General features: G+C 40.9%; 3 protein-coding genes across 4 annotated transcripts in view; 2 read left to right on the forward strand and 1 right to left on the reverse strand.

The window, feature by feature from the left end:
* f8 (coagulation factor VIII, procoagulant component) overlaps window positions 1-12,697 on the forward strand; it is a gene marked incomplete at both ends in the record, with an annotated part of 26,722 nt that extends 14,025 nt beyond the window's left edge. Inside the window, 13 exons of the mRNA XM_080746639.1 lie at window positions 2,341-2,483; window positions 3,141-3,306; window positions 3,445-3,684; window positions 3,885-4,113; window positions 7,464-7,646; window positions 8,080-8,196; window positions 8,715-8,786; window positions 8,935-9,020; window positions 9,397-9,552; window positions 9,922-10,066; window positions 10,569-10,714; window positions 11,622-11,804; window positions 12,548-12,697. Of these exons, the coding sequence (XP_080602765.1) occupies window positions 2,341-2,483; window positions 3,141-3,306; window positions 3,445-3,684; window positions 3,885-4,113; window positions 7,464-7,646; window positions 8,080-8,196; window positions 8,715-8,786; window positions 8,935-9,020; window positions 9,397-9,552; window positions 9,922-10,066; window positions 10,569-10,714; window positions 11,622-11,804; window positions 12,548-12,697 (2,016 nt within the window). The remainder of the gene's footprint in view (window positions 1-2,340; window positions 2,484-3,140; window positions 3,307-3,444; window positions 3,685-3,884; window positions 4,114-7,463; window positions 7,647-8,079; window positions 8,197-8,714; window positions 8,787-8,934; window positions 9,021-9,396; window positions 9,553-9,921; window positions 10,067-10,568; window positions 10,715-11,621; window positions 11,805-12,547) is intronic.
* A 5,168-nt stretch (window positions 12,698-17,865) lies between these two features.
* slc16a2 (solute carrier family 16 member 2) lies at window positions 17,866-50,155 on the reverse strand. 2 transcript variants are annotated; one of them, XM_080746405.1, is made up of 7 exons: window positions 49,494-50,155; window positions 48,734-49,046; window positions 34,188-34,332; window positions 33,074-33,572; window positions 30,270-30,413; window positions 28,504-28,732; window positions 17,866-24,584 (listed from the first exon to the last, which is right to left on the reverse strand). In XM_080746405.1, exons 1-7 carry the CDS (start codon window positions 49,632-49,634, stop codon window positions 24,328-24,330), a joined length of 1,728 nt encoding a protein of 575 aa, XP_080602531.1. In that variant the 5' UTR covers window positions 49,635-50,155; the 3' UTR covers window positions 17,866-24,327. The 2 variants fall into 2 exon arrangements, with proteins under 2 accessions (XP_080602531.1, XP_080602530.1); XM_080746404.1 differs by having other exon boundaries at window positions 48,734-49,049.
* A 13,477-nt stretch (window positions 50,156-63,632) lies between these two features.
* On the forward strand, window positions 63,633-69,472 carry tstd1 (thiosulfate sulfurtransferase like domain containing 1). Its single transcript, XM_080746305.1, has 4 exons — window positions 63,633-63,763; window positions 65,522-65,644; window positions 67,524-67,686; window positions 69,242-69,472. Exons 1-4 carry the CDS (start codon window positions 63,751-63,753, stop codon window positions 69,294-69,296), a joined length of 354 nt encoding a protein of 117 aa, XP_080602431.1. The 5' UTR covers window positions 63,633-63,750; the 3' UTR covers window positions 69,297-69,472.
* The last annotated feature ends 2,617 nt before the right edge of the window (window positions 69,473-72,089 follow it).

Here is a 72,089-nt window from a genome sequence, read left to right on the forward strand (position 1 = left end):
ATGTGAAGGAGACAACAACTCTCTGGGGTCCGCTCATAGTTCCGACATCCCATTATTCTGACCATTAGGTTAGTGAAGGTTAGGGATAGGCTTAGTTATAATGGAGGCTGTACATGCACCAGGTGTCAGCCTCCTTAATCCTATTCAAGATGTCTGGGATCTCTTCTCCACTAGCGACATCATCAACAGAGACAACAGAGCTGATAATGGTAAATGGACTGCATTTACAGTATATAGCGCTCTTCTCCAAAGCGCTGTACAATGTATTTCACATTCACCCATTAACACACACATTCACACATACATTCACACCAAGAAACCATGCAAGGTGCTCATCGGGAGCAGTTAGGGGTTCAGTGTCTTGCTTAAGCACACTTCGACAAATAAGCAGGAGGAGACATAAATCGACCCTGGAACCTTCAGATTCCAAGGCAGCCGTTCTACCTACATCGCCACAAGCTTGAATGGCCACCATATTCCGAACACACAGCTGGAGAGCTGTTTGTTCACCTAAGACACCCAGAATGTGTAAAGTTGATGAGGGATGGGTGCGTCTATCGACTCTGTTATCTCTGATGATGATGAGTGGCTCCCTGCAAAAGGGGCTGGAGGTGAAGAGATCCCAAAGATTGAACTAGATTGAGGAGGCTGTCACCAAGCTGCTGGTACATGTGGAGTCAACTGGCCCTATTATAACTAAACCTACCCATAACCCTAACCTAATGGAGGGAATAATGGGTCGCCAGGATTATGAGTGGACCCCAGAGAGTTGTCGTAGTGATACTTCCAAGCACTGGGGATTAAGTAGATCTGGTAGCAGTATGGCACTAGGTGTGCAGCGGCACATGCTTCTACAGCATCAAGCAGTCTCTCATCTTGGAGCACCACTAGCCAAGACAGTGATCAGGGGACATATGCCTTGGAAACTGGAGATGACTGCATGGGCCAGGTGGGGACTAAGCATGCAGCTATGGCTTCTGACCGAATACAATATCTAACAAACTTTGGAGAGGCAAAGACCTTGACAGAACAAGACAGCATTGGTAGCAGAGAAGTACAACTGCTGCCTGAGACCAACAAGGCACCTTTCTAGTGCATGTCTTGCCACCTGCTTGCAACAGCCAAGGAACCTGAGGAAAGACTAGAACCAATGGAACATGGACGGATGCAAGGAACACTTCGACTCTCGAGGATATGGCTGCCTTGCTGAATACATCCTGTAAAAACACATCATACTAACTTGGATGCACACAATCCCAATATGGTGCACTTTGGAAATTGTTATTTAATTTTGTGTGTGCTTTTGTTGTGTGATTTTATTTGTCACTTTTATTCGTAAATAGTCTTATTTGCTCATTTAAACACCCATTTAAAACCCCCCTTTAAAGTTAAATGTGGATGTTTACTTGTTGTATTTCCCACTAGTATGTCTTTTGTTATAAACAAAACAAACTTACTATAAAATAGTAACAAACTTACAAAAAATACTATAAAAGTGCAAGTAATGAACAAAATCGTTTTTAGAAAATGGCATTGACATTGATATTTCAAAGATAAGATGATCCTTAATGGTCAAAACAATGTCAGAAATGAATTATACATGTCAGCATTAGTTGATTTCGAGATTTTAGACCTACTGCACCTGTTTTTACTCCTAACAATGGCCAAGTTATGGCCCACGGTCTTCGGAATAGCAAAATGACCTTGACCATGACCTTTTGAGGTCCAAATCGCCCAAAATGGTCAAAACAATATCAGAAATGAATTCCCCACACCACAATTAGTCCAAATAGAGGTATTACATGTGCATATACACCCAGAAACAGAAAAGTTGGATTTTCATCATAGCCGATGGCAGCCATATTTGATTTGGCCATTGCGCCATTCCTGGCACTATGGCGGACGAGCACCTCTGTGATTTTTCATGTCTAGGGACCCACTGACTCAGTTCAGGTGAGAAACTCCCCTAACACCAAATTGCGAACAGGACTTTAAGCCAGATACTGTATTATGGGCAGAAACCTTGTATCTCCAAGTTTCAAATGTGTATGATTTTTCGTAAGGCCATACAAGATTCACCAAGACTGTCGCAGAAAAATAGTGAAGATATGATATACAAGCACACAACGCCTCGCACCGCGAGGCGTTTTGTGCTTGTATATTTGTGTGCTTGTATATTTTCACTATTCTAAATCATTTTTAAATTGCTAAATACAAAACAAACAGTTTTGGACATACAAGGTTTCCACCCGACAACAACGATATGCTAGGTCTTGACATCAGCATCAACTATCTAAAGAGTTTCTCTCACCTACGTCATTATAATAACCTGTGTTATAGGAGAACCGCACATCATATGTTCCTGGAGCCCCGTTCCTGGACCCCCGCTCTGGAGACAGCAAATACTACAATTACTACATTGCTGCTGAGGAGGTTATCTGGGACTACGGCATCCGACTACCACACCAGCTCATCAAACCCAGGTCTGATAGACACGTCGCCCTAGGTTCCGTTACTGTACAGTATATGCAGTGGCATTTCTACAGTACTGCTCTGTAGGAGGCTGGCGGTTTATAAGTGGGTCCTACTGAGTCTGTGTGTAAGAGATAATCTTGCAACTGCTGGACCGATCAGAGAGTGCATTCCACACAATTTTGTATTTTTTTAATATTTGTTTTCACGTATTGTATTTTTTCTAATATTTAACTTTAGCCGTATAACTGAAGTCTTGGATCAAACTATGAGCTTGCTCAAATTTGGCGTCAAAGTAGCCTGAACGGGCCTGAAAATTAAGGCCCTGCCCTAACTGGGCCGGCCCGACTAATTAGCATACTTTTTAGGCCCTGGGTAGGGTCGGGTTCGAGAATAATTAGGATTCAAAGTAATACATTGATTTAGTAAAAAAAATAATCAATTGAGCCCGAGGCCCGGCCCAGCCCGGCTACCGAAAATGTCGGGTCGGGTGGAATTTAAGTGTAGCTACGTGTGAATTTAAGGTGGTGTGGTGGGAATCTGAATTGGGTATATATACAGTAACAACAAGCCATAGTAGAAAAGAGAAAATATTTTCAAAATGTCATCAGGAATGAGATGAAAGCAATATAAAGCAGTGTATTCTCACCATCATCTCACATCCTCAGAGAGATGCGGCGTGGAATGAGAAAGTTCCTACCAGAATATAAGAAGGTGGTGTACAGAGCCTACTGGGATAGAGACTTTAAGGTTCCTGTTGAACCAGGAGAGCTCCAGGAACATCTGGGAATCATGGGACCCATCATCAGAGCCGAAATCAATGGTCTTCTTACTGTGAGTAGTGACCAGGGTGACTTTAAAGTGTGTACAGGAATGCTTATGTTTGATTGGTCTGAGGTGACTTCACAGTTACAGAGTTACTTTCACAGTTACAAAAGTAGAGCAGTTTTCCCTTTTATGTCTCGTTTTAAGGTGACCTTTAAGAACAAGGCATCCAGGCCTTACTCCTTTCACCTCCAAGGCGTGTATGACCGCAGCCAGGGGGCTGGCTTTGCCCAAACCCAGTCCTCCTCTATCCCAGCTGGTCTCCCGGGGGAGGCTGTGCCCCCCGGGGAGACACGTGTCTATAACTGGAGGATAACCCGCAAACAAGGGCCCACCAGCCCAGAGTTTGACTGCAAGGCGGGGGCCTACTACTCCACTGTGGACAAGGTGTGCATCTGTGCCATTTCTTTGTAGCCTGTTTCATTTCCGTAATCTTTCATGATGCATGGTTATTTTACGTAGAAGCATCTGCATACACGTCACCTGTTATGCCTTCAATTTATTTTTACTTTGTGACATGTGCACATTTGTTGAGAGCAGGGTCATGTTTTCAGCTATCATCATTCTGCTGCTCCATTCCATTTCAGGAGAGGGACCTTCACTCAGGTTTGATTGGTCCTCTGGTCATCTGTAAGCCCGGTACCCTTCACCCCCATCTGCACCTGCAGCCCGGCATCCAGGAGTACGCCCTGCTGTTCCACGCGTTCGATGAAACCAAGAGCTGGTACCTTGAAGAGAACCTGCACAAGTACTGCACCCCACCCTGCCAGGCCAACCCCGATGACCCCTGGTTCCAAATCAGCAACAAGTTTGCAGGTGGATGGTTGGGTCATATTGTCTAGGGCAGGGGTCTTCAACGTTTTCAGGCCAAGGACCCCTTATTTGAGAAAGAGATGAAGCAGGGACCCCCACAACCTTATCATAGATTCTATATAGTTTCATCGTTTGACAGCACAATCATCAGTGTATTTTGGATTCATGTAAATTTATGTTTTCAGATATTCAACCACTTGAACCGTCAATACTTGACCTTTTACTCTGTACTTGGTCTGCTCTTTTTCCCCTCTACACCAAAGCTCTTTGCTAAAAATAGCCGATCTACAAGCTCACAAGTGAGCTTGTAGATCTATTTGATAGATGCTATTTTGTCAACAGTGCGATAATCCAATGTAAACCTTTGCCATAGTTGTATAGATTTGTCTTTATTTTACGTTAATAAGGTGCTTGAATTTCACACTGTCTTGTAAAAATGCAGAGTTTTCTGCATGTCCGTCATGCTGTGATATATTCTGAGGTCAAAACCAGCGGTGACTCGCCACTGGTTTAGACACTGGTGAAGTGACTTTTGCCGCTGACAGGGTCGCTTCTTACGAGGTCAAGAATAGCAGCAATTTCTGGACACGGATGAGATGAAGGCTTTGTTGCTTTTCCACCTTGGAATATGTTCCTCTGCCGGTGACGTGATTCCTTTGACATTCTAATAGAGGTGATTCCCCTCCATTTCCATGAAAACTCACTAGAATGACACTGGGAAAAGAGCACGCGACAAGTTCTTAATGTCCAATAATTCCAGAATGGTTTATTAAAAAACCTTTGAAATAATAAGTCACAAAAATTATTAAAACAAACTATACATTTCAAAAAGCTTGAAATTGAAGTCCATTGATTGATTGATTGAAGACTTTATTAGAAGTTTGCATAGGAAAAGGTACAGTTTCATGACGGTACAGTTCACTGGTACAAGGTCTACTAAAAGGAGATCCATGAAAAGACTAAGCTTATTTCCACTGGAAACCATTTAAGTATCTCATATAACATTGAATGACAGACAAATAGAACACAGTACTATGCAGTAGATATGTAAAGAAAAACAAACAAAAAACAGTAAGTCTAAATAAACAGTATATACAAAGAAGGGGCAGGGGAGGGTAGGGTTGGGCTAGGTTAGTTTTTTACCAGTTGCGAATGGCTGCTGCCTGTAAGTGATTCTTCAGGGCAATTTTAAAGGATGCTAGTGATCCACACTCCTTTATGACCTTCGGTAAGGCTTTCCACATTTTGGTGGTATAGCAGAAAAAAGAGTTTGACCCATCAGCCAAATATTCTTAGGCTAAATGGTTCACAAAGTTAAAATGTCCAATATTGTCCAATATTGTCCATGAAACTGAAGTCCATAAAATATGGGATAGTTCCCAAGTCCATGCATTTTAGGCTGAAACGGTTCACAGAGTTCTAACTTTTCCAAAGTTAAAATGTCCAATCTTGTCCATGGCTGGCTGGAGTCCTCCAGCCAGCCATCACGCCAAGCGCGTCCAGACCCTAATGCCCCCACTCCTGTCTTTGTTGGCGCTACTTATACTGTACTACATTTCGCATGCTATCTTTTGATTTATCTATATTTGGCACGCCCAGTTACGAAATATCTGTTTTTTCCACGTCAACTTGTGGCTGGCGCCTAATCACTCAATATATAGACCTTTTAGTTTCTATCACTTGGACAGCCTAGTTTGTATAGGTTAAATGTTATGTTTTCGTTCACATTCTTCTCTCCTGATGCAATACCTGAACTCTACCAGTGTTATCGCAGACTAAAGGAATCAAAAGTTTGTTACAACAAAGCCAAAACACTTAAATCACCCAAGTCTTCTATGATCCCTAAACGATACAATTTTTATATAAAACATTAAAAGAAACATACATTTCATTTATAATATTCCACATTTATCAAAATGTTGGGCAAAAATCATCCCGACAACATATTCTTGTATTTCAATTGGATTAAACAAAACAAAATCACATGATATAACATAACCAAGCCTACTTCATTAGGACGTGCAATTATGACGACAATCTTTTCCTTCTAATCATCATTCATTTTCCCGATGATCCCCACAACGAGGTACTGTAACATCAACATTCTCATCATGTCAGTGTAAATAATCATCAGTAAATCAATACCTTTTTTTTAAAGTCCTTTTAGGGTCCAATGGGAGGGAGAGGGGGGGGGACAAGGGGGATAAGGGGAGGTGATAGCGTTCCAGGGAAAGGGGGGCTGAGGGTCTATAAATCTTCGGTCCAACCGAGAAGAGACCCTTCTTCACTGGGGAAAGTCAATGTCAATTTGTGTTTGGCTAGGATTTTTTGGCATCCCATGAATTAATTCATTCAAGTCCATGGGCAGTTCAATAGCCCAATATCATTGTCTGATTCTGTTCTGGTCAGAACATCTTAGCAGTTGAGGTTCAAAGGTCACTCGTAACCCATCTCAAACGCTGCCCCGTCTCTGACGTCTTCCAGACCTTCGTCCATAGTGGCCTTGCACTTTTATGGCTTCTGGGTGTTCAAAGTTGTTTGGATGCTTGTGATGGGGAGAGGGAGGTCTGGATGGGGAGAGGATTTTCGAGGGAATCCCTGCTTCTCGTTGTTGCCGTGGATTGTAGTGATTTATATCTTGTCCTCCATATTTGGATATTGTGGAGTGCTTCAATGTTGGTGTTCCATCCGATAGGATTTATGGCTCTGTCCAGGCCCTTGGCCATGTGCAGTATTCACCTTAAGTTGAAATCCAGGAAATTAATTATCACCAGTGAGAGAAAATTGTCTGACAGAGGGAGTGTCTTAGGGAAAGGGGCTGTGGAGTGGGTGAGTAGGCTTCGGCCCTCTGACCTCTCCCCTCCCCTTCCCTAATCGTCGAAAGCACAGAAAACTTCACCTACATCCGGATTGTTAACATATATTTGGTTAAAGTTCTCAGAATATGGACACTAGGGTTCAAGTGGTTAATATAAAAAAAAGAAAAAGAAAGAAAAAAAAAACGTTCTATCACTCAAAGATTTGGAGGACCCCCTGTAGTAACTCTGAGGACCCCCTAGGGGTCCCGGATCCCCTGTTGAAGACCCATGGTCTAGGCCGAGGGATCAAACATTAATAGAGGTTGAAAGTATTTATAAAGGTCATTTCATATTCTAAACCATTCTAGATATTATTTGAATCACACCAGTTAATATTAATTCAAAGTAAGGGATCAAAATGACCTTAGATTCCAATTGTTGTGTTACATTATACTTCAATTTCTATCATACTCTAAAACAACTGAAATTGCTAACTTCGTGTATATAAAGACACAGAGTTTTGCTCACACAAATAACTACTATTTGTTTCCCTAGCGATAAATGGCTATGTGGCGGAGACACTTCCTGGTCTGTTGGTTGCCCAGCATCAGCCAGTCAGGTGGCACCTTCTGAACGTTGGCAGTGATGGAGAGTACCACGCAGTGCACTTCCATGGTCTGCCTTTCAGTGTTCACACTGAACAGGAACACCGCATGGGGGTCTACAACCTCTACCCTGGTAAACACATACACACAGACACACTTAATACAAAAACGTATGTCAAATTCACACACATTATATTAGTCCCACAAACAGGCACTTAATATAAGCGCATAATGTGGTAATACATGCATAGAATAAGTATAACATGTAGACGTACGTACATGCTTACGGACATCTATACATACCAGTAAGACGCCTAAGGACGAAAAGCGACCTCGCAAGGTCGCACCATCTGTCTTGGCCATCTGTCTTGGCCATATATGGATTCTGTTAGTTTGGTTCCCCTGGTCAGCCTCCATATATGGGCAGGTCAGCCATAGGCATTGAGGTCAGCTATAGACATTGAGGTGTTACGGAATCGCGGCCGGACTTACTGACAGGATGTGGCGGTTTACATACTGAATAATAAACTGTATACACATCAGTGTTATTATGTCTCCCTCTCCAGGTGTGTTCGGCACAGTGGAGATGAGTCCCCCCACGGTGGGTACCTGGTTGGTGGAGTGTACCGTAGGGGACTACCAGCTGGCTGGCATGAGGGCAAAATTACTGGTCTACAATCCACGTAGGTACACTTTGAGTCATGGGCATTATGAAGGTTTTTAAAGTGACAACAGGAGTGGAAACCATGAATAAAAGATAGTCATGGGCAATTGTACTAATCTGACATAACAACACTACTAATGGTGCTGCATAGTGTTTCCCATTACGATACAATAGTCTCTGTGGGACACTCCCTGCCCACAACTGCTGCAGCTCCTAAAATAGTTCCATGTGTGTTCCTTTTAATGGAGAATGTGTCAGTGTCCCGTTGACTGCATGCTGTGTCAGATGCCTTTCTACCTGATACAGACACATATTTCAACTTAAATACCTCAAAATGGTTAGTCGAACATTGCCTTTAGTCATCTCTAAGAGAGTTTCCCCATTAGTCTTGTGATGAATCATATCCCTGAATCAGGACGTCTGTACACCAAGATGTGAGCAGCATACGCGTTCTCGGAATGTTTTCAAGTGATTATTGCGTACATTCAGAATTTTGATGCGTAACATTGAAAGGAAATCATCTGCTTTGACTTACAGGGTGTGTCTTGCCTCTCGGAATGAAGTCGGGAAGGATTGAAGATTCCCAGATCACTGCATCAAATCACATAGGTCAGACATCTGGGTCCATGCAACCACTCACACCTGCAAACTGCCAGGATAACCAGTCCTATATGAATCTCTTAAGGAGCTCACACTAAAGACTGACAACATAACTAATATGGATTGTGTGTATGTGCCGGTATGTGTCTGTGTTCAGGTAATTGGGAGCCCAGACTTGCTAGGCTTGACCTGTCTGGAGCCATCAATGCCTGGATGGGTAAAAATAAGGACGCCTGGATACAGGTTGGACATCTCTTCTCTTACACTGTTGTTTGTCCTCTCTCTGTCCAGCAGATGTGTTTATTACACATAGACTTGCCTAGTTCCCCTTTAAGTAAAAGTATCAATACTGCATTATAGAAATACTCTCTTAGTAAAAGTCTTAGTAATGTACTTGAGTAAAAGTATGAAAGTGTTGGTGGAAGTATTGGAAATACTCAAGTAAAGTACAAATATCTCACAATTATACTTAAGTACAGTACTTAAGTAAATGTAAATGATACTTTACACCACTGTGTGCATGTGTGTGCTCACATTCACATATATCACGTACATATTTGCGTGAGAAAACGTTCTGATCCACGTGTGTCTGTGCATCTGTGGCTGTGTCTCTGTCTAGGTGGACCTCCAGAGGCCCAGTCTTGTCCATGGTATCCAGACCCAGGGAGCCCGCGCTACCCTGAGAGATTACTTCATCACTCACTTCTCCATTTCCTACAGCTTGGACATGGAGAGCTGGAGAACCTACCGAGGAAACCACAGCAGGCCAAACTATGTACGTCTATTTTTGTATCTGGTTGTTACTATCATGTATTTGACACTCATACATTTGTCAAAAAATCCTACATCGGCTTGTATTTCGTTGTTGTCGGGTGGAAACCTTGTATGTCCAAACCATTCTTTTGTATTTATCATTTTAAAAAGCACACAAAGCCTCGCACCGAGAGGCGTTGTGTGCTATTGTGTGCTATTTTCACTACTTTTGTGCAACACTCTAGTCTTGTATGAAGTTGGGCTTTAATTTAGAAAAAACATGCACATTGAAACTTGGAGATACGAGGTTTCTGCCTGACAGTGATGATTTGCTTACTTTTTAGTACAGCATTTTTTGTTTTCTTTTTTAATAATTATCCTTTGGTTTCAGCCCTTTAAAAGCAGCATGGATGGCTCCAAAGTGAAAGACAACCGTCTTTCACCCCCAATCGTGGCTCGCTACATCAGGATCATACCATTAAACTTCGTGAGGCACCCTGCCCTCCGGCTAGAGCTGCTAGGCTGCGATCTCAACAGTGAGTTGAAACGATGATGTTTTTTTTGTTTGTTTTTTTTATTTTTTTTTCAATCTTTGAATAACTTGTAAAATGTTTTGCAGCCAGTTTAAGTTTTCAAAATATAATGTGCAATATGATTTATTTATTATTTTATTTTAAGTTTGAAGTGGCTCTCTAAGACTATTGCCAACTGTTCACAAAGCACACACACAAAGCACACATCCAAACAATAAAATCCCAGGTGCTGGCCAAACATAAAGAGACCGCACACTGGACCCAAGCTCCCAATGTGTTTTTAATCAGTTACTACTAAGGTGATGTTTCAAGCGTATCATGCTCTTCCTTGAACAAAGGTCTGAGGAAGAGCACCATTTAACATAAGCTATTGGGTAACCAATTACACTTTGGGAGCTTGATCCAGTGCGCGGTCTCTACTTCTCTGTCAGAATCTGGCAGGTGTGTTGTTGTGTGATGACTGAATTTAAGCTTAAAAGGGCTCTACTTGTCCCTATGTCTCCAGGTTGCTCTCTGCCTCTGGGTCTTCAGAGGGGCTTGCCTGACAGCAGCTTCAGTGCATCCTCTTTCCGCTCCAAATGGTTGCATACCTGGAGCCCTGCTCTTGCTCGCCTACACAAGGAAGGCAGCACCAATGCCTGGAGGCCAAAGGTGCAAAAAGCATACACATGCGTGCACACATACACAGTCACATTATTATTTATTTATATATTTTTTTGCTTTGTAAACCTCTTCCCCAAAAAACAGATGTAATAATATTACACCATGTAACATCAAAACCTTCCCTTTAGTAGAGGCTCTGTGCTTTGCCATCATCTCCCACGACCTTCTTTCTCCCCTCAATCTCCTCACTTGTTCCGTTCACCAATCACCCATTATTCTCTTCTCTTCCCGACTTCCCCCCTCTGCTCTAAAAGTATACTCTAGTCTGAATCATTCTGCTTTCCTCCCTAAGCTTATCACTTTCACACTTCCCCGCATTGAGTGGTCGAGGTGTGATTTGTGCTCCTGTCAGACTGCTATGTTGTTAAAGGTCACACGCCAAGCAGCACACTTGTGATTGCTGGATCACGGTCAGGGTCGCTGTGGGCGAAGTATTACAGATGAAAATGTTTTTTAACTCAGTGGTTAAAGATAACAAAAGCAAGAGCCAAAGAAGGCAAAGTGAGTGAAATAGTGAAATAACTTCACTGATGCTTGGTTCTGTAAAGTGATGTCATTTCTAAGTGGATATCCTGAAGTACTCAAGTATTGTAGCACTAAAACTGTACTCGGTGAAACCAAGCTAAAGTATGGCAATGTTACGTGTGTCCCCCTCCCTTGTTTCCAAAATAACAGGACACGGGTCACACTACACCTCTTCCTTTGTTGTGTAATGGAATTCTTGGCTCAGTAGCTCTATTGGAAAAATATCGACTGTCTTGCATTGTCTTAGTATTACTTTACATACTTTCCTTATGTAAAAAAGGGCAATTTAGGCTACAATTAAAATCTTTCTTTCTTTGTTTTTTTTCTTCTGCTAGTTTTGAACCTCTCTACCTTTCTCCTCCTGCTACAGAATAACAACCCCCATGAGTGGCTGCAGGTTGACTTGTTAAAAGTGCAGCGTATAACAGGGCTGGTGACACAAGGGGCCTGGTCACTAATGACCCAGATGATGGTGACAGAGTTCTCCGTCACCGTCAGCGACGACGCGCATTCGTGGAGCAGTGTGCTAGAGGGGGAGGCGCAAAGAGAACAGGTATGTGAGACACACACACACACACACACACACACACACACACACACATAGACACACACACACAGACACAGACACTCCTCAGTGTTGATTGTCAAATAAAACCATGACGAAAAAACAATTGTCGACTACCTTTTTTCTCTGACGAGAACTAAATAAAAACTAACCTTGATTGTATTTATTTATTTGCACAATAAAAAACAGTACAAGGTTAACATAATTAAAATGCATGGAAATAAGTGCAGGCGAGAAAGGAAGCCCTAACCGAACCATACAAGGTTCTGATGATAGAAACATTAAGACAAAATTTCGCCAACAAATAAAAACTAGACTAAAATGTTAGGGAGGGACTAGTGTGGAGAACCGATCCAGTAGAACTAAAAGACAAGTAATTTTATGTTTGTTTGTGCTCGGGTGTTGCGGTATGAAAATAGCAGATCTACAAGCTCACAACGTGTCGTGCTGTGGCGCGTTGTGAGCTTGAAGATCGGCTATTTTCAGCATGCAACTAAGTGTAAAATCAGTCATTACTACGCCACCAATGGAATTTTATTCAAAAGACTATCTAAAACTGAATCAAACTTTGCTGTCAAAATAAACACTACTCCTCACGACATTTTCTTCTTGTCCTCCTGCTCTCGCATTCCTCTCTCCACCTCTCCTCTCCTCTTCTACGTGCTCTATATCCTTAACTCTCCTCCTCTGTCCTCGCCATGTGTTCCTTCCCCACATCCTTCCTTCCTCAGATATTCCTTGGGAACGACGACCCTGACGAGGAGGCCCTGACGGTGTTTGATCCTCCTCTGTTTGGCCGCTACCTCCGCATCCACCCGCGGGGTTGGCACAACGACATCGCCCTGCGCCTGGAGGTTCTGGGCTGTGACACGCAGCAGTGAGGCCTGCAGCGCAGCTCTGCAATGAGGCCTACAGCCCACACGAGAAATACAACGAGAGACAAACAATGGATAGTTAAGATGGAGTTAGAGACCCCCATCTGGAACATCACCATTGTAGAACAAGGGTCGTTGGTTTTGGTTTTACCTTTACGGGTGTGTAGCGTTGTTCCGACACGCACTACTCCGACGTTGCGTTCGTCCGACTCCCCATTACTATTAACTGTATCTCTAACCTTAACCGCACGCGTAGTTACTAGCCACGTAGTCGGAGTAATGAGACGTCGGACCGATGTACGGTATTCATCCCTACTTTTACTTTCACTAGTTTTTTAGTAGGGAAGTTGTTTTATAAAATGATATGTTTTATGAAATATATATATATTGTAAGAGTAAGCTAGCTAAATGTATATTGTAAGAGTAAGCTAGCTAAATGTATATTGTAAGAGTAAGCTAGCTAAATGATGAACACTCAGTTGATGTACAGTATTTCAAGTACACTACACTCCTAAGCAACTCTACAGAGCAGACCTTTTGAATGTAAATGTAAATATTTCTGTCTGTGTCATGTCTGGAAGGATGTATGTATACATTTTGAAACAATAATGATTATCATATGCAAAGTTTGTAAAATAATATAATGTTGATTTTCTAAATAAAAGTTTGAACTTTGAAAAGCTCGAGAAGCATCTGTTGTTTGACAATTGCCATGCTCAGATTTTACAGTAGCTTTACAATGTGACCTAGTTTGGACAAGCGTAATGTGTATCTATCCAACCACTTAGCATTTAAGTACTAGACTTCAGGTCTCCACCAACATCCTGTTCTGTTCTTGCTCATATTATGATAGGATGGATGAGATATGTTCTTTCTTTCTATATGTTCCTCCTGCATTCCTTAAAGCTAAGTCTAAGGGGCACACATTGATACTGTATCTTTGTCCTTTCTTTCTGTACCTTCTTCCTTCAGACCAATCCAAACTGTTCCCAAACTGTTATTCCGGCTTATCCACCTCTACCAGACTCTCACAGCAGAAACAATGTGTGACTGATTCAAACAAATACACTGTAGCAGAGAAAAGAGGAAATGGGGTGTTTAAGTTAGTAGACAAGGATAAAACATTGGTATAACTGGAAGGGAAATGACAAGAACAACAAGGTGTGCATGCGTGGTCACGTCTAAGCTTGTCTGGGTATTCTGGACTTATCATTGTGAACGCAGTGTGAAAACATGAGGGGCATGTTTTGCGGGCTATCAACTGTGACCTGCAGCCACACATGCCCATCTTTATCACCCATTATCAACTGAGGAAGTTTCCAGAGGATGGGTGATGTGTTTGGTTTGGAAGACAAAGTGACACTGGACGGGGCCCGCACTGGAAGAGACACGGCAGCAATATTATGTGCCTTGCTGTCACACGTTATCCCTCTGAAAACAGTCACATAATGCCCATCACCTCAAAAACAGTCTGTATTCATCTCCAATATAATTATTTGGGTGTTCTCTGAACCAATAACTGAACCGGCTTTGCTGCCTTGGTAAGGTCATCTATTGTTTGTAGATGCTGGAATACAGTCGGGGACAGGGCCGTGTGGGGAAAAAGATGTCCACTTCAGCCATGGTTCAAATGCCAACTAGAGAAGTGCACTTCTCGGAGCGCAGCTCTCTGCCAGGCCGGGTGGCCTACCCAGGGCCATTGTATAGCGGCTCAATCCAAAGCACTTAACAATGTTTGTTACATCCACTCACACACTTAGAGGACACTGGCCTCTGCACCAACCTGCTCATTAGGAGCAGTTTGGGGGTTGCGTGTCGATCTTGCTCAAGGATACTTTGAGCAAGAGTGTTGCTCAAGTGTCAGCCAGGAGATAAGAGGCTGGGGATCAAACCAGGAACGTTCCCATACCAAGAGAGCCACTCTACCTCTTGAGCCACCGCTGCTGCTGTGTTTGCTGATCTGCTGTTCCCCTTTTTCTTCTGTAGGGAGCAACTTATTGTTTATCTGTTTGATTCTGTAGAGTAATTGCGCCTTTTATTTCGTAATTAGTGGAGTTTTGTGTGTGTGTGTGTGTGTGTGTGTGTGTGTGTGTGTGTGTGTGTGTGTGTGTGTGTGTGTGTGTGTGTGTGTGTGTGTGTGTGTGTGTGTGTGTGTGTTAATTTTGGCCCTGACCCATGCCTTTTTGCTTCCATTTCTGGAATTATAGTTGGCTTTAATTTTTCTTTTCTGTAAACAATGTTCATTGGTAAACTTAACCACATTAACCCTGTTGAGGCTGTCGTCCCTATTTTGGGCATGTCATTAGGTGGCATATTTTTCATATATATATTTAGTTTATCTTTTCAAAATTGGCAGGTCAATAAGGAGAAGCACATGATGGAACGTGTCGTGAGCTTGGATCAGCTATTTTCGAATTGCAATAGTAGCCTATACAATAGGGCTCTTACGAGGAAGTGTTTCAGCATGCTTTATACTTGTTTTGGTTACATTTTTGTAAAGGTTTAGAACTTCTTTGTTAAGCCGTGTTAGTATGTGATATATCTCCTATTAAAAAAGGTTGTCGAGGAGAGGACAACAAAGATAATTCTGCTATTTCCAAGTTCGTTTCAATATAAAACTCAAAACTTGGAAGTGAAATTCAAAGCTGGAGGCCCTGGTAACAGAACATTGACCCCATCAAAAGAATCCACGTTCTCTGGCGACAGATTAGTGAAGGAGTTTCCATGACAGGGCAGGAAGGAAGATGGGGTGACACAATGTGCGACCACATGCTTTATCACGTTCTTACATCACTTCCTGCCAAGACCCTGAGGACCCTAAAGGCCATGCTTCTCAAAGTATGGTCTAGGGACCCCCGGGGGTCCTTGAGGGGGTTCCAGGGGGTCCACAGCAAAATGGGATAATATACATATAGGCTATAGCATCAAAATCAGTTTTAACTTTAACTCTATATAAGTCGACTAGAATAACGAGCTCACAATGTGTCACAATGCGACGCGTTGTGAGCTATTTTCCCTCAAATCTGAAGAAAGAAAACACCCAACATTGCACAATGTACTGTGCATAATACTACTGTTATTACCACAACCACAATGCCACCTCTGCTATAGTATAAAAAGCTCTTATAATAAACTAATATACTCTTATAATTTCTATCAACATGATTGTTGTAGCTCAGCACTTTGTGGACTGCAGTACTTGCTTTTAAAAGTAAAGCTTTCCCTTCCTAGAAAATGTTATGGAGTCAAAAGTATATTTGTCACTTAACTGTGGCAGTCCTACCTATCTAAATCTAAATCACTCTTTATGCTAAAATCTTTTTATATTGATGCCTTTGCTACTTCTGGCTAAATGTGTGTATACTGGTGTACCTATGTTTTATGTATGCCTAAAGGCCTACCATGCACCTTAGTGGTAAAATAAAGGGTCTGTGTGCAAGTCATTGGCAAAGAATTACCAGCAGCATGGTTGGTATTTATTCAAACCCCACTATTGGCCTGCCAGGCCTGCCTGGCACCAGTGGAGGCTACAAAAGCTTGAAAACTCCAGTAAAGCGTTTTGTAACCACAAAACATTTAGGGCTCTATTATGATCCAGGTCTTATGCCTTATGCCTTAACTTCTTTGCCTTTTTTTACTATTTTGAAAAACATTTTTAAATACTTCAAATGCTGATCTACATCTGCACGTTGTGAGCTTGCAGATCAGCTATTTGAAATATTTAAAAAAATATGTCTATATAGTAAAACAAAAAGGCAAAGAAGTTAAGGCATAAGGCATAAGACCTGGATCATAATAGAGCCCTTAGGCATATTAGGCTATAAAATGCCTTAAGGAGATACTATAAAACACAATCTTGTATCTTTATATGTTTACAAATTAGAAATGTTAAATTATATGTGAAATATATAGGCCTATTGTTCACTTTTGGAGATTGCCTGAACTGTGTGTGTGTGTGTGTGTGTGTGTGTGTGTGTGTGTGTGTGTGTGTGTGTGTGTGTGTGTGTGTGGGTGACCTGCTGACCCGTGTGTGTGTGTGTGTGTGCGCATGTGTGTATGTGAGAGAGAGGGCTTGTGTGTGTGTGTGTGTGTGTGTGTGTGTGTGTGTGTGTGTGTGTGTGTGTGTGTGTGTGTGTGTGTGTGTGTTTGTGGTGTGTGTGCTTTGAATCGGAAGACTATTGAGTGGGTGAAAATAATGCATAGTGGTTTTCCTAAATTACTGTAGACTAAATAGCCCAGACTTGTTGTGTCACTCTGTACTACTGAACAAGGCAGTACACTAGTAGCTGCCCTTGATGCCCTGCATGCTGCTGGTATTACACTTCTGCATTGTGAACTGACTCTCAGTTGGAAAGCACAACTGATTTCACCAAGATTTCTTGAAATTGGGAACCAACTTAGAATGACATCAGTGTATGGCGCAACGTTTGTTTTTAACAGTCAGTCTAATTGCCCCCAGACTTTTGTGTGTGAAATTGTGTGTGCAGAAATCTTCTTAGCTTGGTGTATTGCATTACTTCACTTCAAGAGATGAGTTATGTTGCCCTCTGGTGGAATATCACTGCTATTACATCTGTTACTAAAGCAGTCTCTCTCTCTCTGTAGATAACTTGTTTAACAGCTTTGAACCTTGCGTGACTGCAAGCGTCAGACTCTTCACACACTACGTTTCACACAGCACCCACCAACAGGGGGTGGTAATGTGCGGACTGATTTATCAGGCTACTTTGAACCTGGCATCCCTATTTTGGGCATACCGTAGGCCTATATCGTCATTTTTAAAATAATTTATTTCACTCTCATCGCGAGGGATACCATTGTACGACAAAGTCTAAAACAGGCTTAAGTGGGTATGGGCAAACTCAGCTGAGCACTAGTTATATATGGCTTCTTGTGAATATGCTCCTCTGTTCTTGTCATCACATGTGATGATGAGGATCACAGCTCTTGCTTGACAAGTGACTGATGATGATCTATTTTGCAACATGCACATGATGTGCACAAATGACCTTCTCTGGAACACAAAAAACACGCACTATCCAGATTGTTCTGTGTGATTAGGTGCATGTCTGAGGTATAGGTAGTGGTGGAATGTAAGAACAGTACATACGCTTACTCAATTACTGCACTTAAATTTCAGTGAGACCACAACAACATGGAAACTTATGATCATATTACACCTTTATTATTAGTTTAATAGAAAACAATGACTGACAACTGGGTCTGCTTTTATCTGTTATACAGATACAAAATAACTTCGCCAAAAACATTGCATGTTTTGGTTTAGCAGCATAATTTCAAATCTTTTGATTGTGTGGTGTCACAAGCCTTGTTAGAACAATTCATGAAAAAAAGCTGAAATGGAACAAGACTCGTATAAAAGGTTAAAAGTTCTTGAAAAAAGAGGTTGACAGTTGTACAGTAGGACATGAGAGGCAACAGTGATAAAAATGTAGCAACCTTATCAAAGGCAAAAAGAGAAGAAACTTGAGGTGACATGGTCAGGTAATGCGTTACAAGAGCCGCAAATATCACTTTCAATAATCAGGGCTCTAGACTAGGAAGCATTACCTGGGACCACAAGGAATCATACATATACATATCAACAGTAATATAGAAACGTTGGAATATTTGAGGATATACAATTAGACAAGCTTGATGACAAGCACCTCATCTAATTGTAAACACACAGTCATACAGATATGTATAATGTACAGTATACATTACCAGCAGTGAATATACTGAAACATATATAACATAAAACTTTACAACTTTAAGGGCAAGTGGATTTCATTCAAGGTACATAAAGGATTTGGGTCTAGCAGGCAATACTGATGAACCAATGCTTTAATGAAATCTTGTGTTCATAGGACAAGTATTGGCAAAATAATTATTTTTGGACATGATGTGGTAGTGGTGGTACTCACATCACATTGACTTTGCAAATCCTGACTTGTCCTCATAATTTATAGACCCCAGGCTATTCTTGAAGTGGGGGAGAGTTATGTTCCTGTCCTGACCCATATAGAACTGTACATGGTCTCAGACTGAGGCTGTTCACTCTCATGGTAAAGCAGAACATTTAAACAGTCAGCGAAGGTGAGATGAAACAAGCACACACTTGAAATGGCACAGAAGAATCCAATATTACTGGGTGGGATTGCCTTTGAATTTGAACTTGAATCTTCATCAAAATTGTATGGATAATATTTTTTTCACGTGTCAGTCAGATGATTCATCGAGAAAATAGTTTAATGGGATGAAACTGAAATGCTCGAGATAGATTTCTACCAATCACCATGCAAACTGAAAATGTATTTTAAATGGTCAAATAATTTAAAGGAGTCACTATCTTTTATCTATTTTAGAATCATCCTGATTTAATGTAGATTCTTTTTTGCAGTGGTTGACTAACTGAAGCATATTAATTATGCCACCTTTTACAATAATTAATATTCAATGCATTCTTCTGTAACTCAGATCGTGTACACAGAAAAAAGAAAACAGTGAAAATGTATCAAAAATCATATGAAATGTTCCTAATTAGAAAAATAAGGAATTATCTTAAAAAGTGTTAACGTGAGCGTATAACTGCAATAATTGTCGATAGCTTAGGTAACATACTGTACAAGGGGCTCTACTGTAGCTTTGTGAGTGTATTTCTGGAACTACTACAGGCTCTACGGCTACAACTGCTACATTGGGCGAAATTCTGTTGCTCCCAAGTATGCATTTATCCTCTTGAGTTTGTCATAAGCAGACATTAGACTGCATTGTGGTCACAGACAGTGGACCATGAGCCCATCAAAGTTGCATAGACAGCAAGACTTTGGCATGCCAAACACTGGCTCAGCACCATGCAACCATCCAGATGTATATCACTCTTCCAACATTCAACTCCAATGTTTACATATTATATTACACTCATAAGAGACATATGCAACTACAATATTTATTATTTTCACGTTTCAACATAATTTGGAAAATTAACTATTAAGCAAAAAAAAAAAAAAAAAAGATTGAAGATTGAGTACATATCCCGTGAAATTATTGTATTTTCAGTTTGCAGCTAGAGCAACAATGTCTAACTAATCAGCTGGTTCTACGCAGACATTGGGTTAGGATAATGGCTAACCATTAAGCATTGTAACATAGAAAGCAATATACGTAAAAACAAAAACAACATTAACCAATTGTATTCACGCATTCATTACAGTATCCTTTTCTTAGTTTTTCAAACAACTTGTTTTACACTCTTAGGATCTTTCCACCGCCAGGAGCATGATGCATAAACAATATGAAAAAGTAATTTTTGCATATAGTTGATGCCTCATTCATACTGGTTGTTGCCTTTTTTCACTATGTGAAAAAAAAAAAAAAAAAAAAAAAACATTTTGTGTGGATCATGTGAAATATGCACACACACAAAAAATAAAATAATAAAAAAAAAACACCCAGACGCGTAAGGATCTTTTAGCCTTAGCTGGGTGATTTCTACTGCTCTTGATCTGTGGGACCTAAAGCCAAGTCTAGCTCTATTGAAGAAAACAAGCTAATGCTGCTGCATTAGCAATTTCTACAATCTCAATGTGAACCCATGAGACAGGATACTGTAAGCTGGCAGAGGTGTGGTGGTCAAGGTGAAGAGGAATGATCATGACAGAAAGCCCATAAAAAATGGGGCAACATGATAAAGCTAATTTTAAACTCAGATTTCACCCACTCCCCTGTGGGCTGTGAGAGTTCTACATGTACTGTACTTCCATGTGGTGCCTATATAAGAAGTTATGGAATTGTGGAGGAAGCAAGGTTGATTGAAAACAGGCTTTTGGCAGTTGATACTGCTGCAACAGGCAGCAGATCTGTGGCCCTGAAACCATATTATGACTGCAAACAGCAAACTATATGAAAATATGTATAAAATAATGCCAACATTATGTTCCAACTAGATTACTGAGGTAAGAGTGTTCTTTTCCTATGCAATACCGTTTGTCCTGTAGCCAAAAGCAATGAGCTGAGGTGAGATGAATGTAGCATTTGGGCTCATGGCATTGTCACACAGAGAGCATTTGAATCAATGCAGTGTTGACGTGGAAAGAAGAGGTTGAGATCTTGCATCAAGAGCAGTTCATTGGCTGAGTAGTGGCATGACATCTAGCTATTGACTTTTAATTCCTATCTCCTCTCAGCACAAAACCACACTCTATAACAGGAACAAAAAGTCAGCCATCGCATCTCGCACCATTATTTAGCAAGTTCCTTGTTCTGCAGAACATGTCATATTCTCGGGAGGTAAGTGGTCAAAACTCAGTAACAGTAACTAAAATCTCTCTTCTTGTGGATTGAAGAGTCTAAATGAGGCAGTGTATGGTTTTGTTTCTGGATTTAGTCGACCACTCATGAGGAAAGAAAGACACCGAAGCAGCAAATCGCCACCCTGAACAGGTTGTCCAACAACTGAGTCTGATGAGGTTAAAAGCCATTAATCTATATACGTAGTCTCCTTATTGACAGGTTGTAACAAAGCTGTGTCACATACTGTCCATTATACCAACAATTTATGTTTTCCAAAAGTAGGCACAAACGTACATATAGACAGAGGAAACACTGCAACATGATACAAAATGCCCAGTTGATTTTGAATGAGAAAAAGAACTCAGTCTATTGTTACAGCTGTATACTACTTGATGCTTTCAGTTACATGTAAATGCACAATGTTTCCATGCGTATAAATCATAATAAAAATAAAATAATTACTATTGAAAAAGAAAAACATAACCACTTGTCCTAGTTAAAAATTGGCGAAGCTATGGCTCATGTAGTGAGTAAGATTACCTATTTTAAATTACCTAACCCCTGGCTAAAAAATGTACAGACTGACAAAACTTTCTGCAACAATTCATGCCAAAAGCTGAGGGTTAAGGCCGTGTACTAGTAACAGTACATTCTATTACATACTTTGTATCATCTATAAGGTTTTGTTTTATCACATGAAGCAGGCTCTGCTGACTTTGATTGCATAAGTTTATCTGCAATAAAGTGCATAATCATAATGGATCTCTGTCTAACATCAAGATCCTACCAAATACTAGTTTCCTGCTACAATAGAAGAATCAATGCCTGCTGCAAACACATCTGGCTCCCTTCTGGGCAGGCTGGCAAGGTTGATGAAGTCACTTCGATTTACCCTAGGTGTGAACATACTTAGAACTGGATGGGATATGGGAAAATGGACACATATCCTTTTCAATAAAATGTGCTCGCCCAGTGCATATGCCTCAATTGGGCCATCTATTTTCCCAAATTCTGGATGCCTGGCCCACAAAGCGTACACATTAGGGACATTTGCATCCTGAAATGCTGTGAATGAGCCCGGCAGATGTTGAGTGCAAGCGAGCTAAGTCCAGCTGTGTATAGAGCGAAGAGAGTGGAGCAGAGAGGAGGGAGAGTGATTTTAGGACGTTTGCGGCTGTGATGGAGTAATTAAACAAGGCATAACAGCCTCAGCTAAGTATTTATTTATATGTTCATGACATAGCCAAATTCCTTTATGGGCACATTTTATGAATACCGATGCACTGATTGATTTAGATGATTAAGATGCAGTTTTTACAATTATGTTTCACTCACTTCCACTCCATTCTGATCAAATTATTGCTGTATTAGAACAGAACAACGGCTCTATTATGCTATGTATGAGGAGCGGTCCAATTCTTCATGTGTACACTACACCAAGTCTTCTACATTTGGGTATTTCCATTTAAAGGGACACATCGGACACATTTAGGGAACAATACACAACCTTCACTACATTTGAAGCTAGCGGTTACTTTCAAACTGTACGAGGAATTAATCAAAGATAGCACAGCTGGACCAGCACCTTAATGCTTTAAACTGTGTTAAATAATTGTGAACACTCCCAAACATTGGAATAGTAGACATCAGGGAGTGATAAACTTCAAATAGTATTAACCGTTGTTAAAGCGAAATACCCATACAATTGATAGTGTCTTGCTTGAATTTAACGCTGTTTCGGGACTAACTTGACATGTTTTCATCAGGCATAGGATGCTTTTCTTTACCTATATGTATATGTACCAAGCACGTGGTAGATACACTCGTATTGATGGGATGTGCATACACTATGTTTTGAAAACTTGACACTGAAACTTACCACCCTGACACAAACAAACAATTCCATATGGACTAACAAAATATGAAACAACATCAAACCCTCACAAATAACCAGCTACAACTTAAAGGGAAACTTCACAGATTTTTAACTTAAATCCCATAGTTCTGATGTGAGGAGACCATATACTATATGTAGCGAGGGGGGAAAATACCCTGTCTTCTGTGTACCCCCTGAGGTCGTTTCACATCATCGGTCATATGGAATGTATAATTCCATTCCATATATAGCGCCCAATGATGGGAAGTGGTCACGGCCTAGCGTACGCCTCGTATTAGAACCATGGCATTTAGGTTAAGAAGCGGCAACATTTCCATTGAATACACCCATGATTGTGCAAAACCAACCCTGACCGGATTACATGCAGGACAGCGTCCTGGGGTGTGAAGTACAGTTTAACACAGTGTACGGCTGAGTTGAGGTGAATGTGTGAGGTGGCTGGTCTCTTTATAAGAGATTCTCCCACTGAGTCCTGTGAGAGGGTGGCTTATCTGTAACAAATAATCCACCCTTCATCTGTCTGTCACAAGAGAATATATTGATAATTAAAACTGAAAAGAATGGACCTCTGACTTTGCGAACAGTAATCATGAATCCAATAACCCTTACTACTGTATGTCTCTTTGTAAATGAGCTGTCATTTAGGAAGGTAGTAAGATAAACGCTCCAAAGTCAGAGGTTAACATTTAAAATACATTTCTTTTTTTTCCTCTCTTGGAGGTTACACAGCATGTGTGCACAGTTCAGTTCAGTTTACAACTGAATAAGAATATCTTTGAATCAAAGATGACTGTAACATTAAACTCAGATTGTGTTACGGTTATCCCAGTCATAGGTTTCGATTGTTTTATCTTCTCTTTTGTCCTTCCCATCATATGGGCCAAATGACAAAGAAAAGAGTCAGAGAGTGTAGGGTGAACAGATAAGGACACCGAACAGGTAGTTCCTGGTTGAGGGTGAAGGGACAAGAGCAGAACCCCATGGGGATTGTGGTCCATAGAAATGACTCTGGTCTGGGCAAGGGCAATGAGTGGACGGGCAAAAAAAGTGCTGGTGGGCAGAATCCCTATTAGAAATTATCACATTGGGAGCCCGCTGGCCTTGCGGTCCTGGCGCATACCACATAGGCTCTGATGTCTGACAGCGTGTCGCTGGCTCGAATCCCGATCCCGACGTTGCTGCGTGTCACTCCCCATCTCTCAACCCATTTCCTGTTTTCTACTGTCCTATCAAACAAAGGCATGAAAGCCCCAAAACAAATCTTTAAAAAAAAGAACAAAGAAAAGAAAAGAAATTATCACGTTGAAAAATATGAGCCCGAAATGAGAGAGATCACCAAATTCCTCTAAATTTTGCCTGTCAATACTCCACCAAAAGTATCACATATATATGACAATGCCCCGGCAGCCATGATGATACCATGGCTTACCTTCATAGTGCCACATCAGATGTGCGTCTCCACGTCGGTGTAGCCAGGCAGCATGTCTCCGTTGGAGCAGCTCTTGGGCTCCTCTGCTGACGGGTCAGAGGGCAGCATGTGGGTGGTAGGCGCCGGGTCTTCTTGGGACGCTCCAGCCTGGCGTCGCTGGAGCCTGCGGTGGACGAGGGGCACAAAGAACAGCACCACGCCCCCCACCATAGGAGGCACCCCGGCCAGGGAGAAGGCTACCGTGTAGTTCCCAAAGATGTCATGAAGAAGACCTACATGTTGGCAGGGAACACAGGAGGAGCTATTGGTCAACACTGCTCAATTCCCATGTCTGTCTCGAGTCCTGAGGCGCACGTCTCAACTAAAGTCATGAGTCTAGTTTGTCAAGTCTCAAGTTAAGTCTGTGCATAAAAACAAGTAATCACAGTGCAAGTCCACGTCAAGTCAAAAGTCTCAAAAACACACACAAACACAAGGAATCATGAATAATAATCATTATAGTCTTCCTAACATACTGTAGTTATGTCAAAGTACACTGGTTGCACCTTCTGTGAAGTTTTCCTTTCCTTTCCATGGGGGATTTGGAAAGATACTTGCCTGAGTGTCAACTCAACTACAGTGTTATGTACTGTATATTTACATACAGTCATTCATTTAAACATGCCTACGAAGTTCATAGAGTTTAAAGAAAGGCAGCAGAGTAACATGTTTGATCTATCGAGTCGTGCTTACAGTATGTTGGGTACATCTAAAGGTGAGGTTTACTTTATTGTTAAACTGTAAAATATCCTGCCTCCATTATATCTGGTATCTGATATATATATATATTTTTTTTTCTATAATTTTTATCCCACGATTTTGCAACCCATTTTTCACCCAGTGCCAATTGCCTGTAATCCTGGGCTCTGCTCTCCCTCTGCCGCGCCTGGGGAGACAACGGACTGACCTCATGCTTCCTTCAATGCATGAGGAGTCCAAGTTGTTTCTTTTCACCTGACAGGGGGGATTTCCCCGGGATGGACGTAGCGCGTGGAAGGAACACGTTATTCCAACCAGTTCCTTTCCCCTCCATCAAGCACCCCGGCTGGCCAGGGGGAGGCATTATTGAGACCAGGATTACTGCATGTTTTTGTGAGGGTATCAACCCTAGGAGACACAGGGAGAACATGCAAACTCCACACAGAAAGGCCCTATCGCCGACCCCACCTAAGGTGTGGGCGCTGATGACACAGAGGGAGAAACACGCCACCAGTACCCACAGCGTCCCCCGGCGGGAATCGAACCCAGGACCTTCTAGCTGTGAGGCGAAGCGCTAACCACTGGGCCACCATGCCCCCGGTATCTGATATCTTTATGTTTGATAACACAAATCTGGGTGGAACGGATGGAGGAAAGTGCCAGGAGTGAGAGGGAGAGGGAAGATGTACATTATAAAACAGTAGTGAGAGCAGCCATGCTGTACCGCTTGGAAACGGCGGCACTGACTAAAAGACAGGAGCTGTTCCGCAGGTGAAAGAATAGAGGATGCTACGATTCTCACTTGGAGGGACAATGATTGACAGGATCAGAAATGAATACATTAGAGGATCAGCCCAGGTTAGAATAAATAAAATAATGAAGATGCAGAGAACAGAACCAGATGGAGACAGATGATCCTCTGTGGCAACCCTGATGGGAATTAACTGAGAGAAGAAGAGATTGATAACACAAGATTTGAGGGATTATTTGGCATCAAAATCCAATATTGGCCGGGCTCTGTTGTATACTCTGGGGTAAATGGGATTGTAAATAGACTGGGATCCATTTTGGAACACTGTCTCGATGGTATTGTTTGTTAACAAACATAAATAACATCAGGAAATAAAATGTCCAAATGTTTGTCCCAGTAGTGCAGCATCCAGGGCAATCCATACACTTAGCCAAGATATTCAGTCCTCTGGCAGCAGCATGTTATACTGTAGATCTTAACTCTTTCCAGACACTGTGAGACAGATCACTGACAGAGCAATGTTTCTGAAACAGGGGTTCAACCAGTTCCATGGAGATGTAAAGGTACATGTTGGTTTTGATTCAATATGGCCCACAGTGTGACATAGGGAGGACCTAAGGCAGTGGTGCCCAAACTTTTCAGGTCGAGAGCCAAAAGAGAGATTAGACGTTTGCCCTGGACCCAAACTAGCGAAAACAGCAGCTCTACAAGCACACAACGCGTTACTTCACGCCACGTTGTGAGCTTGTAGATAGTCTATTTTCACTAATTCTTAATTATATATATTTTTTCTTAGTTTTAAAATGTATTATATATATATATATATATATATATATATATATATATATATATATATATATTAGGGCTGGGATGCGATTAAAACTTTTAATCTAATTAATTACAGGCTCTGTGATTAATTAATCGCAATTAATCGCATTTTAATCGCAAATTGATATTTAACCTGAGAAGCATTTTTTTTCAAGTAAAGTGAGTTTTTTAAATCTAAATTTCGCATCCACTGGGCCAAGCAAAGCGCTCTGATCGGCTACTTCTCCCTTTGCGTTTGTTGTCTCTTCTTGGTTGGTGCATCGCTATGATCAGTATGCCCGAAACTGACGGTTATGTGTTGCAAAAAGTAAGTGCGATTAAAATGCGTTAATTATTTTAATCGCGTTAATTTTCTGTAATTAATTAATCGCAATTAATCAGTTAAAGTCCCAGCCCTAATATATATATATATTTATTTTAAGAATATATATATATATTTTTTTTTTTTAAGAATATATATATATATATATATATATATATATATATATACACACACACACACACACACACACACACACACACACACAGGATATATACACAGGATCTTTAATCGAGTCGTGACCCCGAAATGTGTCTGCAACCCACAAATGGGTTCTGACCCACTGTTTTGGAAAGATGCATGTGTGCGTGTGTGTGTGCGTGTGCGCGCGCGTGCGTGCGTTGGGGGGGTCACAGAGTTTTATAAGAAATGGCCGACAGGTATACTTGGGCCGAGAATGGAGTTACCATTCAGCCCCCTGGTGCCTCTGGCTCTGCTCCTGCTACTGGGGAGGGATTGCAGTGCAGGAGATGAGAAAGGGACAGGTGGAGGGGAGGAGGGGGAACTTTAAACTCACATGTAAGCAGACGTAAAAGAGTTAGGAAATGTCATCTGGGAGAGCAGCGGGACACCATGTACAACCATTTCTGCATCCAGTATCAACAGGTTCATTGCTAAACTTTGTACTTGGCCTGAGTCTGCTGCCTGTGTTTGTGTGTGCATGTGCCTGTGTGCCGGCCATGTCGTGTGTGTGTGTGTGTGTGTGTGTGTACTCCTGTAGATAAATTGGCAGAGACAGTCTGTCCCTGGCCATGGTCCCAGAGCGTAAATTCTAACAAGTGTACAGCTTATCCCACCTCACATGTCTTTGCCACGTTACAACTCTATACAATTCTATCTTTGGTCAACCATACAATTTATATTTTTCACAATTTGAGTTGCGTTACCTCAACGAGTACTAGTTAAAGGTGCAGTACATGATATGATTTTGACATTTGTTTTGTTAAAATAAGTGTTAATCAATGGCTCTATATTCTAATAGCAATCATTGCTATGTAGTGTTTTTGTTCAGTCTCCCTGTCTCTCCAGCTCTTTAGTAAACAGAATATGCCATTTGAGGTCGGGATACTAATGTTATCCAATTAGGAGAGGGAATTGACAGGAGACAGGATACACAAGTGAAATTGGGAGTGACACAAAGAAGTGGGCAGACAATTAGAAGTGAAACACAATAACATTTAAGCTAATTAAAGATCTTTTGTGCGGTTCTCTCTCCTGATTGGCTGGAATTGGCTGGAGAGACGAGGAGACCCCTGTTATTGAACACTCTATAACAATTACAATCAAAATATAGAGCTTTAACTTTCTAACAGAAACCAAATAACAAAAAAAAAAAAAAAAGCCGGGGAAGCATCCGTGTCATTTTAGAGTTTGCGAGACACAAAGTGGCGTGCAGTGAGCTTTATACTATTTTGAACATTTTTTGAATACATATTGAAAGAACTACCCGTTTAGAAGGCATTTGAAGACTCTTCAAATGCCTTCTAAACAAGTAGTTCTTTCAAGATTGACTTCAATGAAGAGTGGGTTAACCAAAAATATCACATCCACTTACCGGCAATGGGTGGCCCAGCAGTCATAGGAACCGCCATGAGGCCAAGCAGGTAGCCTATAGCCTGTGAAGCCTTCATGGGCCCAACCAGCTCAAAGGCAATGGGAGCCATGATAGTAAGGAAGCATCCGTCGCACAGCCCCAGGATCACACACACCACCACTAGACCCTCAAACACAGTGCACTGCGGAATCAACATGGACATCAAGCCCAGTGCTATGAAGGACACCACCTGAAATTGAAGGGGAGAATCGCAAATGGCAAGTGAGATTTTATCCTACTTACTTGTCTGCATAATAACACTGTGAAGTGGAAATGCATCTCTCTCTCTCTCTCTCTCTCTCTCTCTCTCTTTCACTCTCTCATTTACACGCACACGCACGCACACGCACACACACACACACACACACACACACACACACACACACACACACACACAAAAATGTATACCAGTAAGACGCTTAAGGGTCTGTAGAACCAACTGTGTGCTGTAAGACCTCAGACATGCTTACTCGGTTACTCGTTATGTGAAAGTCCTATGACGTCTATGACGTCTGACATCATACATACAATCCGTTTTATGCCCATACTGTATATGGAGATCCCTGTCTGTAGAACCAACTGTGTGCTGTGAGACCCCAGACATGCGTCATCGCGTGTCAGTACCCGTCTCTCAGTCCCCTTTTATTTATTGGTCGGATCGACGGTTCAACTGAAAAATGTTGTTTTGTACAACTGTACATCAGGGATCTCCATATATGGGCCTACAAGGGACAAGGATGGAATGTGATGTCACAATTTATTTAAAGTTGTTGAGTGCCTCAGATCATCATATAAGCTGCTGCTTTGTCTCCGTTTGTGATAGTTTGTAATTCAAAATAGTATGTTTAAGAGAGCACAGTTGCTGTAGCCAAGCTAATTATCTAATTAGCTGTTTTCAAACAGCAAAATAATCAAGCAATACTATTGCATTACACTGAGCCCAGAATTCATGACTTCATTCATGTGAACTGTGAACACGGATTTTGTGCTTAAACCATGAGCAAAAGGGGACTGCATTCAATCCCATTAACAATCAAACCATTGTATAAATAAATAAATAAATTCAACGATTAGCCAACTCTGGGTTAAACTATATTGTATTTCAGTATCAAAGCCTTCAATAAACAAGGCTGTGCATCACAGATTTCTTTCCAACCGGTATGTTTCTTTATTGAAACAGCAGGGGAGAGACTGTGGTTACATCATTGTAAACACAGTGGGCCCTATTATGATCCAGGTCTTATGCCTTATGCCTTAACTTCTTTACCTTTTTTTTACTATTTTGAAAAACATTTTTAAATACTTCAAATGCTGATCTACATCTGCACGTTGTGAACTTGCAGATCAGCAAAGAAGTTAAGGCATAAGGCATAAGACCTGGATCATAATAGGGCCCAGTGTCTTTTATTGTTTCCCCCACCACATCTAATGCTCTCCCTGAATGTACAACTCCAGCAAAGCCAGCACAAGGATAATCACATTTACAAGAGCTACTTGAACCCAGGTACTCAATTCAAAGCCTTACAACACAGTCTACAAATTATAAATAAGCTATATATACAGAGGTTTGCCTATATGAAGGCAGTTCAAGGCACACTGCACATTCTCAGTGTTAATTTAACTTCTGAGGATTTTACTCTGTAACTATGTAACTCATGTCTGTCTAGAATACTCTAGATCGTAAAATCGTAAAGAGTTAAGAAATGTGGATTCAGATCTTCCCTCACCTGCATGTAGATCTTGTTTAGCCCTGGGATGAGGTCCCCAATCTTGCCAAAGGCGAGTCGGCCCACACCTGATGACGCACCTATGCACACCAGCAGCACCCATTCCTTCTGAGTCTCTTTAAACTGTTCCTTGACAAAGTTGATCTGAGAAACAGACAGAGAGAGAACAACAGCTCAATGGACCTTTGGTGCTGTGGACGTTGTTGTGGCTGTGCTCACTCAAAGCTGGAACTAATATGCTGTCAGGATCAGCTGACAAATTGTATATAAAAAAGTAACACATGAGCTCCAGCACGTTTACGTGTGTGTGTGTGTGTGTGTGTGTGTGTGTGTGTGTGTGTGTGTGTGTGTGTGTGTGTGTGTGTGTGTGTGTGCGTGCGTGCTTGGAGAAAATGCAAAGAATTTCACTCATTCCACAGCCAAAAACAGGTTATGTTCTTTCTTTTTTCCTGCTTTTTTTCTCATTATTACGTAGATACTGTACAGTAGGAGTGTGCAGAGATACAGAAAACTGTAGAAGGGCAGAGAGATGAGACTTCGGGGGTCAGATTTTAACTTTTAACAAGGAGCACAAAGCCTGTGTGTGTGCGCTGAGCTATGACACACAACTAAGTATTTTCAACTGAAACAAGTTGGATTATATTATACTATAACAGCGGGACAGGAAGACCCAATACATAGGCTATAGATCACACATTCTCACTCCCCTCCACCCCAACACCCGAATAAGATCCAAAACATGAAACCACCCTCTGAAGCTTTTCCTGAACTATTTGCACAGCTTTGAAGGGCGCTACATGCCAGGGTCTGACATCAAGGGCCATAGGATAGGCATGTTTAGGAACACAGAGAGGCCATACAGGAGAGGTTTCCTGAAGTGGTTGAGCCAATACAAAGGCCGGGGTGTTGTTTACATCTGGGCCTGGGCCTGAAACAACAGGCCTGACAGGAGGCCAGAGAAGAAACATCCGACATCTGGATGGAGAGAGAGACCCAAATCCATAGTTTTACACTGCATTTAGTATTCCATCCTTCTCCTTCTCATTCATTTATTCAATAGCTATCCCTTTCCATCGCCTTTCCATCTTAACACCAAAATTAGTGGAGAAGGTTCCTTTTGCAGCCTCTGCACCTCAACCTAAATTTGGGATGCTGATCGTTATGGGATACGTTTGACTGCTCTGCAGTTGATCATGCCGTTTTTGGCAAAAGTGCACAGAGCTCTGCAGTTACAGCTCTACTCAGTGATTGGCATTCACGGCAGTAGAGCTTGCAAAGCCGTCATTTTATATTTGCATGAAAAGTCATCTTCGCCAGCTCATTTTCCCTGCCATCGAGCATTCCACATTAGGGGAATGCACATCCCAACATACGTCTCTCTTTCACTCGCTTCTTTCTTGCCCCCTCCGTCCTTTTTAATTATTTCATCCAGACTCCCATCTCTTGCTCTCCCATTCTACTGAAAATGTCCCTATTTTAACAGTGTGGCTCCTCAGAGTCTGTCTGTTTGTCTGTGTGTCCGCAAAATGCTGGACGGATCAGTGCCGTGGCAGTGTCCACATTTATTTTATTTTTAAAATATTTAACTTCAAATTTATAACAGAAGTCAATGGGCTCTGATTGGGCTGAAACCTTGTCAAAACTTTGAGTCATACTGTACGTCATAGATGTGTCATAGGCTGGCCACATGGAATGATTGACTGACAGACAGACATAAAGAACTGGTAATATAATGAAAACCACTTCTGCGGTGGTACCAGTTACAATAGGTATCTCCATTTTGCTATGACCAGTAAGACTCCCTAATCGGGAGATAAGCGACCGCCGCGTCGCATACACAAACTTTAGAAGGCAATCGTAGCCAATCAGGAGGGAATATGGGAAATGGGACAGATCCATGTTGATGACATGACTTTAGAGATACTGTGTACCGCTTTGCGTGATTTTAGGCCGAAATCTGTAGGAACAGTGTCCATAAACATGTTTAGCAAAAATCAGCCTGTTGGTGGAGCTAGAAGAGGGTCCTGTGAAAAATCAGGGCTGGAGATTGTGATTTGCCATCCAAGGAGTGTGTATGTATCCAAGGAGTGTATGACCATCAATGACCATAAATGAAGCTAGATAGCATTTTTTAGGTTTTAGATGTTTTTTACTAATTAGGTGCGTGGTCTACCTTTGTTATTGTTTTTCTAGATTGATATTCCTATGCATTTGTTATATTGTTGTTAATGTACTGACATATTATCTTGCTTAGTATAGTGATGTGTATTACCTGCTTATTGTAAGTCACTTTGGATTAAAAGCGTCTGCTAAATGCCTAAACTGTAAACAGTGTGGGTGCAAAGTTTGGCATTGGGCATTGGGCCAACGGTGGTAGAGATAGAGTAGGGGCAAAAGTGCGACGTGAAGGACAGATGGACAGACAGACAGACAGCCGGTGGAGCTTTTCATAGTAACTTGCGACCGTAAGGTCGCAATAAACCACACACACACACACACACACACACACACACACACACACACACACACACACACACACACACACACACACACACACACACACACACAAGATGAAAACAAGACATTTACCAGTCACGCTGTCATGGTTGGTATATGTGCCACATGTAAACAAAACAACATCAGACAAAAGGTGCACATTCAGCTCATACAGGAGCAGGATAAGAACTGTGCTCCAAACTCCATTGCACCCAAACAAGCTAAACAATAAATAGATTCATCATGATTTAACATAAGTACCATTTCATTCAATGCACCACACATTTAACATGAATACTGGCTCTTACTAGATGGATATAGGGCACAAAGTAGCCGAGCACTGCTGTGGCGACTCCGAATGCCCACAATCTGTAAGTGACGATGTGAAACACTCGCAGGTTGAAGTACCTCCTGACCCGAGCCAGGGCCTTGCTCCAGCGACTAACCCCCTGACCAGTGGCCCCTGACTGACTGGGAGTGTCCTCCGGGCCTGGGCCCATGCCTGGAGGTCCCATCCCTCCTCCGGCAGGGAGCAGAGGTTTGAACGTTAATGCCAGCAGGGCCTGGACGAGCATGAACAGACTGAGGATCTGGAAGGTGGTCCTGAGTCCGAGGGGTTCCACCACTTTCTTGAGGAGAACGGGGATGGCCATGGAGAAGACGCTGGCGCCAGCCGTCACCACCCCGTTGGCCAGGCCCAGCCGCCGGCGAAAGTAGTGGCCCAGGATGACCAGCGAGGGCTGGAAGGCGAAGGAGGAGCCACAGCCAAATAATATTCCGTAGGTAAAGTAGCGGAGGCTCAGGGAGCTGGGAATAGAAAGGGAAAGAGGAAAGGGAGAAGTTGATATGAGGATCGGGAAGAAAAAGAGGAATGTTGATGAGGAAAAGGAGCATGAAATGAACACGGTGTATATAGGATAACATCTTTTTATTTAGAAAAACAATCATGATAATGTGCTTTGTTCTTTTATTAGATTAGATTATACACACATTATACAGTTTGCTGTGCTCGGGTAAACGTGTTAATCACAAGGTAATGTACATATAGTTTATATTGGCTGTCGGGCAGAAACAGTGTATGTCCAAAACTAAAGAATCCAATGGATCCAATATAGTCACTTGGTGAAGTCACAAGCTCTTGGTAATACTTTTCAGTTCAATATTTATGGAACCCACAGACTTAACCACAGACTTTTTATACATTTTACCAGTATAAAAGTATAAAATATGGCATGCATTTATGAAAAAATAAAAACGTAAACATATGAAATATGAAGATACACTGTCTGCCCAACAGCAATGATACAGTATGATATGTTTGCTGTTAAATGTTGTTAAATATTCTCTTACTTTATACTTGTTGTAAAAAAAAAACAATGAAGAAATAAAGAAAAAGATATATGTATATATATATTCTCTTACTTTGCAAAGGCTGTGCTGAGCAGCCCTATGAAGGCCAAGGTAGCCCCACTGACAGCTGTCTTTCTACAGCCGAAGTGGTCTGTGAACATGCTGACCACTGGTGAGCAGAAAAAGATCATTCCCATGGCCAGGGCTCCCACCCAAGCTGGAGGAGAGGAGAGAAGAGGAGATGGTGATAAGAAGAGAGGAAATTAAGAAAAACATAAGGATAAATTAGAAACACAATTCAACAACGTCAGAAATGGAAATGGAATGGATTCCTTAGTCTGCCATGCATAACTGACACCATCTGTTACATAATAGTGTTGTTGGTATACACATTATTTTAAACTCAATGCTCCCAACATATGCAGCCGCAAAAGCGTTGTGGCCTATTGAACTATTATATTATACCAGTAAGACTCCCTAATCGGGAGATAAGCGACCGCCAGGTCGCATGTATACACAATAATGTTGTCTGCAAAATTCAACCTCAGGGTGACGCTAGAAGAGGGGCATGTGAGAAATCAGGGGCGGAGGTTGTGGTTTGCCAGGCAAGGAGCGTGTGTGCAAAGTTTGGCATGGATAGGGGCAACGGTGCCATGTATACACAATGGACTCTATAGGATTTCTTGAAGTGATTAAGGGGTTCTGGTGCAACTTCACAGTGAATGAAAATAGAATTATTACAGCAAAACTTGCATCACTTCATTGCAACTTTATAGTAAATGTTCCAGCCAGTGGCCTTCACCAGGATTATCAAAGAAACTAATACAATGAAAGAATCAAAGGTGCCAGACAAAAACATGTTTGTAATAATAATAATAATAATAAGTGTAATAATTAGAAGGAGAAGAAAGAAATGTGAGGTTAACTGGACAATTCTGTAGTAGGATATTACCGTTTGTGGACAAGTCTTTATAGTAGTACTGTTTGTGTAATAGCAAAGAGTAATATCCACCACAATTAAAAATAAAATGAGTTTAAATAAGTAATCTTGCTGCTGGGACAACCTGTACCCTGGGGTGAAAGCAAACACATGTCTGGATCTAGTTCCCCAGAGACCAAAGGTAGCTTTAATGTCTGCCTTGGTGTCTGGACCCAGGGTCATCCCATCCCAAACGCTCCATGAAATACAGACCAAAGCCAGGTAGCTTCTGGCAGACAGCCGAATAGACAAGACACACAGAAGTGCACACGTGCACGCACGCAAATGCACGCATGCATGCACACACACACACACACACACACACACACACACACACACACACACCCACGCACACTCACATGCACGCACACACACGCAGGCATTCATGCATGACATTTTACATGACAATTAATTGTCTCTCAAATAATTGCAATTAACAATTTAATTGTGTTTTTGTCGTTGACAAATGATACGTAGCTTGTGAGGTTAGTTCAGGCAGATATACTCGAGGGGTTCACACTGTGCTGCATTATGTGGTTGTGTATTCATCCTGCATTCCTTCTGCGTATGTCTCCTGTTTGCTCCCACCGCCACCCCAGCACCACCAGTGGGCTCTGCTATTAGTTCTGTTCTCCATGGGGGGGTTGTTATTATATATATATCTCCCTGCTCTTAATGGTTAATGATGGTTTTCTAATAGTGCTGAGCAGAGCCTGAACACCAACATTAAATATTACATATACACTTGCCTTCAGTTGTTACAATAATTGTGACCGTAGGTCACAAGTTTACTATGAAAACCGGCGCATCTTGTCCACGTATCTCTGTCTGTATTTAGGTAGTCTCTCGATTACAGACTTCTGCATTGAAAAGAGCGATCGATTTTTTCCTTGACGATGGCGAGCCAAATTGGTATTTAGGTCACGCCTAACACTGTGGTTCCCCTGACACATCACTGTGACATCACAGGTGATATCACAGGTGACATCACCTATGTAAAAGTCCATATATGGGTATTCCCCAGAATCCCTTTTATGCCCATATGAAGATCCCTGATGTCATCGATATACATCACTGGCCAGACGGCCAAGACATGGCCAATATCTGTGTGGCTGGTTCAGACAGGGATCTCCATGTATGGGCATAAAAGGGATGTACCATATACAGTACATGGATCTCTATATGGGTACCAGGGGTCTCCATATATGGGTAACTGGTCCGATATACATCACAGGCCAGATGGCCACGAATGTCGCCCTGAGGCGTCTTACTAGTATATATTGGTTCATTCATTCTATATTGGTTCATTCAGTCAGTTATCTGACTGAATTACAGTTCTGTTTGGCTTTTAGGCTTTGATGTTGCACAAGGCAGCTATGACACATAACCTAAATATACAAAGAAACGACATATTTGACAACTTTATATTTAACTCATTGAGTGCCTATCCCGAATATGTTCGGGATATATTATCGCATACCAGAGTGCCTATCCCGAACATGTTCGGGATATTTAAAAAAAAAAGATTTTTTTTTTTTTTTTTTTTTTTTTTTTGGACCCCATCAAATCTAGTGAACATGATTTCAATCGCGATTTTGCATGTTCCACCCCCATACAACCCCATCTAACATACAGGGCAGCCATGTTTGTTTACATAACATGTAAAACATAATGGCGATTATCTCAAGAATGCCTGAACGGATTTCCAATCGGATTTTTTTGTTTGAAAGCTGTGAACAAACTGCACAAATCCACTTCAATGCAATCCAGGATTGCATTGGATTTTTTAGAGCTCATTCTTCTCTGTTTTTTTCCCATGCATGAGGTGTGCAAGGTTTAATCATGGCTAAGTTGACGAAAATAAGGCTTCTAAAATGCTTGGTAACCAATAGCTAACTTCAAGCTAACTTCATCCTCTTCCTGTACATGCACAAAGGAAAGTGTTCAGGCAAGTCATGGCTGCAGGGCTTCTGCATATACCAGCATATCTCTATGGGATTTTCTATGGCCACTGGGCGCCCTCTAGTGGTGAACGGGGTGGCACTCAAAGAGTTAAAAAAGAACATTGATAGTGGAAATAGCCGATCTACAACCTCACAGCGTGTCGCATCGCAATGCGTTGTGTGCTTGTAGATCTGCTATTTCCACTATTTTTGAAAATGTTTGAAAATATATGAACATTGTTCAACATGGAAACGAGTATGACGATTATGGCAAAATAATTGCGATTTGACGATTATTATGTAATAATTGTGACAAGTCAGTTGAGTCCTACCCAATACAGACAGGGAATGAGTAACTGAGGGTGAGTGTGAATGTGCGAGAGTGTGTTTGTGTGTGCGTGTGCATGCGTGTGATGGGGTGGGAAACAGCAATAAGACAATTTCACCCATAGCCTGACACTCAATGACCCTCACACAGACCCATACAAGCACTCAAACAATCAAGGTCTGTTTGTGATGTGTGTGTGAGTGGGATTTAATGTAGCTTTTGGCAGTTGAGTCAGCACATAACACAAACACCTACAGTATGCCCCCCTGCCGCCTCAGGTTGTACAGGTTGTACAGGTTGTACTGTAATTAATCTATACTATAGATGTTCTGGTACACAGTGAACTGTATAAACAACAGGTCCAGGTTCACTACAAAGTCCTTTTTCTATAGGGATTGAGGGAGGAACTGGCTCCAGCTGTTCGTGTGGTTTATTTATCCAAATGTGAGAAAAAAAGGAGAGATTTTCCCATTAAACATCTACTTCGTACACCATGCCGATGTCCCCTACCATTTTGTTTGTTTTGATTAAGGACAAAGGGCTGAGTCTCAGCAAAGGGATCGAGGCCATGACCTAAGCCCGATAAGCCTACGACGGAGCCTCAGCCGCACTGAAGATAGAGATCGAAAAGCTCACAACACTTCGCAATCGCATCACAACGCGTTGTGAACTTGTAGATTGTCCATTTTCAGCATGCAACACCGCTGTACGACGGGTGCATATCTAAGCATTACCCTGACAATCAGAGGTTACAGTATGTACCGTAATCTAGTGGCCTGACATGGACTTTACATGACCGCTGAGTAAAGAACTCATCAGTGAGGCTAGAGCAATTGGGTACGAAACCAAGCAATATATCAACTAGAGTCTCTTGATGCTGCTGGTTTCGTACCCAGTTCCCACAAAATAAGTTGTGGATGTATTGATTTTATGAGCGTGTTTACATTTTATATATTCATCAGCACATGTTCTCATTCAGTCTGTCTTACAGTGGTTGTAAATAGATCCAAAGGGAAGGAAGCACTCACATCCCCAAAAAAAGGTATTTAAAGGTGCTGCTGGAGACGAGAAGCAGAAATGTTACACATTAACTTCACTATTTTAAAAATATACTGTATGTATCTTTCTTAGCATTATAATAATCATTTCATCTATTATTTAGATATTTTTTTTTACACCAAATAGTTTTGTCCAACAAATCAATATATACAGTATGTCATGTACTGTAACTTTATGGGCCATTTAGTCGCTGTAACATTCTCTCTGTTGGGTGAGTGCTATACATATCATGTTTCCGCATGTAAACAAATAGCTGGAGAGCACTGCAATGTAAATCACGTGAGCTTCAGTTCTTTAGCTTATGGCTAGTCCAGAGAGACATTAAAAATATATATGTGAGTCACATATTCACTGTCTAGTGACAGGCCACTAAAAACAAACCCCCCAATTTAGCACAAGGGATAAACAACAAAGGTTCTATTTACAATAAAATGTATACATATTATATATAAAGCTTAAATGAGTCACAGGAAGAGTATGTGGACCAGTGCAAAAAATGTACAGAGCTAACCCCAAAAACGACACGGTAAAACTGAAGAAGGTTGTCATGGACAACTGTACAGGGGCGAATACCATTAAAGGTTCAGTCCTTGCACAGCTGGCCCAGGTTCGAATCCGACCCAGGGCACTTTTCTGCATGTCCTTCCCTATCTCTCCCTCCTGCCGTTTCCGGGGAGCAGCTTCAAATAGTGAAGTCTAAACTGGCAACGTTTCAACCCTTCTTCTTTTTAGACCGCCATTGTCTATGTGTGCAGTATAGAGAATGAGATGAATGAATAGAGGGAGAAACATTCTGCATGGGCAGAAATGTGGAACCATCTGTAGGGAAGCGAAAGGGCACAGGGAGCACATTGTGGAGGTCTGGAACACTTGACACTCTCAGCCTGAGGCTTTCATTCACGCCAGATTTCCTTATTGGCCCTTCTGACCTCCACATCTCTGTCCCTTCCAGGAGAGAAGGTTGTTTTTTTTCCGGAGGAATTCTAGAGTAGAAGCCTTGGTAAGACTGAAGTAGTAAAAACACTTTCGCCTCAAGACAGATGAATCACAGGAATATATTTAAGATATGAGCAATTTTGTGCATAGCCCACTGCAACCGGCAGTTGTAGCTGAGTGGGTAGAGAGAGGCCATCGGAAGGTCGCCGATTCAACCCTCGGCTTGCTCCTTGATTCTATATGTTGAAGTATTCCTAAAGCAAGACACTTAACGCTAACTGCTCCATGGGCACTGTATTAATATTATTAGCTTGCTTCATGGGCCGGAAAAAAGTATAGAACACACATCTGTGGTCCAACCGAATGGGAAAAAACAGCCAAGTGTGTCTCATTCCTCCATCCTCCGCTCCACTTCTCTCTGCCTTTTGCCTCTTTCCTTCCTCGCTCAAGCCAAGCATTTTAATAAGAGTGCACTCATTCATTACTGAGGATTAGGTCTCAACACTTCAGAACAAAAGACAAAGAGCACTGGGGAAGCAGACAGCAGAAAAACAGCAAAGTGTGTGTGGCAGGAGGGACCGACAAGCTTTGCTTTCTTTCTGGGATGTAAGGCTTGTGAGAGAGGCATTCTGACAACGAGGGAGAGGAGGAGGGAGAGCTAGAGAGAGAGAGACACACACAGAGAGAGATACAGACAGACAGACAGACAGACAGACAGACAGACAGACAGACAGATACATGGGCATTCTGACAGCAAGAGAGACAGACAGACAGACTTTGGAGAACATTTCTCCCATCAATCTCTCATCAGCTAGCTTTCAAAAGGGGAGTTTCTGGTCTGCTTGGTACATGTAGTGCCTGCCTGCACTTATATGGACATTGTGGAATAAGTCCATGTCTACTTGTAAAATATACAGCATGTGTATGTATCGCTGTGTAGATATGTGTTTGTATGTTGAAGTCGTTGAGCGGCCTGCTTCTCTGCGCAAAATTAAACCTGCCTCTGCCTCCCTTCAGAGATTGAATCCACCTTTCAGGCTGTTTCAACAGTCACCATGTAATGATTGCTATTATCACACATGGAAAATGACAGCTGGAAAACACACTTAACACGTTTACAGAAAGAAAAACACAAAGCATACTGTACATTGCTAGGGATTTTAAACCACTCACCATGCCTTTGTATAACTCTGCCATGTGCAGCTAATGTACTTGATTTGCACTTACAAGCTCATTTGGAAACAGTACATCTTCTCCCATTAGACTAATTAGATGTGCAGCATTAATGTGCAGAATACATTTTGATGTTTTTGACTGCTTCCATTCCAACAATGTTATTATAATTACAGGTACTGTATTCTGTGTTACATAAGTTTTGTTTTAAGCTGTTTAGTTTGAAAGGCATTGACTATGTTTTGAGTACTACGCATACTAGAGCAATTTAAAAGCCCTTTGTTCCTTCAATGTTTGATGAGAATATAAACAAGCAATTTAATGATTGGCCACTTCTTGAGCACTGAACCAAAAGACAAAACTGGAGTACTAGCTTCACTTAAAGCAGATATATATAGTGTTCTGCGGACGTAAGCAGGTGATAGCTTATTTGTATTTTCAAATGTTATTTTATTATATTCAGACGGCTAACAATGCTCCCTAAAGAAATCTATCTGTCTCTGTGACACTTCTAGGGGCCGCAGTCAGCCTAGAGGCCGCAGTCAATAATATTCATATTCTTTTATCTTTGAGAAGCTCTGTCATTGGTCGAGAAAGTCCAGTGATTAACCAATCAGGATGCCTCTTGTTCGGATTGGTTAGACCTGTCTGTGACGCGTTGGTGACCAAGCCTATCCGCCATGACACTTTGGGTGGCGGAACTGGCACCGGAAGTTCGGTGGATAACATTAGCGTCTATGAGCTTCGGCTGGGACAGCTCATGAACAAAAAATAATTCTGAACGATAGAGACTTTTGTTGTATAATCACTCCAGGAATATAAAAGAAGACATATCACAGGTATTTTTACAATCACTTGCTTTTCGATGTGCACAGTACATAATGTGATTGAGGCACCTAAACAGCGGCAAGTATAGTTTAGTCTCGGAGCTATCGCGAGATTTGGATTCCAGACAGGGAATGGTGGAAAGTCTCGCGATACTATCTAGTTCAGAAACGTAAATTGTGCTCTTTAGATGCTTCTATAATGTTATACAGTGTACTCACCGAAAAGCAACACAGCACAAAACAATGTGTGACATGTTTTCTTTTATATTCCTGAGCTGAGTGTTTTATAAAGGTCTCTATCGTTCAGAATAATTTTTTGTTCATGAGCTGCCCCAGCCGGCGCTCATATACTCCAATGTTATTCACCGAACCTCCGGTGGCAGTTTTGGCACCGAGACTGTCATGGCGGATGGCCATGGAGCCTAAAATGACGTCGGTGTCCATTCCTTCTTTGATCTTCCTTGGTCTGTCAATCCTTTTAACCCTGGGTGGGCTGGTTCATGCACCAATGAGCTGCTAGTGACAGAGCTTCTGACAGATAACAGAATAGTTTTGGAGGCAGAATGCGGCGACCCCTAGAAGCGTCACAGCGACTAGATTTTTTTAGGGAGCATTGTTTGACGTCTGAATATAATAAAATACAAAGAAAGAAAACTACTTATATCAGCTTTAAATGCTTTAATTATAAGGTGCAAACATTTCAATATTAGCTTTAAATGCTTTAATTATAAGGTGCAAACATTTCAACACAAAGTGTCTTCTTCAGTGTCAATAGCAAACTTTAAAATGTAATGCTTCTAAGAGCAGGGCAATCTGTATCAAATACTTTCTTACATCAGTTGGAATTCAAGGGGCAAAGTCACAAGTTGCAATTTATAGCCAAGCACTCAAAGCATTACCCAAGGGCTTCCCACAGTCAACTTAACATTGGACCAGGATGCATAAAAACAGAAGACAGAACTCCAGTGTCTCAATGTGTAAGTGAAATGATTGGTTAAATGCATTATTCTGGTTGAGTTTAATACAGGCAACTGAATCGCCTACATTAGTTATTACATTTGATACATTTGCCTACATTTGATATTCAACAGTGTTGATTATCAGATTCAGAACACATTTTAATTCAATATAATAAATAATGAATTGGTAAAATATTGTTTCTCAGGTTTCTCTCATTTTGAAAGCCGGATGTAACAAAAAATTACAGAAAGGTTGCTAATAAAATGGTGATCAGCCCCTCCAATGCAGTTTATATTACATTTACATTCTTTAGTACATGGACAAATTAAATTGCTCTGTATAATGAGATCTGAAAAGGTCCTAGTATGCGTGCCGTGTACTGTGTGTGTGTGTGTGTGTGTGTGTGTGTGTGTGTGTGTGTGTGTGTGTGTGTGTGTGTGTGTGTGTGTGTGTGTGTGTGTGTGTGTGTGTACTCGACGTGCACATATGCAGGCGTGAGTGCACGTGTCTATCTGTCTGATGTAGAGGTTAGTAACCCAAAGTGGACAAAGACCCCCGATCTAACCCAGACCCATTTCGCTGCCCTCAGGAATGCCAAATATGCCACAATTCTCAATAATCTGCCAACATCAGATTTATATTAGCTGCCCTTGATATCTGTTGAAACGTGGGAAAGCAGGGCTACACTGTGCAGCAGCAGAAGGTATTGGTTTACAAACAGAAAATAGATGCTTATAATGTATGCTATATTAAGTGGCATGTAGGCCTATCTATTTTGAGCATAGACGAAATGTAAGAATGTGGCTTAGTGTCTGTGTTGCTTTCAGTGGTTTTTCACTCAGCACTTTGTCTAGCCTATATATTCTCCTCTGCTCCTAGAAGAACATTACATGTCTCTCTCTCTCACACACGCACGCACGCACGCACGCACGCACGCACGCACGCACGCACGCACGCACGCACGCACGCACGCACGCACGCACACACACACACACACACACACACACACACACACACACACACACACACACACACACACACACACACACACACACACACACACACACTACGAGTCAAAAGTCTGCCATTGCAAAAGGTGTTTGAAGTGCTTTATATGGAAATCGAAATGTCTGCACAATTAATTGTGAGAAAGAAAGAAAGAAAAAATTGTGAATATAGAGTGAAAAAAGGAGAGTACCAACTACCAAGTATGCTGTTTACAGGTCCATTTAAGTATAAAAAGAATAGATGTATGACAGACAATGTATGACGATGGAGAATTTCACTATAAATTAAAATGTCAGCGATATGATTATTGTGAGCGTTTTTATCATGATAAACTGCAGGCTAGAATTTTTTCAATTGGCATTTCTTCCTCAGCCTAGTGGGAACGTGTGCACAGTTTCACCTTAATCGGACGCTGCGTTCATGATTTGCAACATTTTGTTCACAACGGGCCGCCCCTGCAAACTTTAGATGTCAATCTTAGCCAATCTAACATATCTGTTAGATCATGTGTAATAGAGATCATGTGTACCATCACCATCGTCATTTGCGTCAGATTTTGATAAGATCTGTAATAGTAATATAAAACATTTTTCAGATCATACAACGTTTTACACTGATCGGTGGAGTTATAGGTAAAAACACAAATCAGCCTGTTGGCCATGAGGCTGATTTGAACATTTTCAAGTGGGATTTCTTCCTCGGCCTAGTGGGTATGTGCGTGTGAAATTTCACAAAAATCACACGCTGTGTTCATGATTTGAGGCATTTTGTTCAAAGCAGAGCACTCCTGCAAACTATGGAAGCCAATCTTACAAAAAATCTGACAGACCTGTTTCATTTAATGACTATAGAGATACTGTGTACCGATTTGCGTGATCTTTGGACAAAATCTGTAGGAGTAACGTCTAAAATTGTGTTTTGCACAAATCTGCCTCCTGGTGGCGCTATAACAGGCCCAGAGATTAGCAGTTCACAGACGGACAGGGTGCAAAACAATCTCGGCCATGCCTTTCAGCCTGATGGAGACAATAAAAAAAACGAGTTTTTGGCCATTGCTGAGTGCATCAATCTTTCTATTGTCATATATCACAGAGTGTATTATGGTTGGCTGCTTGAAAGAAGTGAATGAAAGAAATGTGTATTTCTATCCACAGGGTGGCCTAGACTGAAGCCTCACATTAACATTAGTGTCAACTGACAGTTAACCAGCCACTACAGAACATGCTGAGTGGTGTTTTGGATATGTTACCTGAAAGCTTTTGACATCTATCTATACAGGCTACATTATTCTACAGGTGTGCCCAGAGGCAGAGAAGTTAATGTGAGCTATGAGTGACTCAACTATAAGTCAACTAGTCACATGCCATTCGTCTTTCTCATGGTGGACAGCCTATTTCACGTTACAAATGAAATTCAGCATTCAATTTGCCAAACCCTGTCTTTCACCGCTCTCACATAACGACTTTTGGGAATTCTTTGCTGTGCCACATTACTCAACGGCAGGCCTGTGTTCAATCACAGATCAATACTCGGGAGGGATTTAATTTCTCTGCACACAAAGCACTGATTATTCATGTTAGCACTCAGAGATGTTACATTTCAAGCTGTTACTTGATCAGGGTTAGAGATGACTTTCATCTAGTCACTGTTTTTAGAATACCCATCAGCTATCATACCTGTAAAGTACTCTTTGAACTCATGCCATTCTTTAGGGCTTTAATTCAATAAGAAAAACACCAACAAGTCTAGTGTGGTAAACTGTATCCTTACTGTTAGTAGCCCTACTGTAGGGTTAGGGTTAGGGTTAGGGTTCTCCCAGCCCGTAATTCAATGGGGTCTACCTCTGTGAATGTGCAATCTGTAATCTATTACCTCAGTGACTATCATTTGATGGCATCTTAAATGACCAGCATCACAAACTACTACAGCAGTGGTTCTCAATGTGGGGTCCGGGGACCCCCAGGGGTCCGTTAACCACCTACCAACCTCTCATTCTGGCAATTCGTAAATAGCTTTACAAGCTCACAACGACTTGCGACACGCAGACCAGCACAGCCCAGTGTAGATCTTGAATATCAGTCAGCATGGCCAAATCGGGATAATTAATCCGGTTTTAAAGCTTCATGTGTGGCATGAGCACATTTCTGTCTGTTCCCCCTCCCCTGGGTAAAACAAAAGTAATCAGTGTTGTTTTTTGTTTTGTAGTTGTAGACGTTTCATTGTGTATGTAAGTTTAATTACATACACATTGCCAGAATAACATAATTTTAGGTAAATTGTGGTAGAATAAGCATCAGGTTGTCTGACTTGGGTAAGCAAGAACGAATGCAAATGTGTTGAACCACCTCAGAAGTCATTAGCAGCTCTGAGAGACATTCCCCCAACTCGCCCCAATGTTTTAATTTGTAAAATTGACTTCTTCTCCCATCTATCAAAGATGCACCTATCCTGTGGATTTCTATTCTCTCCCCTCTTCTCTTAATCGCTTAGTCAGACTCCAACATACAATGGAAATCGTGGATTTATAAGATCACAACACATTGCATCGTGATGCATTTTGAGGTTGTAGATCTGTGCAACACCAGAATATGACGTGTATAAATTAAGCATTCTTTATAGAACATTTTTGCCAATAAACAACTTGCCCAAAATATATATGCCAGGCCAGGGTTAATGTGGTTAAACTGACATCTTTCTTAAACCAAATTTGTATCTGAAAAGTAATATGAAAGAATTAACTTTTACCCATTTTCTCCCTGAATATTGTATTCTTTTTTCTTTTTCTTTTTAAGATTTTATTTACTTGTTAGACCTATACATTGTTTCTTTAGGACCATCTTGTGAAACCATTTCTCAATGCCTCACCATATTATTATAAACTACATCCCTTCATCAGGCTGAAATACTGGCAACAAGGAAGGAGACATTACACATAATAAATGTTTTTTCAGCATTGCTTGCTTTGTTCTCTTGCTGAGAGAGGCAAGGGGGTCAAGACTCAGCCTGGTAGTTTAATCCTTTCAGAGTATGAAAGCTGTAATTGTCCTTTTCCAAGAATTTGATCCAAGGACCTCCTGGATGTAAACTCTTTAACAAGCCTGAAAAGCCTAGGGAAGAAACAGGGCAGACAGGTAATTGATGTTTACTAAATTGCCCTCAGATGCGACGCATTGTGAGCTTGTAGATTGGCTATTTAACTAAGTATAAATTTGGAAATGTACAAGTGGTCCAGAGCTCAAAAGAGGTTGAGAACCACTGTCTTAGAGTAAAACAATATGGATTGTCTACCATATAACTGTGTCATGTTGAAAATGGGACTATTGTATAGGACTTCTGGGAGAAGAAAGCAACTCCCTAGATTAAAATAAACATTCACCTAGGAATAGTTCCCCACATGTACGCAAAGGAAATATTGGTGTAATTGAGCCTACCATGAGGGCTGAGGGAGGCCCACCTAAATAGGGTTCTCAACAAACAAACAAACAAAAAAAAAGAAAAGAAAAAACACAGGTCCTTAATGAATTTAAAATATCTGGCCAACCTTGTTAATTGAAAGCCACAGATATAATCCATAGTTGATCATTTAGGAGTGTTAGCACTAGCAGTCTGCTTTATTATTACTTATTATCTTCAAGTGGGGCTGGACGATATCGACAGAAACAAATATCACAAGGTTGTAGATCAGCTATTATTTTGCAATAAAACGATAATAATAATAAAATCCTATTTTCAGACATTAACAAGCATTAAGTGTCAGAGTAATAGAATACTCAAACCCCCAAGCTACACCTTTACTTACAATAGGACAGATACATAAATAGCTTTATTTCAGCTTCTTCATGAACTTTGAGTTGGTGTTTTAAGCTACAAAGAACAGGTTGGATTAGGAAATGTACATACAGTATGTTCTTGAAAAAACAACTTGACACTATCATTATGTTCCTGTCTCCCATTTAAGTTAAATGAGGCGGCACCGAGTCGTGTCTCTCAATTACACGATCAAAAGGCTACCCCAAGAGACACTAAACTTACTGTATCTCCACAATTACATTTTAAACCAAGAACATATAGGACAAGCCATTAAGGAGCCACGCGTTAAAGTGGATTTTTTTCCCCCAGGCCAGTGAGGCCACCATTATTTCTCTCTCTTTTTATTGTAGCTGCAGGACACATCAGTTGATCAACATCTGATGCGCTCAGTCAAGTAAAAAAGAGCAAGCAGATGTGAACATTTGCTACTGCAGTAAAAGCCTGAGTTATAATCCACAACATACCCGCTCAGAAGACTGAAAGCAAAATGGAACAATCTGAAGTGCAGTAATTTGTTCATGGTAGGCCTACATGTAAGCAGTCTGTGGCTGCCATTAATTTTAATGTGTTTAAAGTTCGTTTTAATGTGGCACAGTGGCACATGGAAAATCAATTACTGAAATGAAATCACCGAGATCAAATCAAGGCATGTTTATGTTATTATCCATAACACACAGAGCTTATAGCGTTGCTTTTTAATTTTTATAAGCAACTGCACAAGGGCCGGCATGAGCTACAGAGAAGCCAAAAAGGACCATTCATTTACTGTACTGCAACACAGTTTTGGCATATTTTAAGATGCAAGTAGGCAGGTGCCCAATAATAATCCTTGGACATTTCTAATTGATATATTTAAGTAGTAAAAACAAATACCATAAGATGTTTCATAAGGCAGAGCTATTGGATTGTTGGAATAAATACCAAATATGACCTTTAAAAGTATTTCTTTTTTTTGTAATTATTATTCATATGGCTAGAAACACACAAATGTTTTAACCATGATGAATCACCAATTTTGTTTCTGTATGAAGTAAGAACAGATATGATAGTTAATCAAAGAAATCTTCAGTTCTTCATGGGAAAACTAATTATCGGTGGATCATAAATATTAGACTTTAATGTTGAAGTACTGTAGTTGGATTAAAGTCCCAAAGATGTTTATTCACATAACTTGAGGTGAAGCATAACCCTTTTGCTTTTACTTATTTGGAATAGATACATTTAGACTATACATAATTGGACGTCAGCATAATTGGATGTCAGCCTAGAACTGCCTCAAGGGGTCATCAAATGGCCATTGTTTACTGTGATATTTTGGTGACTGGGGCTTTTAGTGTCAAACTAGGCCTATAACCTATTTGCAACAGATGGTGTTAATGAATATAGCAAGTAGCCTAACATAGGATACTTGTTCCAAGTCACATGAGTGCCTGTTGATCATTTACAATCTATGATGTAGGCAGACCTGAATGGTAGGTCTGCTCTATTAAAATTAAAAAATGAACCTGTAGGCTATATGCTTGTAGGTTATAAACTAAATCCTATAACATGAATTAATGAGTGTTGTTCAGATGATCACCTGTGGGTATACTCACCCACTTTGAACTGTGAGGTCTTCGTGTCGTCGAGGGGGTCCTCGTGCTCCTTCGCCAGCATGGTATGGAGGATGCCAAAAGAGTTCTGGATTCCGAAGATCGATCCATTGCACCAAGTCGCGGCGAAGACCACCAGCCAGCCGAACCCCCCGTCGGGCGGGACGAACCCCGGGCTCGGGCCCCCCATCATCGGAGGAGCGGACAGAGAGTCGGACCCCGCAGGGGTCAGAGCTGGCTTACAGCCCGCGTCATCTTCTATCAGCTGCACAGTGCTGTCCTCGTGTGAGATCTTGCATTCGTTCTTCTCGGGGTCCTGCTGGGGTCAGTGGTGTAAAGTTCAATTTTGAGGTATTTGTACTTTACTGGATATTTCCAATACCGTATGTTTCGTTTTACTCCACTACTTCTTGCATCTTGGATCCAAATATTGGACTTTTACTCCACTACAATTATATGACAACTTTAGTTACTAGTTACTTTGTAGACTGATTATTATTACAATACATACATTAACCACTTCAACCCAATATACATATCTGCTATTTTCTTGGGACATTCTGCATAATAGCCTACTCATTATGCACTAATGCACTCTACTTTTGGTACTAAGTAATAAGTACATTGTGATAGCAATAGGCCTACTTTTGTACTTTAACTCAAGTGCATTTTGAATTCAGGACTTCTACTTGTAACAGAGTAGTCAGAGTATTTCTACATTGCAGCATTGAAGTAAAGAATGTGAGTAGGCTAGTAAGGCTACCTTTTCCACCACTGGCTGGGGTGCACCTTTGTGCTCCTCCATCTCCACATCTGCCGTCACAACGGTCTGCTCCGCCCGAGGAGCCTGGTGTCCGCTGGATGTCTGGTCTTCTGGACCGTCGTCAACCCCACTCACCCCCATGCCGTCTGCAGCAGCTCCTGTAGATAGAGTGTCACTGTGGGCTCTGGGCGCATCAGATATGGATAACCGACGCAACCGACTCCCAGAGTGTGTTTTTGTTTAGGAAATGTCAGTTGGAAATCATATGCTGCTTGCTGCAGACAGCAGGTTCCCCGCCCACCACAGAGTCACTGTCCACAATCCCAAAGTCTGCTCAACTTCATCAAGAGCCCGACGTGCAGGTCATCATGGCACAGAAACGGTCCGGATCTTTCACGAGATAAAAGTAAGCGGCGTGCCGTTTATCATCATAACGTCGTTATTACCGCGTGTAGTTACTTTCCTGCTCTTCTGTGTTAAATGTGGACCATCAACCTGTGAATGCGTTCCGCTTTAGCCTCGAACCGATGACGTTGTGTTATGGTGGTACAGACATCTCCCGGTCAGGTGCTGCTCCTCCCAGTCTTTCGGGTGCGTTGTGTTTATTATTGTACAGGATAAGCATGAAACAGGGTACAGTAGGCCCGTGTATGTCCGGTACTGAGATGGTGGTGTGGACGGTGTCGTTCGTTCACAGTATCAACAACATACGGCCTTCATTCAATAGGGTGAGCCCGCCTCCACGCCCCCTAACCCACCCATGGAGCCAATAGCAGCGCTCCATACAGCTGTGGGACGGGTTACTGGCTTCGTACATGTTCGGATTTTACCGCCGGAGAAACACGAGTGACTCTATGAGCGTGTTCTGCTCGTTCTGCTTCCAGTCTTCTGGTATGGCTGACAGTGACAACTGTGACAAGTCATGTTTAGTGGTGTAAAGTAAATAAGTAGATTTACTTATTGTAAGTACAATTTAGAGGTATTTGTACTTTGCTTGAGTATTTCAATGTCCAATACTTTTACTTCTACTCCACTACATCTTACTCCAATAGCCTACACTTTTATGGAAACGTTAGTTACTAGTTAGTTATAGCCTATTTTGATTCTTATAAAAAAAAAACACACACACACTAACCTCTTCAGCCCTATATATTTTGAAAATAGCAGATATACAACAAGCTCACAATACATTGTGAACAATTAGTGTATTTTACTTTTTGGTACTTTTTAAAAATTTTCATACCAATACTTTTTCTTGCAGAGTATTTCTACATTGCAGTATTGATAGCCTACTTTTACTTGAGTAAAAAAAAAAATGTGAGTAGGCCTACTTTATCCACCAATGTGTTTTGCATATTTGCTGACTCAAGATTGCTCCCCGCCTCCCCCAAGTCCAGACGGAACTGCCCAGTCTTTCAGAGAAACTTTACAGATCCATGGATAGAATATAGAGACCTAATGCTCTGTCCGACGGATAGACGGCGTTGTCTTCCGTTGATCATGATCTCTCTTCCTTTAAAACGCATATGCATTAATATTGCCCACTGCTGCTGCAAATCTAACATGGAGAATATTTATGCAAGCGTTCACAGTCTGCATCATGACAGGTCAGGTCGCATCAGCGTAAACTCCCGCGAGAGATTACACATGTCACGCGCAAGTAGAAATCCCACGGTAAAGTATGAAGCAGTGGGCACGCACACACACACACGCGCGCGCGCACACACACACACACACACACACACACACACACACACACACACACACACACACACACACACACATGAGTGAGAGAGAGATGATCCTATCTATGTGCCTTACTGCCTTCTTGCAAAAGACAATTAATTATAGACAACAGAAGTGTCATTATTACTTAATAGCCTATAATAACCCATAAGCCTATTAAAAATATCCAGTAAATAAACTGATTTCACCATGAACTGCAGAACTGTGCCATTTCAGTCCTAATGAGTCATGAAATTAAGCTTTTCAAGCAGTCTGTTGAATGTTAAATTTGTTTAGTTTCAGCCATGACATTTTTCTATTGTCAGGTCAGGTGTACAAATGATCAACCTCAAATAATCAGCTGATCTCATCATCTAGAATAGATCCCCCTCGACCCCCTATGACTGCCTTATTGTCTTGTCCACTGCCTTGTCTTGTCCACAGTGGTGCAGTACTTGATCGAAATACATTCTTATCTTATGGCATGTTTCTCAGAAGTGTAGCCTACACTGCAAATAGTCACCACTGAGTGGGGCCAAAACTCAACAATTGGACTGAATATGTGAAGGTAAGAAACATGGCAAATCATTTCAACATTTAATCGAACCATGCTCCTATATGAAATGATGACACCTTTGTTAAGAGTGTGAAGACGTTTTTTGCTGTTTAGATCTTTAGAATTTTCCAGGAGACTTATGGAATTGCAGATTTGCATTGCATATTGTATTAGGCTAAACTGTTTAATCTTCAGTAATATCCAAAATAGATCTTCTTATTTTTTTTAAATAAAGTTTTCATTTATAAAAAGTGTATAAAAACTAAATGTAGACATTATTAAAGACCCTTTTCGACTGCAGCTTTTGCACCACACTACACAACACTACACTGCACCACACCACACCGCACCACATAAAAATAACTACATTTGCATTACACAAAAGTACCCCTATCGGTAAGAAACAAATGTACCCTTTTAACTGTGACTGTGATTATAATACAATATAAATTTGTATTACAACCAGGGCAGGAATTTCAGGGAGGCCATGAAGGCCACATGGCCGCTGTTGCCCCTCAGTTTGGCCTTGTGCCCCTCAAACCAATGGCATGACCTGAGGCCACAGTGGCCTTACTCCAGCTGACTGTACCCCTATCCCTATAAACTTCTTTGCCTTTTTTTATATTTTGGAAAACATTTTAAAATACTTCAAATAGCCGATCTACATCGGCAGGGATCATCAACATGTCTGTACACGGACAAACGTGTCTGTGGCACATGGACAAGTCCGTGGCACATTTAGTATTTTGGTTATCATGTGTACATAATCTATCCTAAATATTCAATAATAATAATAATAATAATAAAGCATTTGTTTGAATTATTTTGGGGACTGGTAAAGTGTCAGGATGATTAATAAGTCGTGTTGGCTACATGATTGCATCAGGTGAGGATGCAATGCAAGACAAGACAAGACAGAGAGAGAAGTAATGTTTGCTAATACTTGTTCCACTGGTATACCTTACATCACTCCATGCACTTACGCACTCTTTCACATGAGTTTGGCAAAAGACAAAAGAATAAAACAATATTTGTTGATGGGTCAATGAATTGCAAAAACTATGCCGTGATAGTGAAAAAAGGGAACTTGGAAAGAATCTTTCTGACCAACCACAAATCATTTGACTGCTAGAAGGAAGTGAAGCCGTATTTGTGTACCATACATGGAACTGGATGGAGCTCTGTCAAGTATTTGTCTCATCAGCAAGATGGTGAAGGAAGAGAACTTGCGGACAAACCACACATCATTTGACGAGACATTTCCAGCAGACAGAGAACTGAGAAAAAGAAATAAACTAAGGAACTGAAATTTCAACCATTTAGCCAAATATGATACAGTATATCTTTTGTAAAATTATTGGACAGTTATTTTTGACAAAAATAAAATATTTATCAAAATGTCCATCACAAGCTGACATGGTGATGAACCCTGTACATCGACATTGTGAGATCAGCTATTTGAAATATTAAAAAATGTTTTTCAAAATGGTAAAAAAAAGGAAAGAAAGGTTTAGTGATATTGAACTAAACTAAACTGATATATACATTTTTTAAGACCTCATCTTTAAACCAATGCAGTAAGTTTAACCCTTAAATTCAATTCAATTCAATTCATTATTTCAATGGACTAAAATCTTGTTTTATTTGATGGCCTTCCTGCCCTAGCATTTGGCCTTTGTGCCCTCAAAAAATTGACATCACCAAAGGCCAAGTGGCCTTGCCCCTAAAAAGACGAAATTCTAGGCCTGATTACAACTATCCTAATTATAATACACTATATGGATTATAACTGATTAGGGTATAATACACTATAAAGTATTAATGTACTACTATGATAATTAATTATAATACACTATAATAGATTATAATAGTTGTTATAACACAATAGAATCTATTATCATGTATTACAACTATATACTGGTGGTCTAAATGAAAAGTCAGTGAGTGATCAGTCATTATGAAGTGTTTGGCCCTGTTTGGCCTAGCTCAGACCTACTCTAGATTGGATACTTTTTACTAGTACCACGTTTAGTACCGCTTTCACACCACTCTATCCAGGTCCTTGTAGTGGAAAACCTGGCACAAGTGAACAGTGTGGAGTGGTGTGGTGTTGGGCCATGTCAGTGGAAAAGGGGCTTAAAGGAGTAGTTCACCCCCAAAATGACTTTTTTTCTATTGATTAGTCACGCCATGGAGAGTAGAGTTCAATAATATTTTTTGGTTTTTGTCGCATTCCTAAGACAAAAATTTGATTTGAGTAAATTTACCCCCATTGATTCCGGATGGTGACCCGTTTCGAAACGGGTCACCATCCGGAATCAATGGGGGTACATTTATTGTTATCACATTTTTGTCTTAGGAATGTGACAAAAACCAAAAAATATTATTGAACTCTACTCTCCATGGCGTGACTAATCAATAGAAAAAAAGTCATTTCGGGGGTGAACTACTCCTTTAAGTTGTCTTGTCAGTGAAAATCTGCATTCATTTCCATTATCCACCAGGAAAATGATACGCATAAACTGTAAAAATTGTCTCCCACAATTGTCTCTTAAAGGTCAGATAATTTGTGATAGGACTGTCAGTTGTTCAATGTTGAAATGGCTTGACACACATATACGTGCACACACGCACACCCTGCAGTCAATATCTAAAACTGAAAGCCCAATACGATGGTAAAAGGGGTGTCACTTCTATTAGGAAGAATGACATCATGAATATTTGAAATTATTGTTTCCTGGATCCCAGTACACTTAGGCAATAGTTTCACACCCATCTGATCATCATTCCTCAAATAGCTTCAATCATAATTTCATCATAACCCAGTGATTCTCTTTGCCTCGTCAGTCATCATAATCTACAGTATAAGCCTTATTCCAGTTAAACCATAATTACACACACAGTCACACACACACACACACACACACACACACACACACACACACACACACACACACACACACACACACACAAGACACGTACGCACGCACACGCACTCACGCACGCGCGCGCGCACACACACACACACACACACACACACACACACACACACACACACATATCTTAGATTTTATTTTGGATAGGATTTTGAAATACAATTTCTACTATATTATTGATATCGGTAATACCATTATGACTATTTAGGAAATTCTGAGAATTATGACTGAGAAATGTGATTACCTATCTAATTTTCAGATCAGAGTGTGGTTTGATTAAACGCTGAAAAGGCTTGCCTTGATTCTGTTTCTAATGTGCACACCTTGGTATGGTACATCTTTAAGAAACCTAAATGCACAAATTGAATTCCTCTTCCGACAGCAGTAGCACACCATCAACTAAAATATTCACAAAGTTGTCTAAAGGTAACTACAAAGGCAGAGTGCAGTACTACGTTTTCAGACACACCGACTTATTTGTGTCGCCCAAAGGTCAAATTAGCCTTCATGATATTAGGGGATGAACAATTAGCTCAAGAACAGATATACCATACAATCAGTGTAATTGCGACCGTAAGGTCGCAGTTTAGTATCAAAACCTCCACCGGCCGTCCGTCCCTGAGTCACACGTCACACCTTTGCCCTGCTCATATCTCCGCATCAGTATGACATCACACTGCTGACATCAGTATGACATCACACCGTACACAAATGACCCCTATATAAGACCGGCATTGTCTGTCGTACATTTCGGTCAATTCCAGTGGGGATGCCATTGAAAAGTTAATCTAGTTGTACAAAGTAATCAAAGAATGGGTTGACTGGTAGGCTGGTTGACTGCTTTATCTGTGGAGAGTGTATGTCACTGAGAGTCCTTTTATAGCGATTGAAATCATGATGAGGTCACGATGAGTCATCTATGCCCAAATATAGATTTCTAGGTCAGATGGCCCATGGAGTTTGTGATGTCAAACCTAGCAACCCAATATAAACAAACCTGATGTCAGACCTGAAGTATCCTTTTATACCCATATATGGAGATACAGAGATCTCCATATATGGGCATATTAGAAAGCCCATATATGGGCATATACGGATGACATCAGGGATATCCATATATGGGCATAAAAGGGACAAGGGCTTACAGTTAAGAGATCTCCATATATGGGCATATCAGAAAGCCCATATATGTTCATATACTGATGACATCAGGAATATCCATATATGGGCATAAAAGGGACAAGGACTTACAGTTAAGAGATCTCCATCTATGGGCATAAAGGGACAAGGACTGTTACAGTAGATATAGAGATGTCCATATATGGGCATACAACAAGGACTGACAAACACTGAGATCTCCATATAACCTATGGGAATATAAGGGACGAGGACAATGCGTAGCATTGTGAGCTTGTAGATCTATTTTCTAAATATTGTTGTACATTAAAAACTTGAAATGGGTCGTTCTGCATAGTACTTGGGATTTGTTGATGTAAATGTTCACATAGAGTGTAATAATTGGTAAAACAAACTTTTGGCCTATTTGTGGAGATAAGCGACCAACGGTCGCTTATCTCCCGATTAGGGAGTCTTACTGGTATCACTTGTATGCCTTTATCTCATTTGTCTGATCAGTTGTGACACTTTTAAACCCATTTTATGGTCAAATTTCTGTTCGTAGTTTCTGCACTCTGCCTTTGTAGGGCAGAGACCCAGACACACATGGGAATGGACCCAAGTCTTCAGTACCCTGTCTGTTTACAATTAGCGTGATCATGTTTCACTTTCTGTCTCCATGCTGATCTAAAAATATAGCAACTCTGACGAGTCTGATTCCAAGGCATCCCCAGGATTCCTGTTGAATGAAGTGAGTGTCAGAGGTCATGGGGTGAAGTCAATACTACTTCCTGCTGGAAGAGGAATTTTTTAATTCCTCAGAGAGGTGTGGGAAGGCGACTGAAGGAGGTGGAGCAATGACATAATTTATATGGTCAATATCCGGGGGCCCACACGTGTTCTAAAGTCTGTCACAGTGGGGCGTGAATACCACATAAGGCAGGCTATAGTCCTTCCCACAGCTGGCCTGGGTTCGAAGTCCAACCCAAGATATTTTGCCGCATGTCAACACCCCTCCCCCCTCTATCTCTCCCGCCTTTTCTGTCTCCTTCTGAAATAAAAATGGATACCAGAAATAAACCTTAACAAAGTGTGAAGGAGTCATGAGATCTCGTTAAGATATAACGTGACGCATTAACATATTTGATTTGACTTAATTTGGTTCACTTGTGGATGGACAACATTCTTCTATTGTTTTACCATTTTGTTTGATCAGTTTAAAAATTAAGAACTGTACGTGTACACCCAATTTAAACCTATCCTGACATTGGTGATGGTGCTGTCAGCATTTATAAAGCATGTTAATGTCAACTCTTCTCTTTTGGTGCTCTCGGAATGCCAATATGAACCTATCTGCACATAATCTGAATCATGTCCAGCATGCTCTAACAAGCCAGGTGTGGAGGTTTGCCGTGGGCTGGCATCTGCTATGACTCATATGTTTATGGTACTTCTCTCTCTCTCTCTCTCTTTCGGCCCTTAATTGAAACCACAGTTTGTTTCAGAAACCAACAGAATGCCCTATAACTAGGCTATTACAAAAGAGGATGGAGAGTTTCTAAATGTTTCTTTGTCTTTATTGCCCATGACCTATAAACTCTGATTTATTTACCTTTATTCACTTACATATGAGATCAGATACCTGCGTATGATCAGATCGTGCTGGAAAACCATTGGAGACAAAACAATGATAGTGATCTGGGCTCAGGTATGATCTGTTTCCTGTACAGTATGGTTTCACCTGAGAGTATGTGTGTCTAGACAGCCATTCATCAATGATTAACAAGGCAGGTATTTACGGTATTTTATGTTCTTTTGATTGGGAGTTTCACAATAAAGGGACTGAACTATATATCTAGATAAAGGCAATAAAGAAAATAAATAATGACAATTACAGTACAGAAAAAAATTCAGAGAACAAATTTGAACCAAATATGTGTATGTGTGATTAAACTCCTCACTGCATACTGATCATTGTGAACAAGTATGTAAGTAATCATCACTTGCAGATAGGCTTGTTATATGACCAACTGAATGGTTCTGAATGTTTTAACTGTTCCCCGTACTCTCAAAGACACAATGATAAGAGAACATTTGAGTCAGTGTGTGTGTGTGTGTGTGTGTGTGTGTGTGTGTGTGTGTGTGTGTGTGTGTGTGTGTGTGTGTGTTTGTGTGCGTGCGTGCGTGCGTGCGTGCGTGCGTGCGTGCGTGCGTGCGTGCGTGTGTGCATGTGTGTGTGTTAATAAGCATGTGACAATGTATCGACTCCACTGTTTTCCAACTAGGCCGGACACTTAAAATACCACAACCATACTGATTCACCATAAATAGCATTGTCATCACACCAATGTGGACGTATGAGTGTATATCCATTCCATTCGGGGACAGCTAGAGGTCAGATGCATCATCACTGCCACATGATCAGAATCATGAATTCTCTATAATTCTCTAAAATCTCTCTAACAATAATTAATTTTGTTGTTTTGATTGGTTTACTCTTACTGGCTGTTTTTATTTTTTATCTTGCCTATGTTTTACTCCCTGAATTTTTCAGTGTTTGGATTGTTGTGTTTGTATTCTGTTTTTATCACTTAAATCCCAGCAGCTTTGTGGGGATGGCTTTCGCAGAAAATAGTAGATCGGCAAGCTCACAATGCGTCACACTGCGATGTGTTGTGATCTTGTCGATCGGCTATTATCAACTAGCCCTTACCCGTTCAAAGATATGAGCTCCGAAATGATGTGCAGTGTGTGGGTTATGGGATGTGCACTGTGCACACAGTATATGAGGGATGGAAAGTAACTTTAACTGGTGCTTGCATGCTAATATGTAGGAGCATCAATGTAAGAAATACCCGTTCCATTTAACGGCTACAGAGATACTGTGTACCGATCTGCATGATTTCGAGGAGAAACGCTGAGACAGACAGACAGACACTCACTCACTCAGACATTCGCAAAATTATAGTATAGATGAAAGCTTTCCCCCCAATAACAGAAAACAGAAAAATACACTAGTATAGAGACCGGTCAAACCTGGGGTTTAAGGGTTTAAGAAAGTTTATCATTACCGTATTATTATTATTATTATTATTATTACCCTAAGATATAAGTTATTGAGAAGTTTAAACTAATTGCACATGAGTATGGGCCAGTGTTTAAAAAAATATGGTAATAAGACAAGTAGACAACTATGCATGCCATTAGTAAGTAACATCATGGGAGGATAGATACCTTTATTATCCCGCGGGGGGGAATTCAGTCGCCCAGAGGCGGCACAGCAGTTAAGGTTACTGAGTTACTGGTAAAGAGTAAGAAAAAGTACTGTTATGTAGCAATACAAGGTAAAAAGCAAAACAAGAAGCATCAACAATGAGCATACATTAAAACTGTGTAAAGCTTATATCAAAGAATGACCATAAATGACCCACTAAACTGACTAAAGTCTTAGTCACTTTCCATTAACTCAATCTGATTGATGTCATCTTAAGCACACCCAACATGAGTGTAGAATTGGTTAACAAACCAAAAAAAGTGGGGGAGTGTAGGTGTTTCTTTCGAGAACAGACAGGAGTCATGGAGATCTGGTGATGGATTACACAATCATGACACCCGATCTTCAAAGATACAATGAGCTTCAGGTTTTAGTTGCAGGAAGTTGCTTAAATCTGTTTAGATGTGAAGGTTGGTCGGTCTGATGAATGGAATACAGAACAGCCATGTGGGTAGCTGTGACATGTAATGACTTGTCCACTTTGCCAGGTTTGTCCCTTATAAGGAATTAAGAGGTTCAGAAAATAAGTCCCCCCTTCCCCTTCACAATGGGGTTCAAAGTGAAAGGAATACGATAATAAACATACCGCGTGCATTCCTAGGACACAAACACACAAGCTTAGAGAGCTAAGCTTGTGTGCTTGTATGCATGAGTCAAGTGAATACAATGTGCCTCGTATTCTTTATACACCATTACACAAGAACACCCACTGAATGCAGGGGAGATTTTAAAACAGCTCTTAAAATCAAAACCAGAAACCTTCAACAATTTATGAGAAACACACCAACTTATGTGAAACAAAACAACAGGCACAGGCCTGTCTGTTGTTTATAAAGAAGTTATATGCCAGGCATCACACAAAAAGCCCCATTTCTCTCTCTCTCTTTCTCTGTCTCTCTCTTTCACACACACACACACACACACACACACACACACACACACACACACACACACACACACACACACACACACACACACACACACACTCTAAAGGACCAATGGGAGGGGGCTGTGAGAGAAACAAAAGAGATCTGGAGAGAGAGAGAGAGAGAGAGAGGGGGGCGAGAGACAGAGAGAGAGGGCGAGAGACAGACAGAGAGAGAGAGAGAGAGAGGGCGAGAGAGAGACAGACAGAGAGAGAGAGAGAGAGAGAGAGAGAGAGAGAGAGAGAGAGAGAGAGAGAGAGAGAGGCACAGAGGGGAGAAAATGAAGGGGTGTTGAGGAGGAGGGGAAAGTTTTGATGGGAACAAAAACAGTGAGACGAAAAGAAGGAGTAGAGGGAGCAAGCAAGCTGCATGAAGACAGAGACAGTGTTCGAGCACAGAAGAAGACACTTGAAGAAACTGTCCCCATTCATCAGGTACAGTAAGACATTTACAGACTTTGACTGATTTGTTTGCTTTACTTCATTTAATCAATTTATGAAGTTAGATACATTGTCCAATCATCTGAGTTAATTTAACTCCAATTAAACTTAAAATGATCTACGCACTTAACTGTATACAGTATGTGTGCGTTCTTTGATCACAACCAAAAACATGTGGCAACAATTCAAAGCTCTACATTTCAAAATCTGTAAGATGACTAAATGGAGATAATGTCTTTGGCAATGGCATCGATATAATGTTAGGTAAGTTTAGGGAATAGAAAACAGCAGTTTATGTTTTCATCTGTCTGGTTTGCCAACAATAGTCAACAATTCTCACAAATATGATAATTTCCCTGTAAGCTAAGTTAATTGACTAGGCCTACATATCAAAAACCTTAGCCGCATTAACATAATCGTCACATCAAATGTTACATATATTTATAGGTAATTATCACCATTTTCTTTCTGACCAATGTTTTCTTTTCAATGTCTGTGCATTCACTATCACTACTGTTGCCACAACAACCAAATGGTCCCATGTGTCCATTTTGATACATTTATATGATCTCAGCACTAGGGATTTTATTGTTTGCTGCTTTTGTTTCTTCTTATCTTGAATATATGCTTTGCTGATTTCTTCATAACACAAAGAAGTTGCGTTCTTTAGAATTGGCATTCACAAACATATAACACACAACGCAAATACTGACAAAGAATTTTTTCCACTTTGAGATTTGCTTTAACAATTGGAGTGCCCGCTCGGGGATCGGCTATCATTCGGAACGCATGCCTGTTCAGAGTGGTTCTGGAGAGAACCACTCATCTGATAAACTTCATACTTCACTTCGGATGAACGGTTCTCGAGATATGACAAGGAAAGACAGACATACAGACAGATGAAAAGTGCATTATGAATACAATATTGCAGTCATAGTAATAGCCATAGACATGTTTGGTCATTGTATCTTTGTAATGATGTGATGCATTATATCTTCTTACAAACATCTAAGAATCGACTTTGTCATTTCTTTTCACAGAGATCATGTCACTTCACTGGAATCTGGCTGTGCTTATACTGCTGCTGACCCCTACCTCCTTCCTCCATCCTTCTTCATCTCACCTCCCATCCCTTCTCTGTGCCCATGCCTCGCCCACTTCCCCTCCTCCTGCCACCCGTCCGCGGATTGTGATCGTGGACATGGGCTCAGATGAAGACTACAAAGACTACGATGAAGAGGACCACATCTCCTCCCCAAGTGTGCCTTCCATTACAAAGTCATTGTCAACACGCCTCCACCAAGAACCCCCCAAGCCCTGCAAATACGACCCTTGCCTGGAAAACCAGCAGCCTTGTGCGCTGTTGGAACAAACTGGGTGCCTCTGTCCTGGCGTCAGCCCAGCCGACCAGCGACCTCACGCTCCAGTGCTCAAGCAGCTAGTACCCGTCAGAGGCAAGGTAGAGGTCCAGTGGTGTGCCCCGTCCTCGGTGGTATTCAAGTACAGAGTGGTGGTTGAGGGGAGGGAGGCCCTGGAATTCGGGGAGGCATTGCGGAGGGGCCTGGTAGAGTCCCTGGAGGTTGGAGACAATGTGTGCGTAGAGGCAGTGAACAAGGCAGGACACAGTGTTCCTTCAGAGTCCGCTTGCATGGAGTACGAGCCTGCAGAATCATCCAGCCATGGAGTGATGGTTTGGGTCATAGGAGGAGGGGTGGCCTTCATCATACTCCTCTCCCTAGCCGCTGTCATCCTCTGGAAGCGTAAGGCATGTCGAAAAACAACACCAGACACTGCTGATGGACTGGGGAACCCTTCTTACAGCACAGAAGGACCTCTGTGAGCCGTAATGGTGAAGCCACATTCCAGTTGCACTGTCCAGACCCAGAGAGCATGGGGCCATGGGGGAAACAGCAACTGGCTAATGAGAGACAAAGCTAAATGGCTGTTAAAACTGTATTGTAGAAGTGCTGAAATTGGGATTCAAATCATGCCATCAAGACATCAGGACCCAATATATTAGTAGGCAATCTATCGACAGGTCACTAACTACAGGTTGTGTAACACTATTCTATTAGGATTGTGTTGTGTCCAGTGGCACAATGCGAAAGTTGTTTACATTATTTTTCTACATTGAATATACAATTATTGTATAGTTCACTTAAGAACTTTTGATTTTTGTGAATTAAAGGTAGGGTAAGTGATTTCACTTAAGTTTCAGTTTTTTATGTATGTGACAGGTGGGGGCCTTCCTTCAATCAAGTGGGGAAAGGCCTTGGTGCGCGTAAGGCCCGCATCCACTTGACCATGATTGGAGGAAAACTTGTCACCAAACAGTTTTTTAAACTGCTTTTTTCTCCTCACAGGAGAGATAAAGCTGAAGTCTAAATATGGACCAAACACTCTATATTAACTCAGAATCAGAATCAGAACACAGACCCATTTTGTTATTGTTTGAATTAAATGAAATCATTTACCCTACCTTTAATGCTAAAGCTATATGAACTGTTTTGAACCTAATGAAACTACAGGTTTATTTGCTGGCAAATTTACATCTGTAGATTTATGACATGATACTAATGCTATGACAGATGATGGATGTAAATATTAATCTGCCCAAACTTTTGTAATAAAATAAGATTAAAAAATGGGCAATTTGTTTTGTTTGCAATGTAGTTTTCCTTGCAAAATGAATGAATAAAAAAATAAATGAATAAAATTTTAAAATAAGCAGTGGTTAATATTCTTAAAATATCATGTTGCAGGAGGCCTAATAGTCCAAAATGCTACGTACTACGTAGCCTATTCCTAATCTTACAGATATAAACAAACTACTAGACCAGTGGTTTCCAAACTTTTTAGCTTGAGACCCAAAAGAGAAATTCGACCCAAACTAGTACAAATAGCCGATCTACAAGCTCTGCATCTGGACACACAGCTTGTAGATTGGCTATTTTCACTACTTCTTTAAACATTTGTGTCCTAATTTATGGAATTTTTTCTCGTGTTTTTTAATACATTATAATCCATGAAAATTCCTTTTTGGGAATGTTTTTTGAAAATGTAGGAAACAAAAAATAAAGGCACCCATAACCCACGTGGGTACTTTTATTTTGAAAACTTGGGTGGAAGGAGGAAGTGGCAGACTATCATTTACGAAAGGTCCCTCCTTCCCTGGCTAGGATAAGCCAATGATTATAGAGCAAACAATGCAAACAATGACAGCTTGTGTTATGAATTATCAATGATTACTTTCATACCGATACCGATATCACACAGTTGTCACAATGGCAACCGCAGGTGAGCTATTTCATATTGTATTGTATGGATCGGTTTCATTGTATTCATTGCACCACGTTCGTTTGTCTATGCGAAACTTTGTAGTGTCCGAGATACTCAAGTCAAACCATCTCGTTACAAACATGTGTACATGTGTAAAATTATAATCAACAAGGCAGTATGTTCAATAGTAAAGCTCAATGATTTATGACAGTAACATGCTCTCATTACCGTGTGTGCCTGTAGTGTGTAGTTACAGTACGTGTAAAACAATGTGCTCATTGAAATGACAAATAACAAGATAATAGTGATCTGCTTGTGTTCCTCGTCGAAATGGTCTTCAGTTACATGTTACCCTCAGTTGGTCTAGCAAGGTTCAGTATAATTGCAACAGCATTCTACACAATGAATGACTTAGCACAAAATAGCATTGTCTCTCGATTTTGCCCCCAAGGTATGTCTGACATAGCCTGGTATAACCAGCCTAGATACTAATGCAGCTAACTAACACTTAACTGCAGTGTCTATTCATTCCCTCCTTGTATTAACATGGGTGGACTGGATAGTATAGCTGAGCTAGGCTATGTCTGACATCTGGGGTGGGGGTATTTGGCAGCTGGTCTGGTGAGGTGGGGGGAATTGTCACTACCTTTATCTTTCATCCCCGTGAAGAACATTTAGCTAGAGACAGGGAGGACTGGAGACATCAGAGCATTACATGTCACTTGATGTCAATGTCTAATGTCAACTTCATTTTTCAGGGTTTAGTTTAAAATTATTTATTCATGCTGTCTTTGTAAATCATTGCACAATCATGCACTGTGTTTAAGCCTCAACTATGTAGGAAAATAAAACCAGTCCTAATGGCAAGAGACTGGTCACTGATAATTGGTCTGCATGCCACAGTTTCAAAGGTAATTATGGGCATCAATGTTTTTGATGTAAAAGGGAGCGTGAGAACACACATGGCAAAGCAATCTTCTGGAATGGAATGTTCCCCATGGGAGATGGTTGCGATGGGAGCATTTTCTTTTTCTTCTATGTTCAGCACCTTTGACAAGGTAGGCTGCTCATACTCATACGCCAATGTGCAGGTCTGTTCTTGGCACTAGACACGATTCTTGCTTGCATAATAAATGGGTACAATATTATACAGGTTTGCAGATTTCATAACCCTATCAAAATAAAGCATGTTTTTCAAAATATGTTTGTTTACAAAGAAATCTCATGACAGAGAAAATCAAAGCCTAACCCCAGCCTAGAGTAAAACCACAGCCAAAATATGTACCAGTGGAATCTCCCTCAACTGTTCTTCTCACGCTTTTCCAAACCTAAAATGCTTTTAACTTTATTTATTTTTTCAGATGACATGAATATCGTCATCTCTCACGAGCACGACTATATCATTTACCTGCAATACTCTCTCCCTCAGTCACCCCACACGTGCACAAAGAACCTTTATTAATTCAAAAATAAGAAATAGATTGTATGAGATCAGGGAGTAAGATTATCAGTGGAAGGGAGTAAGATTTTGTATATGATACAGTATGTGTGTGTGATTATACTGTATGTGGTTGCTTGTGTTGGTGGGGCTCACGTAATGGGCAAGTCTAATGCAACGATAAATGCAACAGTGTCGGCACTCGAGTGTAATTTCTCTCATTTGTGTTTTTTCCAGGAGGTTTATTGTGTGTAATGTTTAATGAGATTTTTGTTAATAAAAGGATAGTATTTTCTTAAATTCTTTTGTCTTTATTTTGGTTTTAATCTTTCTGGCAGACAAGGACATTTCCTATGCTGATCTTAAGGCACTCCTGAAGAGCCAGAGTCTTCTGTTGGTTGATGTCCGTTCTAAAGAAGAAGTGGATAAAGGATGCATCCCAGGTTCTATCCACATTCCCGGTGAGCTTCGCTAAGAATTACATTACATTACATGGAATGATCTACACTCAAATAAATGGCTTTGTGAGAATATTCACATTTTCAGATATCTTTTTGTTGTTGAAAAGTCACAAATGTCTTTACACAGAAAGGGTGGTAAACATTGGAACACATACTTTTTTTTTTTTTTTTTTCATTTGATCCTCCAGTTCCCCACCAAAGAGCACCTTCACTACACTTTTCTTTAATACTTCCGAGCACCCAGTTTTTTTTTCTTTCTGAAGACATCCTTTTCTTTCTTTCTTTATGTGTTGTATTTTATTATATCTTTATTTTGTTTTTTATTTTATTCATGTACAGTATATTACATATTTGAAATTTTGAACTGTATTTTATATCTGTAGTGTACTGTATTTTACATGGTTTTATGACAATGAAAGCTGTATATTTCAATTACATTGTAATATGTGAAGCCCAACTAGGAACAAATTAGCGGGAGGCTCTCTCCATTCCGACATGTCGCCACTCCGAAATTGACTTCTTATTGTCGGAGTGGCGACACTCCCATAGGGGTTAGGTTTAGGTTTAGGGTTAGAGATAGGGTTAGTGTCGGAATGGAGACATGTCGGAAAGGAGACATGTCGGAGTGGAGAGATGCACCCCAAATTAGCAGCTATAAACTCAGTGCAGTACATCGGTTGCATGCTCTTTATTGGAACTGCAGTAGGTTAAATTGCGTCATCCTGAGATTAGCAACCTTCTTTTGTTTGCTTTGTTTGTCCATAAACACTGTCAAACGTCCTCACACACTGTATCTGCACTGTATACAACCCTGGGTTCTATCAAAGTTCAGCATCGCTTTAAAGAGTAAAGTGTAAACAGCCATGCATGGCGGGGGCCTCACTTGTACACTAAACTAAACAAGCTCACAAAATGTGTACGGTCGTATCTATGCACACCTATACTTGTGTGCCCTCCTATTTTTCGGGAAAGTAACATGACCCTATAGACAAGTGCCTTTGTGACCATGATGTCCCCATAAGTGTCAACCCCCGAGAGTATGTGACTAGAATATAACTTAGCACATCTGCGGTGGTTGGAGGTGGTCTCGTCATCCTAATTCCACTGAGGAATTTAGGACACATACTGGTTGACAAGTACAGTGCCCAATATCACTGGACAAGAATTCCGTCCTGGATTTTTGCCATAGATGTCTGACTTCCCACTCCGGAGTAGCCTGGAATCAGACCAATCCGCCTGGGCAAAGAAACGTGCCCTTGGCGAATATGGGTCTGGCCCCGCTCAATTGTGAATCCATTTCCTCTCCCCCAAAATTTGGGGGACCAATCAGGGCCCAGCATTGGTCTGGTCTAACCAGTCGTGTGCAGAGACATTTTTTTGACCTACCCCTTGGAAATTAAAATACTGCTCGCGAGTCCAGACTAATATCCGATACGCAGTGAGGAATTAGTATGAGCAATGCCAGGCTAAAGGCCCATTCCCACTGGGCCAGATAACAGATAAAAAAAATCTCTTTCTCCAGATATGTTTCCATTCAAAGTGGATGATAGATACAGATAAAAAAAATATTTGCCACAGATAAATAAGTATCTGTGGCAAATATTTTTTTATCTGTTATCTGGCCCAGTGGGAATGGGCCTTAACTCCGGAGAACCCGGTTTGAATCCTGAGTGATACAAAAACAATGCAAATGCAGTCGAAAGGTGACATAAAACCTACGGATTCTCGCTTTAAAACTAAAGCCGTCCGGCATGTTCCAGACAGAATGCTATAAACATAAACAGTTGGAGCGATTTATTATATGAATGAACGTTTTTAAAAGCGGTGTAGGACAGATAATGAATACTTGAATGGTTATTGTGTTTCCTATCTTCCCTAGTTGATACAGTGGAAAGTGCTTTTGCACTGGACCCTGCAGAATTCAAGACAAAATATGGAGTGACCAAGCCACAGCTGGATGCACCAGAACTAATCTTCCACTGCCAGATGGGCAAACGAGGGAGGATGGCCACAGACAAGGCACAGGCACTGGGATTCCAGAAGTAAATATATTAATTCATTACTTACTTTACATAATAGTGGTAGTTTCACAAAAGAAATCCTCAAGGGGCCGTGTACAACAAGATGTTTTTTTCCCCCCTGAGCAAAGCGTATGTTTTTAATTGTTGTGTTTTTGGGAACTCCAGCTGTGTGACGAGGTGCTGAATGTCTGTTTTTTAACTGCTTACTGTGAGCAAAAATATTTTCAACTCTGGCTTTTGGAAGTGTTTTTTAGGCGTGCGTGCGCCTGTGAAGGAATGTTTTGGTGTTGATTATTTCTCCCCAAGCAGTGAACTTGGGAGAACCGAGCACTCGGCAAGGACAGCATGGAACAATGGGGGAATGAGTCTACTCAGAGAGTGGGCGGGTCTATGGGCTGGAGCCTGGCAATGGACCAATCCCCAATCACATACACACCCATTGTAACTGTTACAATGGGTGTGTATGTGATTGGGGATTGGTCCATTGTGATACTTTATATTGTCAAATATAATATGCTCAATAAAACAGATATTAAAAAATAAATAAAAATGCATGAACATGAATCCAACATATTAGCAAAGCAAATTTTGAAAACAGTAGTTAAACAATAATAAAAGTGTACATATTTTTAATACTTACGCCATAACTGCTAATTGACAGTTTAACCTGGTAAAAAGCCTGTCAACGGAACCTACTGTAGCAAGTTCACTCTTGAGCACAACTTGCATGATGTGTAGAGGACTTTGGCTCTACTTCAACATTCCAAGGTTTGATGGCTTTCACATGGAACAGTGTTTGCATGTTGAAGTTATGCATGTCTATTCAGGAGTTTTTACTTCCCTAACACTACACAGAGATGGCTGTAAATTTCACAGATGATGTCTGGGTTGTGAGCCGAACAGACTTAACAGTTCTATGCAAGGCCACAATGTACATACATTACATTCATCTGTATGACAAATGGGGGGAAAGAAAATGTAGGTTCTATTAGGGCGTCCCTGGCGTGACCTGGCGTTTGTCAACGAACCTAAGCACAACGGTGGGGGCCAGTGGTGGGCAAGGAGGTAGGGAGCGCTTCGCTGTGTTCACTTGGACTGCGCGGAGGTGCCGAATGTCGGGGGGACGAAGATTTACTATTCTGTCCATAACGGCACATAACTCGTTAACGGCGCTGAGTCGGCTCATGCGACCGTCGCAATGCTCGACACGGCGACTTGCACGTTACCGCTCGCTCTGCGGTGTCTCATGTGGCTCATGGTCGCCTGAGACGGCGCGCCTCCGTCATCATCACTGAAAACAAGTGCTCCGAGTCCTTTCCCTTGCAGCCCCCCGCACCCCCACTGTTGTGCTTAGGTTCGTTGGCAAAAACGTGCACGTGTCCCTGGCTCTGCTTCATCTCTCTATCAGCTTCCTTGGCCTGAAAAGCTTTGAAGACCCTAATGCACACACAAATAACTCCTGTGTACTTTCAGTGCTCAGTAGAGTTTTCCTACTTAAAATTCCTTTTTAATTATCATACAATCATGATGCTCTTGTTTTGATTCTTACCTTCGGTGCCTTTGTCTTTTGTTTCAGTGCTCGTAACTACGCCGGTGGATACAAAGAGTGGTCCGAGAAAGAAGGGAAATGATTTAAGAAGTTGGAGAGCATGATGACTAATGTGACAGCCTCTTGCAATAAACTACGATTTGGGCTTTTCATCTCTTGTGAAAAATGTTGAATGTTTTTATAGTACATCCTCTTTACAAAAAATGAATAACTGCTAGCGTAACATTAATAAATAAAGCAATATTTTATATTAACCTATATCCTTATTGGATAATGTCCAACTTTGTGGTTCCCTACTTATTAAATTATTATGTGAAGACATGGCACCACTGAACATCAACTACTACAAACAAGAATACCCGTATTTTCCGGACTATAAGGCGCACTTAAAAGCCTTTAATTTTATCAAAAAACTACAGTGCGCCTTATAGTCCAGTGCGCCTTATATATGGATCATTCATTGACATTGACATTCCCTTTAGCACAGCTCCATCTGTTTGATGCTTAACGCAACGGTATAGCGTCTATTATGTGCGCCTTATAGTCAGGTGCGCCTTATATATGAAAACAGTTTGAAAATAGACCATTCATTGACAGTGCGCCTTATAGTCAGGTGCGCCTTATAGTCCAGAAAATACTGTACTTAGTGTAGTATACAACGAACTAGATGTACTGGGCTGACAACACAGGGGCCCTTTACACTTGGGATAGCAAGCTGTACTGCCATGACAAGTAACACTCAAAAGTGTGAACTTGCTACTTTAGGTTCTTTTGACAGGCTTTTTAACAGATTAAGCCAGTGTTTCTCAATCTTTTTTGGCTTGAGTACCCCCTTTCCCTGATTTCTGAATTCAAGTACCCCCTTTACCCGGCAACAAAATAAAACTTATAAAACTGCAATTATACTATACATAAATAGTGGTATATGACGCTATATAATATTAAGCACCCCATCCAAAGAATATAAAATCAATTTCATGTCAATAACTTCAACTTTAAAAGCCATCCCAGTTGCCTGGTACCATGTAATTTGGGTTAGCAACTCAGGCTCATATCAAGTTTCTCCATGTGTCATCATTAAAGATAACAGTACATGTTTTTTTACCCTCCTCATTCAATTGTAGTCAATTATTTAACTATGAACAATATTAGCATGATTAATACCTCTATTCTTCTTTTTGGGGTAATTTTCTTGAGTAGTAGCTTCGCGTACCCCATTTGAGAAACACTGATCTAACATTCTCACAAAACAGTTGTTGCCTAGAGACCAGATAAAAATAAGAAACTAATTATTGAAGGAAAATAAAGAATATATGAATGCTTGGATATGTTGTTTGCTTTCACCACCAACGCATGCTGGCTTATTGGTGTACTTGATCTGCTTTGAGAAGTTAGCAAACAATACAAATAATTAACAGTAAAAAAGTTATATTGGAAGACCAGAAAAAGCACAAATTAATATATAAAGCAAACATCTTTTTGTGGCTCCAAACATATTTTTAATACGTTTTTGGCAAAAAAAATCCTCTTTTGATCATAAAGTTTGCCTTCCCCTGATCTACCCCAACTCTCTTCACCAACTCTTTTCACCAAAAATAGCAGATCTACAAGCTCACAACAACGCATCCCAACGTTATGACGCGTTTTTTTTTTTATTTATTCATTTTGGTGAACCCTGAATAGGGATGCTGGGGTTAAAACTTAAAGATAACAGTACATGTTTTTTACTCTCCTCATTCAATTGTAGTCAATTATTTAACTATGAACAATATTAGCATGATTAATACCTCTATTCTTCTTTTTGGGGTAAATTTTCTTGAGTACCCCCTTCAGTACCTTCGCGTACCCCTAGGGGTACACGTACCCCCATTTGAGAAACACTGGATTAAGCTATCAAAATGATTAGGGCTTATCTGTGGATCACTATCATTCATCTTCATATTTCTTGATTTGTATACAGCCGCGGCCAAGAGGTGTCCCTGATTTTCATCTCCGGGAGTTCTGGCAAGAACTTCAAGCCACTTTCATCCCTGGTTTTGGAGGGCCACCAAAATAAATCTAGCTTAGGGCCACCAGAATCCTAGAACCGGCCCTGCATGTAGGCCTCTCTAGAGTAGATTGATCGATTGAATACTTTATTAGCAGTTTGCATAGGAAAAGCACATGACAGTACAGTTCAGATACAAGGTCTAGTACTAATAGGATTTAAACCCATGAAAGCACTATGGTTTGTTTACATTGGGGGTCCTTTTTACTCAATTTATTGAGACACGGAACGTCAAGTAGGCTGCAAGCAGGCCTAGAAACATTGAAGCACACCATTGAGTGCATTGACATGGTCGTGCACATGTGGCTGTCAATGCAGACTGATTTTATGTGACGATTTGTTTGGGTTAAGGGCCTACATGATGTTGTTTGGAACTTTGGATAGACTACCATTAGGCTGCCTGGGTTCCCGAGGCTACCATTAGGCTAATTCCAACAAGGAAATGTATGATTCCATACAATATTTATGCTAAGCATTCTGAAAAATCAATGCTTTCAGTGGTGGAAAGCAACTAAGTACATTTACTCAAGTACTGTACTTGAGTACAATTGTGAGGTACTTTTACTATACTGGAGTAGGCCTATTCCAAATTTCAGCACTTTTACCACTCCATCTCAGAGGCAAATATTGTAGGCTACTTTTACTCCACTACAAACTATTTCCACTTAGTTACTAGTTACTTTGCAGATATAAATTATTATATTATAAAATTACATTAACTAGGCCTACTTAATTCCTATTTTATACCTATAGGCTATTTGAAAATAGCCGATCTACAAGCTTAGTGAGCTTAATGTAGATCTGCTATTTCCAAACATTTTAGTACTT

Source organism: Nannobrachium achirus (genome assembly GCF_963921795.1).
Source record: "Nannobrachium achirus genome assembly, chromosome: 17".
Classification (NCBI taxonomy): Eukaryota; Metazoa; Chordata; class Actinopteri; order Myctophiformes; family Myctophidae; genus Nannobrachium; species Nannobrachium achirus.

What these genes read in the sequence shown, in the direction of transcription:
- tstd1 (XM_080746305.1), top strand. An exon ending in AGGTTCTATCCACATTCCCG is followed by an intron (nt 65,645 to 67,523) that starts GTGAGCTTCGCT and finishes TATCTTCCCTAG; the next exon opens with TTGATACAGTGGAAAGTGCT. An exon ending in CAGGCACTGGGATTCCAGAA is followed by an intron (nt 67,687 to 69,241) that starts GTAAATATATTA and finishes CTTTTGTTTCAG; the next exon opens with TGCTCGTAACTACGCCGGTG.
- slc16a2 (XM_080746404.1), bottom strand. Translation starts at nt 49,634, where the DNA reads ATGGGGGTGAGTGGGGTTGACGACGGTCCAGAAGACCAGACATCCAGC. An exon ending in CCCAGCCAGTGGTGGAAAAG is followed by an intron (nt 49,050 to 49,493) that starts GTAGCCTTACTA and finishes CACTGACCCCAG; the next exon opens with CAGGACCCCGAGAAGAACGA. An exon ending in TTGTGCCCTATATCCATCTA is followed by an intron (nt 30,414 to 33,073) that starts GTAAGAGCCAGT and finishes TCTGTTTCTCAG; the next exon opens with ATCAACTTTGTCAAGGAACA.